General features: G+C 34.2%; 1 protein-coding gene and 1 pseudogene across 1 annotated transcript; one reads left to right on the forward strand and one right to left on the reverse strand.

Annotated features, from left to right (window-relative positions):
- The first annotated feature begins 1,635 nt into the window (after nt 1–1,635).
- On the forward strand, nt 1,636–2,607 carry LOC139863930 (uncharacterized). Its single transcript, XM_071852530.1, has one exon. It carries the CDS (start codon nt 1,636–1,638, stop codon nt 2,605–2,607), a length of 972 nt encoding a protein of 323 aa, XP_071708631.1.
- A 20,253-nt stretch (nt 2,608–22,860) lies between these two features.
- On the reverse strand, nt 22,861–48,729 carry LOC139863931 (probable magnesium transporter NIPA6; annotated as a pseudogene).
- Nucleotides 48,730–72,089: the final 23,360 nt, after the last annotated feature.

Here is a 72,089-nt window from a genome sequence, read left to right on the forward strand (position 1 = left end):
GCACCCAGTTATCTGCAATTGCTGGTGCCTCCCCAAGGAAATCAATCTCATCAGTAAACGTGTACCACCCTCTGCGATAGGACGATAGCCGAAAAATGCTTCTGAAAATGTTCAAGCTTAGGACCATGCCTAAACCATTAAAATACATTTCAAACAGCACGATCGCGCGAACCCCATTCGGATGCAAACGAGCAACACTAAGGCAATAGAAATTTAAAACCTTCTTGAAGAAAAAAGTAAATGGGTATCTCAGATTTGAGACCTCAAAGGGTCTCAAATAGATAGCAAAATGATTTGGTGGGGGACCACAAGCGTGCTGTTGTGACCTTGGAATCACTAACCCCAAGCCTCGTAGTTGAGGGCATATATAACAAATCATATCAAGATAGGCTTGTTCAACGTTGCTAGGCGCACGTAACACGTCATGAAGAATATTAGCAGATCTGGGGGGCCATATTGAGCGAAGAAGAAAATAGAGAGATTCAAATTGAAGAAGATAAGAAAATTGTTTCTCTGTATTATGCAAAGCGAATACTATCGAAAGTGGAAAGGCTTGAGTAAAGGTAAATGATCATTATATAGGCAAAAATTCTATGCGGGTCCTATAAAACTCAAAAAGGTGCATTGATACACGAGAAGCACTTTACTATGATTAAGGCAGCATTAATTACACGTCAAATCACACGCGTGGGTCATGTTAACTTAAGTTTGGGAACGCAGATGTCCCAGCCGACCTCACCAAACTGGGGGACTTAATGATACGCATAATGATCCATCTCAAAACGACGTTAACAAAGTAGCGACCGGCTAGGATCTTACCCGGCACGGACCATCCCGGAAGAAGGGCTACTCCCCGACATCATCCGTCATCATATAGCCAGTCAAGATAACTATAACTGTGAAGAAACACTTGGAACAAGTAGAAAGCAAAACCTTCCCGGATTAGACTGAGAGCTCCGTAACACCTTAGACGGAATCGACAAGCTGCTGGTACCATCACCACTTCTCTGTTTGGTATTTCAAACCCGGCATACAGATACCCTCCCGGGACAAGCACGCCGTCCCAGAGAAAGTGCGCTGTCTCGGAGTAGACACGTCATCCTGGAACGAATACTCGATCCCGGAACAAACATACAAACAAGTTGCATGCCACGTCAGCCCACGAATCTAGGAAAGTTTGTTAGGATCTGCTCGATTATTCCCAGGAAAAAGACAGGTCCCACGTCACCCCTCGGGTTAGGCAAAGTTCGTTACAACCATGAAAGGGATATGTGCCACGTCATCATTCCCTCACAAACACCTATAAATACGATGACAAGGTCATTCATTCACATAACACTGGATGCATTAATGTTACTCTGTTCAAATCAACTACGGTAGCATTACTCCAGTCGTTAACTCTATTTCGATCAATGCTCCGATCATCGTCGAAATTAATCCCCACTCTTAGATATTAACTTATTCGATAACAATCGAATAAGGTTAATTTGACCGATTGTTTTACGCCCTTGGAATCCAGATTCCAAATCAGGGTTTGCACAATTATTGGAGTTAAAATATTCGACTCACTCTTTTTCCCAAATCAAGCACTCAAACCCGAAATCTGTTCACTCGAGACGATTTTGGTTTGATCAAATGGCGCTATCTAAAGGTACGAATTTAATCACTGCTTACCCTAACGAGCTAGAAGACAAAGAAGCAGGCCCGAATAACACATCCGACGCTGATGTGTACATGATTCACTCATGGGTCGCCGGACAACAACGCAAATCAGGAGTGTCAGTTGAATGGAATCACGAACCAATCATCTTCCAGTCGTTGTTTAATATTAATCCGTCTTCAGAGCCTATCATCATTCGGGCACACATCTCCAATTGTCAAATTGGACGAATTTACACTGACACATGTGCAAGGATAAAGGTCATGTTTGAACACTTTTTTTTGCAGTTACCAGAGAGCATTCGCTGGCAAAAGAAAGCCGCGATATCCCCGTTAGCAGGGTTCAACAGTGCCGCAATCTGGCCAGTAGGCTCTATCACATTGGAAGTAGTACTAGGAAAATTATCTTTTCAAAGCACTGCAGACATAGAATTCTCTATCGTCAAAACAGACTCCCGGTACAACGTCATCCTTGGGCGTAACGTCATGCAAAAATTTGGGGCAATCACGTCCTCAATGCACGGCATGCTAAAATTTCCAACCCCAGTCGGCATAGCAACCATCCGGACACACGAGATGGAGCCGGTTGAGTGCTTGCAAATATTTAAAGGGGCAAATCACATCACAGTGCATGATGACGGCTATGTATCACCGAACCCTAGATACCCAGAGCAAAGGATCCAAATTGGGACGACTTTGAGTGGTTACGCAAAGGATACACTTTGCAAACTCCTAGCGGCAAACATCGATGTCTTCGCCTGGGATCCATCCGATATGACAGGAGTCCCTCGTGAGATAGCACAGCACCAACTAAACGTAAACCCGAACATCACACTGGTTATTCAGAAGAAAAGAGCAATGGCGCTAGAATGGAGCGAATTCCTGGACAACGAGGTACAACGACTGGTCGATGCCGGTATAATGAAAAAAGTAAATTACCAAACATAGGTTACGAACCCCGTGATGGTAAAAAAGGCAGACGGATCTTGGCAGATGTGCGTCGACTACAAGCACATCAACAAAGCATTCCTAAAAGATAATTACCCTCTGCCAAAAATCGAATGGAAGGTGGAGTCCCTCTCGGGTTTCCGGTTTCTAAGTTTCCTGGATGCATACAGGGGTCACTAACAAATCCCAATGGCAGAAGTTGACGAAGAATAAACTGCATTCTTCACAAACAAAGGCATTTTCTGTTATACAAAAATGCCATTTGGGTTAAAGAATGTCGGAGCAACATACCAACAGGTAATCGACAAAGCATTCCAGGACCAAATCGGACGAAATATCGAAGCATACGTGGATGACATCGTCATTAAAAGCAAAATAGAGGAACACATGATTTTGGACATCATGGAAATGTTTGATTCACTACACAAAATCAATATGAAGTTAGATCCATCAAAATGCTCTTTCGAAATGGAAGAAGGCCGTTTCTTAGGCTTCACGATAACTCCAAGAGGAATCAAGGAAAACTCGAAGAAAATCCAAGCAATCGAAGACATGCAGTCACCCAGGAATAAAAAAGATGTGCAAAGCTTAAACGGGAAGCTAGCGGCACTCACAAGGTTTCTGTCACAAGTCGCCGACAGAGCTCTCCCCTTTTTCCAGACGTTAAAGGGCTGCCTGAACAAAAAAGAATTCATTTGGATGGATGAGGCCGAGAAGGCCTTCCAGGATGTAAAGGCATTATTAAAGGAGCTGCCAACATTAACGACACCTATACCGGGTGAAACCCTCACGGTATATGATATCGGCTAAAAAGTCACGTTTTTACCCCCGATATTGATCCCTAAAATCATAAAGTTTCAAACTTTATCCCCAAAATAATTAATTTGTTGGTTAATTTGGCAGATTTAGTAATTACAAAGGCAATATTTCAAGAATCACTAAAAACGGATGAAAAATGAGGAAAAACGAGCAAAACCGGCTAAGACGATTAACTCACGTTTAAATAACTTATTTTATAATTTTTGGAAAAGTTTATTTACTTAATCTCCCATTGTAGGATATTCAATTACGAACGTGTGGGCTTAAGAATCGTAAAAAACGAAGCTAAAACGAAGATTCTAGAGCGAAAACGGTGAAAGACAAGTTCGATCCAGCAAACGGCTTGCCAAACCCCTTGCCAAACGGCCTGCCAGGCTTGAAAATTGCCTGCCAGCAAACAGGCATCAAAAAAGGGTTGCCTGGCTCGCAAACCCCCTGCCAAACGGCCTGCCAAGTGGCAAGCCGTTTTTCAGCCATTTATTTACATTTTTGCCATCGAGCATTTCCTGTAAATGGGGGTTTCATCCCACCATTTCAACACACACCATTCTTCACTTCTCTCTCTAAATATCTCTCTATGGTCACTCTCTAGTGATCTATATGAGATTAGTTCTCTCTCTACTTTCTCTCTCTAGATTCTAGAGAGAGAAAAGTACAGAGATTAGGAAAATAACTATCTCTCTATTGTCGCTCTTTAGTGATCAATAGGAGAATAGTATGTAGTTTGTAGTAGAAGCTATCAAGCATTGTAACGCTATGGATATTACGAAGAAATACAAGTGTTATTCTGCCGACATTATTCGGTAACTTTTATTAATTAATTATAATATTCTTGTTTGATGTTGTGATTTATTAATATTAGAAATGCTTGTTGCCATGATGTGTGAGTAATTGCTTGATTGTTTGCCATGATTTAATAATATTAGTCAAGGATGATTATCGTTTCGTATTCGCTTTCTGTCTATGATATTAAACCTCGTTATTATCGTCCTTCCACCAATAAACGTGATTAAAACCTTTTATAAAGTCGACAATTATAAGGTAATTAATTATCTGTGTTTATACATTGGTCAAGGTATGAACCCATCGGAAATACTATAAAGTACATGGGGAATTAGCGTAGGACCAGATCAAGACATATAAGACTCGAGGAAATACTGTCCGACAATAGAATAGAGTGTTGATGTACTATAGGACCACTTGGGCATGGTCAATGTTAGAAGCTATGGAACCACTTTAAGTCTAGTACATGGTGGATAACTAAGGGATTTATTGGGTAGATTTAAGTAAGGGCTGGTTTAAGTCATAAATAGGAGTTTAATGTACTACAATACAAACTAAGCTTATAAATCTTCAAGGGTGATTGAGAACTATCAGATGTTCTAATTTGTCTACAAACCCTTAGATTTTACCAAACCATTGACATAAAGGGATTCGAAACACAATCATAACCACTCACTTGGGTTATACACTATCGTGTTAAGAAAGGTTGGATATTATATGTATATGGTTATGCTACTTTATTCGTGCGCCCAAGGTATGCATTGCACCCAATGTGGGCCGCTTATATCCTTAAACCAGATAAAGATTCGGGAGTTGAGCACAGTCCATCCGATCAAAATCTTCAAAGTCTATTTCCTCGTGACATGCTAATCGAGAAACCGCTTAGTAGGGAATCTAGTGTTTACACCAAGGTATATCTATCCAATGAGCGTCTCGCAATCATCCTGACACTACGTTATCTTAAATCATGATGAACCACGTCTTCTCTGTCCTTAGCTGTTGCATGCTAGCTAGCTTATTTTAATTATGTCATACCCCGTCCTAATCCATCTGGACGAAGTCACCAACATCTGGTCCCATTGCGATGATCGACTCCAAATAATGTCTTTAAAATTAGCAAATGCACAGCGGAAGATTTCTTTCATACCTGAGAATAAACATGCTTTCAAGTGTCAACCAAAAGGTTGGTGAGTTCATAGGTTTATCATAAAACAATCAAATTCATCATTTTGATAGACCACAAGATTTAAATGTTGCATGGTAAAAATGGACCCGAATCCTATACCCACATGTAATGCACATGCGATATCTTTTAAATACAGTACATCTTTCTCGTGTACGAAATCATTTTCACAAATCTTAGTAACCGTACACATATCTCGTGCACAAAAACTAATACACATAACCTGTGTATAAAAATCATTCTCTCGATACATAACATTCACATCAATTGGTGGCAATTATCATGTCCACATAATTCAATGGTGAAATGTCCCGTTCATATTGATTATAAACGTTCCATATTAATTGATTTTGTCGCGAGGTTTTGACCTCTATATGAGACGTTTTTCAAAGACTGCATTCATTTTTAAAACAACCATAACCTTTATTTTATCGATAAAGGTTTAAAAAGCATTACGTAGATTATCAAATAATGATAATCTAAAATATACCGTTTACACACGACCATTACATAATGGTTAAAATAAGAATATATTACATCAAAAACAAGTTTCTTGAATACAGTTTTTACATAATATCATACAAGCATGGACTCCAAATCTTGTCCTTATTTTAGTATGTAACAGCGGAAGCTCTTAATAATCACCTGAGAATAAACATGCTTAAAACATCAACAAAAATGTTGGTGAGTTATAGGTTTAACCTATATATTATCAAATCATAATAATAGACCACAAGATTTCATATTTCAATATATATCCCATACATAGAGATAAAAATCATTCATATGGTGAACACCTGGTAACCGACATTAACAAGATGCATATAAGAATATCCCCATCATTCCGGGACATCCATCGGACATGATTTAAAAACTCGAAGTACTAAAGCATTCGTTACAACGGATGGGGTTTGTTGAGCCCAATAGATCTATCTTTAGGATTCGCATCAATTAGTAGACTGGTTTACTAATTCTTAGGTTACCAAGTAAAAAGGAGCATATTCGGCTTCGATCGTTCAACCATAGAAAGTAGTTTTATGTACTTGTGTCTATTTTGTAAAACATTTAAACAGCTGCATGTATTCTCATCCCAAAAATATTAGATTTTAAAAGTGAGACTATAACTCACTTTCACAAATTTACTTCGTTGGGAAGTAAGACTTGGTCACTGGTCGATTCACGAACCTATAACAAATATGTACATATATATCAAAGTATGTTCAAAATATATTTACAACATTTTTAATACGTTTTGATGTTTTAAATTTATTAAGTCAGCTGTCCTCGTTAGCAACCTATAACTAGTTATCCACAGTTAGATGTATAATATCTCAATCAATCCACGACCTCGTGTATACAAGCCTCGAGCTAGCTCACAACTCAAAGTATATAATATTTTGGAATCAACCTCAACCCTGTATAGCTAACTCCAATATTACTGCATATAGAGTGTCTATGGTTGTTCCGAAATATATATAGATGGGTTGATATGATATGTCAAAACATTGTATTCGTGTCTATGGTATCCCAAGATTACATAATATATTAGAATACATGTATAATACAATATAAGTTAGCTAGAATATGATATGTATAGAATTGTTACAATATTTCCCGCAGCTACAACAATCAAAAAAATATCCAATCTTGTTTTACCCATAACTTCTTCGTTTTAAATCCGTTTTGAGTGAATCAAATTGCTATGGTTTCATATTGAACTCTATTTTACGAATCTAAACAGAAAAATTATAGGTTTATAGTCGGAAATATAAGTTACAAGTCATTTTTGTAAGAGGTAGTCATTTCAGTCGAAAGAACGACGTCTTGATGACCATTTTGAAAAACGTACTTCCACTTTGAGTTTAACCATGATTTTTGGATATAGTTTCATGTTCATAAGAAAAATTATTTTTCCAGAAGAACAACTTTTAAATCAAAGTTTATCATAGTCTTAATTATCAAACCCAAAACTGCCCGCGGTGTTACTACGACTGCGTATGTCCGGTTTTACGGTGTATTTCGTGTTTCCAGGTTTTAAATCATTAATTTAGCATATCATATAGATATAGAATATGTGTTTAGTTGATTTTAAAAGTCAATTTAGAAGGATTAACTTTATTTGCGAACAAGTTTAGAATTAACTAAACTATGTTCTAGTGATTACAAGTTTAAATCTTTGAATAAGATAGTTTTATTTGTATGAATCGAATGATGTTATGAATATCATTACTACCTTAATTTTAGTAGGTAAACCTACTGGAAATTAAAAAAATAGATCTAGCTTCAAAGGATCCTTGGATGGCTTGAAAGTTCTTGAAGCAGAATCATGACACGAAAACAAGTTCAAGTAAGATTTCCACTCGAAATAAGATTGTTATAGTTATAGAAATAGAATCAAGTTTGAATATGAGTATTACCTTGTATTAGAAAGATATCTTACTATAAATAAGAAAGATTTCTTGAGGTTGAATGATCACTTTACAAGATTGGAAGTAAGCTAGCAAACTTGGAAGTATTCTTGATTTTATGAAACTAGAACTTATAGAATTGATGAAGAACACTTAGAACTTGAAGATAGAACTTGAGAGAGATAAATTAGATGAAGAAAATTGAAGAATGAAAGTGTTTGTAGGTGTTTTTGGTCGTTGGTATATGGATTAGATATAAAGGATGTGTAATTTTGTTTACTTGTAAATAAGTCATGAATGATTACTCATATTTTTGTAATTTTATGAGATATTTCATGCTAGTTTCCAAATGATAGTTCTCACATGTGTTAGGTGACTCACATGGGCTGCTAAGAGCTGATCATTGGAGTGTATATACTAATAGTACATACATCTAAAAGCTGTGTATTGTACGAGTACGAATACGGGTGCATACGAGTAGAATTGTTGATGAAACAGAACGAGGATGTAATTGTAAGCATTTTTGTTAAGTAGAAGTATTTTGATAAGTGTCTTAAAGTCTTTCAAAAGTGTAAGAATGCATATTAAAACACTACATGTATATACATTTTAACTGAGTCATTAAGTCATCGTTAGTCGTTACATGTAAATGTTGTTTTGAAACCTTTAGGTTAACGATCTTGTTAAATGTTGTTAACCCATTGTTTATTATATCTAAAGAGATGTTAAATTATTATATTATCATGATATTATGATATATTAATATATTTTAGTATGATATATATACAGTTAAATGTTGTTACAACGATAATCATTACATATATGTCTCGTTTTGAAATCATTAAGTTAGTAGTCTTGTTTTTACATATGTAGTTCATTGTTAATACACATAATGACATGTTTACTTATCATTTATCATGATTAAACATATTGTATCAATATCTTAATATGATTCATATGTATTTAGTAAGAAGTTGCTATAACGATAATCGTTATATATATCGTTTCGAGTTTCTTAATTCAATAAACTTAATTTTATGTATATAACTCATTGTTAAAATACCTAATGAGATACTTACTTATCATAATATCATGTTAACTATATATATAATCATATATATGTCATCATATAGTTTTTACAAGTTTTAACGTTCGTGAATCACCGGTCAACTTGGGTGGTCAATTGTCTATATGAAACCTATTTCAATTAATCAAGTCTTAACAAGTTTGATTGCTTAAGATGTTGGAAACACTTAATTAAGTAAATAAAAATTTCATTTAATATATATAAACAAGGAAAAGTTCGGGTCACTACAGTACCTACCCGTTAAATAAATTTCGTCCCGAAATTTTAAGCAGTCGGAGGTGTTGACGTATCTTCTGGAAATAAGTGCGGGTATTTCTTCTTCATCTGATCTTTTCATTCCCAGGTGAACTCGGGTCCTCTACGAGCATTCCATCAAACCTTAACAATTGGTATCTTGTTTTGTTTAAGTCTATTAACCTCACGATCCATTATTTCGACGGGTTCTTCGATGAATTGAAGTTTTTCGTTGATTTGGATTTCGTCTAATGGAATAGTGAGATCTTCTTTAGCAAAACATTTCTTCAAATTCGAGACGTGGAAAGTGTTATGTACAACCGCGAGTTGTTGAGGTTACTCAAGTCGGTAAGCTACTGGTCGGACACGATCAATAATCTTGAATGGTCCTATATACCTTGGATTTAATTTGCCTCGTTTATCAAATCGAACAACACCTTTCCAAGGTGCAACCCTAAGCATGACCATCTCTCCAATTTCAAATTCTATATCTTTTCTTTTAATGTCGGCGTAGCTCTTTTGTCGACTTTAGGTGGTTTTCAACCGTTGTTGAATTTGGATGATCTTCTCGGTAGTTTCTTGTATTATCTCCGGACCCATAATATGTCTATCCCCCACTTCACTCTAACAAATCGGAGACCTGCATTTCTACCATAAAGTGCTTCAAACGGCGCCATCTCAATGCTTAAATGGTAGCTGTTGTTGTAGAAAAATTCTACAAACGGTAGATGTCGATCCCAAATGTTTCCGAAATCAATAACACATGCTCGTAGCATGTCTTTAAGCGTTTGTATTGTCCTTTCACTCTGCCCATCAGTTTATGGATGATAGGCAGTACTCATGTCTAGACGAGTTCCTAATGCTTGCTGTAATGTCTGCCAGAATCTTGAAATAAATCTGCCATCCCTATTAGAGATAATAGAGATTGGTATTCCATGTTTGGAGACGACTTCCTTCAAATACAGTCATGCTAGCTTCTCCATCTTGTCATCTATTACCCAAATAGTATCAAAACCACTTGCAGTCCTTGGCAATTTAGAGATGAAATCCATGGTAATGTTTTCCCATTTCCATTCCGGGATTTCGGGTTGTTGAAGTAGACCTGATGGTTTCTGATATTCTGCTTTGACCTTAGAACACGTCAAACATTCTCCTACGTATTTAGCAACATCGGCTTTCATACCCGGCCATCAAAAATGTTTCTTGAGATCCTTGTACATCTTCCCCGTTCCAGGGTGTATTGAGTATCTGGTTTTATGAGCTTCTCTAAGTACCATTTCTCTCATATCTCCAAATTTTGGTACCCAAATTCTTTCAGCCCTATACCGGATTCCGTCTTCCCGAATATTAAGATGCTTCTCCGATCCTTTGGGTAATTCATCCTTTAAATTTCCCTCTTTTAAAACTCCTTGTTGCGCCTCCTTTATTTGAGTAGTAAGGTTATTGTGAATCATTATATTCATAGCTTTTACTCGAATGGGTTCTCTGTCCTTTCTGCTCAAAGCGTCGGCTACCACATTCGTCTTCCCCGGGTGGTAACGAATCTCAAAGTCGTAATCATTCAACAATTCAATCCACCTGCGTTGCCTCATGTTCAGTTGCTTCTGATTAAATATGTGTTGAAGACTTTTGTGGTCGGTATATATAATACTTTTGACCCCATATAATTAGTGCCTCCAAGTCTTTAATGCAAAAACAACCGCGCCTAATTCCAAATCATGCGTCGTATAATTCTGCTCGTGAATCTTCAATTGTCTAGACGCATATGCAATTAGCTTCGTTCGTTGCATTAATACACAACCGAGACCTTGCTTTGAAGCGTCACAATATATCACAAAATCATCATTCCCTTCAGGTAATGATAATATAGGTGCCGTAGTTAACTTTTTCTTTAACAATTGAAACGCTTTCTCTTATTTATCCTTCCATTCAAATTTCATCCCTTTATGCGTTAATGTAGTCAAGGATTTTGCTATTCTGTAAAAATCTTGGATGAATCTTCTGTAGTACCCAGCTAGTCCTAAAAATTGGCGTATATGCTTCGGAGTTTTCGGGGTTTCCCATTTTTCAACGGTTTCAATCTTTGCTAGATCCACCTGAATACCTTCTTTGTTCACTATGTGACCGAGGAATTGAACTTCTTCCAACCAAAATGCACACTTTGAAAACTTAGCGTACAATTTTTCTTTCCTTAACAACTCTAGCACTTTTCTCAAATGTTCTTCGTGCTCTTGGTCATTCTTTGAGTAAATAAGTATGTCATCGACGAAAATAATGACAAACTTGTCAAGGAATGGTCCACACACTCGGTTCATGAGGTCCATGAACACAGCTGGTGCGTTAGTCAACCCAAACGGCATAACCATAAACTCGTAATGACCGTAACGCGTCCTAAAAGCAGTCTTTGGAATATCATCCTCCTTCACCCACATTTGATGATACCCAGAACGTAAATCAATCTTAGAATAAACCGATGAGCCTTGTAGTTGATCAAATAAGTCGTCGATTCTCGGTAGTGGGTAGCGGTTCTTGATGGTAAGTTTGTTCAACTCTCGGTAGTCGATACATAACCTAAATGTACCATCCTTCTTCTTGACAAACAAAACAGGAGCTCCCCATGGTGATGTGCTTGGTCGAATGAAACCAAGCTCTAAAAGTTCTTGTAATTGGCTCTGAAGTTCCTTCATATCGGTGGGTGCGAGTCTGTATGGAGCACGAGCTATTGGTGCAGCTCCCGGTACAAGGTCTATTTGAAATTCAACGGATCGGTGTGGGGGTAGTCCCGGTAATTCTTTCAGAAATACATCGGGAAATTCTTTTGTGACGGAAACATCATTGATGTTCTTTTCTTCGGAATTGACTTTCTCGACGTGTGCTAGCACAGCATAGCAACCTTTTCTTATTAGTTTTTGTGCCTTCAGGTTACTAATAAGATTTAACTTCGCGTTGCTCTTTTCTCTGTACACCATTAAGGGTTTTCCTTTTTCTCGTATAATGCGAATTGCATTTTTGTAACAAATGATCTCTGCTTTCACTTCTTTCAACCAGTCCATACCGATTGTCACATCAAAACTCTCTAACTCTACTGGTATCAAGTCAATTCGAGTAAAAATTTATTATCCAAGGGCATCGGTGAACAACTTAGTTTAGCACAAAAATCTCTACTCATATAGCTTCTATCTGCACCCGAATCAAATAAAACATAAGCAGATTTATTGTCAATGAGAAACATACCCGTAAGAAGCTCCGGGTCTTCCTGCGCTTCTGTCGTATTAATATTGAAAACTCTTCCGCGGCCCTGCCCATTAGTATTCCCCTGATTCGGGCAGTTTCTACTAAAGTGGCCCGGTTTTCCACATCCAAAACAAACTATGGCGGTGTTATTGGTTCCGACATTATTTGTTCCTTTAGTTCTGTTATGCATTGGTCCGTAGATTTCGCACTTCTTCGCGCAATGACCATTTCTTTTACACCTGTTGCAAAATGTCGTGCAGAACCCCAGGTGATGCTCTTCACATCTTTGGCATGGCTGTTTTTGGTTTTTATTGCCATTGTTGTTATTGAGATTGTTGTTAGGATTGTTATTGTTGCTGCTGCTATTGTTGTTGTTGTTGTTGTTGTTGTTGTTGTTGTTGGGACGGTTATTGTAGTTGTTGTTGGGACTTTTGTAGAAATTATTATTGCGATTGATGTTGCGGTTATTGGGATAGTTATTGCGATTGTGGTTGTAATTGTTGTTGTTGTATTAGTGACTCTTGTCATTGGTTTCTTCCCACTTTCTCTTTACTTGTTTCATGTTAGCCTCTTCGGTCACCTGCTCTTTAATCCTTCCTTCGATCTGGTTCACTAATTTGTGAGCCATTCGACTTGCCTTTTGTATGGAAGCGGGCTCGTGTGAACTCACATCTTCTTGAATTCTTTCCGGTAACCCTTTTACAAATGCGTCGACCTTCTCTTCTTGGTCTTCGAACATTCTGGGACACAATAGGCACAATTCTGTGAATCGTCGTTCGTACGTGGTGATATCAAAACTTTGTGTTCGTAATCCTCTAAGCTCTACCTTGAGCTTATTGACCTCGTTTCTGGGACGATACTGCTCGTTCATCAATTGCTTGAATGCTGACCATGGTAGTGCGTAAGTAGCATCTTGTCCTACCTACTCGAGATAGGTACTCCACCATGTTAACGTCGTACATGTGAAGGTATGCGTAGCGTACTTAACTTTGTCCTCTTTAGTACACTTACTTATAGCAAACACCGATTCGACCTTCTCGGTCTACCGTTTCAATCTAATTGGTCCTTCGGTTCCATCAAATTCCAAAGGTTTGCAGGCAGTGAATTCTTTGTAGGAGTATCCTACACGATTTCTTGCGGAATTAGTTCTACTGCTAGATCCAGAGTTATTGTTATTTTGCATCGCAGCCTGCACTGCGGCTATGTTCGCAGCAAGGAAAACACGGAAATCTTCCTCACTCATGTTCAATTTCTGACGAGTCGCCGGTGCCATTTCCTTCAAAAATAGCCAAAAGAATTGAGTTAATCATATAGAATTTAAGAGTAGTAAATAGTATTTCATAGCATAATATGAACTTATTTATAAAAGCTTTTTCTTCATATTAGCATTTTATAGTTTTAATTCGGGTAGTACCTACCCGTTAAATTCATACTTAGTAGCTATTATACAATTCAACTACTACGATTCTATATGAAAAACTTATTACAATAATATTTCGCGTTCAAACTTTATACAATATTTTACAAACTTACAATACCGCTAATAAACATATAGGATGAAATATAGCACCTAATAACTTTGCTACTCGGCAGCTATGAAGGCAATTTTAGTTAATACGCAAGTTGTTCAGCAAAAGAAATAAAGACACGTAATTCATAAGTCCAGAAACAAGTCATGCATTCAGGTTTTACTGAGATGACTTCCCATCCTTGATCTTGTGGAAAGTAACCGTTATGACCATTGGCTAGGCAGCATGTTGTAATGTTGTCAAAAGGACGAGGGTTTCATAATGTCCAACAGCCCCGTAATAATCTAAAAACCTTGTTTCTCACCCCAATAACTGAATCCGTCACTTGTGGGAAGGTTTTATTTAAAAGTTGTAATCCGATGTTTCTTTTCTCACTTTGGTAAGAAGCGAACATCACTAACCCTAAGTATAACATGCTTCTTTATGTTGCATGTTAGAAGCTCTTTCTAACTCATGAAATCCTATGTTGGGATATGTTGAGTCAAAATAGGTTCTTAACCCGTAGCATAAAATTGCATTTGGGTTCCCCGCATTTAACGCTTTAAAGAAAACACGGCGTAACTTACGGTCTCCTCAGTGTGATATACCCCACCTATTAAAGGAAAGCCTTTTATAAACTAAGGCATTTTTGAAAAGTCTTTCAAATGTTTGACAAGTTAATTTCGCCATAACTAAATGTGCTGATGAATTCTGACCGACTCTAGACAAGATTTCCTCAATCATATCCTCTGTCAGGTCTTCTAAAATATTCGGTTGTCTACCCTTAACGTCCATTTTGTTTTTATACTGTAAAATAGACAAGGATTAGATTCGTAAAAGATAATTATTAAATAATACAAGCAATTTTTACATAGAACATAAAAGTACAAGCATATTACAATACATATAATACACAACATGATTACAACCCTCTAATCTGAATCACTAGTTTCTTCTTCTTCGGACTTGGTTCGTTTTCCTAATTTTCTAGGGATATATGGTGTTCCTCTAATACGAGTCGTCGTTTTCCACAATGGTTTAGAAAAACCTGGTGGTTTAGAGGTTCCCGGGTTATTGTTACAATTTAGGGAATACGGACGCTGCCGATACATATAAAGTTCATCGGGGTTGGAATCAGGTTTCTCTATTTTTATACCTTTTCCCTTATTATTTTCTTTTGCTTTATTAAATTGGGTCGAGGTAATTTCTATAACATCATCGGAATCCTCATCAGGATCTGATTCATCGTAAAATTGGTAATCTTCCCAATATTTTGCTTCCTCGGCGGAAACACCATTGACCAATTTTAACTTTGGTCCGTTGGTTGATGATTTTCTTTTATTTAATTGATTTATTGTAGGTATCAATATTTCTTCCTCCGAAACCTCTTCTTCTTCTGGTTCATCCTCTTCCGGTTCCTCCTCTTCTGATTCCTCTTCTTTCGGTTCCTCTTCTTCCGGTTCCTCTTCGAGAATTTGTGAATCTTCTCAAATTATATTCAACTCTTCATTTTTATTAGGTGATTCGATGGGATTTGTACTAGTGGTAGACATCTATCACACAATATCAAACACATTAAGAGGTTAATATATCACATAATATTTACATGTTAATAATATATAGCTTCCAACAAAAGTGTTAAGCAATCGTTTTTAAAGAAAACATGGTCGAAGTCCAGACTCACTAATGTATCCTAACAAACTCGATAAGATACACTAATGCAAATTTTTAGTTCTCTAAGACCAACGCTCGGATACCAACTGAAATGTCCCGTTCATATTGATTATAAACGTTCCATATTAATTGATTTCATCGCGAGGTTTTGACCTTTATATGAGACGTTTTTCAAAGACTGCATTCATTTTTAAAACAACCATAACCTTTATTTTATCGATAAAGGTTTAAAACGCATTACGTAGATTATCAAATAATGATAATCTAAAATATACCGTTTACACACGACCATTACATAATGGTTTACAATAAGAATATATTACATCACAAACAAGTTTCTTGAATGCAGTTTTTACATAATATCATACAAGTATGGACTCCAAATCTTGTCCTTATTTTAGTATGCAACAGCGGAAGCTCTTAATAATCACCTGAGAATAAACATGCTTAAAACGTTAACAAAAATGTTGGTGAGCTACAGGTTTAACCTATATATTATCAAATCATAATAATAGACCACAAGATTTCATATTTCAATATACATCCCATACATAGAGATAAAAAACATTCATATGGTGAACACCTGGTAACCGACATTAACAAGATGCATATAAGAATATCCGCATCATTCCGAGACATCCATCGGACATGATATTAAAACTCGAAGTACTAAAGCATCCGCTACAACGGATGGGGTTTGTTGAGCCCAATAGATCTATCTTTAGGATTCGCGTCAATTAGTAGACTGGTTTACTAATTCTTAGGTTACCAAGTAAAAAGGGGCATATTCGGCTTCGATCGTTTAACCATAGAAAGTAGTTTCATGTACTTGTGTCTATTTTGTAAAACATTTAAAAAGCTGCATGTATTCTCTTCCCAAAAATATTAGATTTTAAAAGTGGGACTATAACTCACTTTCACAGATTTACTTCGTCGGGAAGTAAGACTTGGCCACTGGTCGATTCACGAACCTATAACAAATATGTACATATATATCAAAGTATGTTCAAAATATATTTACAATATTTTTAATACGTTTTACTGTTTTAAGTTTATTAAGTCAGCTGTCCTCGTTAGTAACCTACAACTAGTTGTCCACAGTTAGATGTATAGAAATAAAGCAATATATAATATCTCAATCAATCCACGACCTCGTGTATACAAGCCTCAGGCTAGATCACTACTCAAAGTATATAATATTTTGGAATCAACCTCAACCCTATATAGCTAACTCCAACATTACTGCATATAGAGTGTCTATGGTTGTTCCGAAATATATATAGATGGGTCGATATGATATGTCAAAACATTGTATTCGTGTCTATGGTATCCCAAGATTACATAATATATTAGAATACATGTATAATATAATATAAGTTAGCTAGGATATGATTTTTATAGAATTGTTACAATATTTCCCGTAGCTACAACAATCAAAAAAATATCCAATCTTGTTTTACCCATAACTTCTTCGTTTTAAATCCGTTTTGAGTGAATCAAATTGCTATGGTTTCATATTGAATACTATTTTTTGAATTGAAACAGAAAAAGTATAGGTTTATAGTCGGAAATATAAGTTACAAGTTGTTTTTGTAAGAGGTAGTCATTTCAGTCGAAAAATCGACGTCTTGATGACCATTTTGAAAAACATACTTCCACTTTGAGTTTAACCATAATTTTTGGATATAGTTTCATGTTCATATGAAAAATCATTTTCCCAGAAGAATAACTTTTAAATCAAAGTTTATCATAGTTTTTAATTATCAAACCCAAAATAGCCCGCGGTGTTACTACGACGGCGTATGTCCGGTTTTACGGTGTTTTTCGTGTTTTCAGGTTTTAAATCATTAAGTTAGCATATCATATAGATATAGAACATGTTTTTAATTGATTTTTAAAGTCAAGTTAGAAGGATTAACTTTATTTGCGAATAAGTTTAGAATTAACTAAACTATGTTCTAGTGATTACAAGTTTAAATCTTCGAATAAGATAGTTTTATATGTATGAATTGAATGATGTTGTGAACATCATTACTACCTTAATTTTATTAGGTAAACCTACTGGAAATGATAAAAATAGATCTAGCTCAACGGATCCTTGGATGGCTTGAAAGTTCTTGAAGCAGAATCATGACACGAAAACAAGTTCAAGTAAGATTTCCACTCGAAATAAGATTGTTATAGTTATAGAAATTGAATCAAAGTTTGAATATGATTATTATCTTGTATTAGAAAGATATCTTACTGTAAATAAGAAAGATTTCTTAAGGTTGGATGATCACTTTACAAGATTGGAAGTAAGCTAGCAAACTTGGATGTATTCTTGATTTTATGAAACTAGAACTTATAGAATTTATGAAGAACACTTAGAACTTGAAGATATAACTTGAGAGAGATCAATTAGATGAAGAAAATTGATGAATGAAAGTGTTTGTAGGTGTTTTTGGTCGTTGGTATATGGATTAGATATAAAGGATGTGTAATTTTGTTTACTTGTAAATAAGTCATGAATGATTACTCATATTTTTGTAATTTTATGAGATATTTCATGCTAGTTGCCAAATGATGGTTTCCACATGTGTTAGGTGACTCATATGGGCTGCTAAGAGCTGATCATTGGAGTGTATATACCAATAGTACATACATCTAAAAGCTGTGTATTGTACGAGTACGAATACGGGTGCATACAAGTAGAATTGTTGATGAAACTGAACGAGGATGTAATTGTAAGCATTTTTGTTAAGTAGAAGTATTTTGATAAGTGTCTTGAAGTCTTTCAAAAGTGTAAGAATACATATTAAAATACTACATGTATATACATTTTAACTGAGTCGTTAAGTCATCGTTAGTCGTTACATGTAAATGTTGTTTTGAAACCTTTAGGTTAACGATCTTGTTAAATGTTGTTAACCCATTGTTTATTATATCTAAAGAGATGGTAAATTATTACATTATCATGATATTATGATATATTAATATATCTTAGTATGATATATATACAGTTAAATGTTGTTACAACGATAATCATTACATATATGTCTCGTTTCGAAATCATTAAGTTAGTAGTCTTGTTTTTATATATGTAGTTCATTGTTAATACACTTAATGACATTTTTACTTATCATTTATCATGATTAAACATATTGTATCAATATCTTAATATGATTCATATAACGATAATCGTTATATATATCGTTTCGAGTTTCTTAATTCAATAAACTCAATTTTATGTATATAATTCATTGTTAAAATACCTAATGAGATACTTACTTATCATAATATCATGTTAACTATATATATAATTATATATATGTCATCATACAGTTTTTACAAGTTTTAACGTTCGTGAATCAGTGGTCAACTTGGGTGGTCAATTGTCTATATTAAACCTATTTCAATTAATCAAGTCTTAACAAGTTTGATTGCTTAACATGTTGGAAACACTTAATCATGTAAATAACAATTTCATTTAATATATATAAACATGGAAAAGTTCGGGTCACTACAAATGGTGGCAATTATCATGTCCACATAATTCAATGGTGGCAATTATCATGTCCACATAATTCAATCGTGGCAATTATCATGTCCACATAATTCAATCGTGGCAATTATCATGTCCACATAATTCAATAATAATCCGCTGAACTTCTGTCTGCATAATAATTCATTCGAGGAATGTTTTTCTTGTGTCTATCTCATCAAACATTTATAAAAGCATTTCATGTATTCGCAGTTCAAAATATATTTCAAAAGAATTTAATAAAGCAGTTGTAAAACAGCGCATGTATTCTCAGTCCCAAAAATGTAAAGAGTAAAGGGGAATCAAATGAACTCACGATACGATATTTTGTAGTAAAAATATGCATATGAAGATACTGAACAATGCAAGGTTGGCCTCGGATTCACGAACCTATATCAAGTATATATATTAACACATATAATTAACTTGTAATAATAATCAAACTAGTTTATGTATATTACTTATTTAATTTAGTAATATATTTGTTATTTCAAAGGTTATATATATATATATATATATATATATATATATATTTATTTATTTATTTATTTTGTATATTAATATTTATACATATGTTTATACTAATACATATATATCTATATAATTATTATTATATTGTTAAATTACATTTTTGTTATATGTAACTATTTATGTAAACAATGTTATTAAGTTTAATATATAATGTATATGTAATATTAATATAGTTATAGTATACATATTAAGTATATTTTTATATACAAAATATTTATTTATTAAAAATGATAGTTTTAAAAATAATGATTTACTGTTAATAATAATAATAATAATAATAATAATAATAATAATAATAATAATAATAATAATAATAATAATAATAATAATAATAATAATAATAATAATAATAATAATAATAACTTTATTAATAATGATAATACTAACAATAAAAATGATATTGTTAATAATGATACTTATGTTAATAATAATAGTAATACTAATAATAATAAAAGTGATACTAATACTAATGTTAATGAAAATAATAATAATTTGTATTGTTTTCAAAATAATAATAATAATAATTGTAATCATAATAATGATCATAATACCTATGTTAATATTAATAATGTTAATAATACTCTTAGTACTTAATGATAATACTTAGTAATAACAATAATAGTAATAATAATAAAGAGTAATAAGTAAACTACCTCAAAGAAGTAGCCTTTAAAAAATGCCCAAGTCCGGGTTTGAACCCGCGACGTCCCGCTAACCCAATAACATCTCTAACCATCTGAGCTAGTTTATTTTTCTGATTTAATTCCCTAACCCAAAATTATATAGCTCGTGTTTCTGTTTCACTTCTTCTTCTTACAAAATCATCCTCATCATCATATGTATCATTATATTAATGACCATACTAATCATAATTATAATCATATCATAACATAATCATAATTATAATCTTGATCATCACAATTGTATATGTTTTGACCATCATCATTAACGAACTCGTTTCATCAATATCAACTTACATAAAATCACGACTCCTAATCGTTTCTTCTCATAAAATTAACATCATACTTAATCTCTTCATCATCATCATTATCGATCATTATCTTTATCATCTAATCGTGATCTTCATTATCAAATTTTTTCATTATCATCACCTTACCACTTAATTATGCATCGATACCATCTAACACCTCGACCCAAAAGGAACTTCAAAATCCCAAAACAAATCGGCCCAACATCAAAATTCGTAGGCTTTTACTGAATCTGGTAATGCGAATTTCAAACAGCAGAAACATAAAAGAAGAAAAATAACGCAGGCCCCCATCATCCTAAACCGGTTTCTTTTCTTTCCTGTCAATCTCGACCCCACAGCAAAATTCAATCATGCTTCTTCTATCATCATTGCTCATGCACGATTATAATAAAATGAATCGTCCACCTTTGAGTGTCCCAATATGTCGGCCATAAGTTTTTAAGGTGTTCCATTTGCAATTTGATAATGGACTATATTATTATATTCACAAGTTGTCAAAACTTTAAATTGTGACCCAAGATGTAAAAAGAATTCGGTATCCAGCTGGTAACCATCCAAATTGAGACCCCATTTATCTTTGTTTAGACTTTATATTTAAAAAGGAAAAACAAACTAGTGGAGGGTGTCGACTATACAGCAAGTTCCTTTAAATTAATGAAGCATAAGATGAAACAAGCTCATAATGCGAAAAGAAAGAAGAAGAAAAATAGATAGATTTGTTGGTTTCAATTGCTCAGCCACGAAAGAAGATAGTAGCGGCATCAAATGTTTGGTTTGTTTTGGTTCGATCCTGGATAGAAAAGGAAAACATGGCTGTAGCAGGAAGTGTGTTAAATAGAATAATTCAAAAGTTCGAGGGTTTAGGTGGTTGGTTCGTGATGTCTGGACAGAAACAGTAAAAAAAAGAATACAAGATTAGAAACCATTGCTAACCGTTTTAAGTATAGACAGAAAAGTTCACAGTTGCAGTATCAGTACCTTACGGTGGTGGTAAGTTTGATTGGAACAGAGGAACTAAATAGTATGGCGTGGTGGTCATTTTCAAGAGAGATAAATGAGGATGAGAGATAGAAGATGGTGGTGATCAAGCATGAAACCGAATTTACAGTAGAGAAAGACGGTGTTTGAATTCGATGAAGAAAATGATTCGAAAGGGAATAGATACTAACAATTATGGTTTGGTGATGGTGGCTCGATGATCATGGTGGTGATAGAGGTGAATGATAGTTTGTAAGTGTTTCATTTATTTTATCTCTGTAAGTCTAAACTCATGTATATATTTATCCTATATTCTAATGTGTATAAATATAGATATAGAATAATAATAGGGATTGACATGTATTGATCAGGCAATCAAGAAAAGAAGACAATGAAGTTGATTGCTAACAGAAATTTTCACCATGCCAGTAATCAATGATCTTGTAGTACAGAAAGAATAAAGTTTGAAAGAGATGTGTAACAAATTGGATTCGTAAATATCTATTGATATGATTGTATGGATAACTCTGAGTAACTCATTTGTTTTATAGCAATTTTGATCAATACAACTTATTCTCTCTGGTACGAAAAAAAAATAAAAACAAATGGAAAGTTGAATACGATCCTCAACAGAATTTGTTTGTAGTGTAAAGTTGAGATCGTGATTGGTAACAAATTAGACAGAAACAAAAGAATAGAATAGTTCGATCAAGACTTTAAACAGAAAGTTAATTCTATATGATCTTATTTATAATTAATGTTAATATTAAAAAGTTGTAAATATAATTAAATATATTAATAATATAAAAAAATACTGATAATAGAAAATAATAATAATAATAATATTAATATTATTAATCAAAATAATAATTATAATAATAATGAATATAATATCACTAATAATAATATTAATGATAATAAATAATAATAAATAAATAAAATAATGATCATATTATTAATGATATTAATAAAAATACTGATTTTTAATGATAGTACATAGTAATAACATTAGTGATCACAAGTTACATGTTTCATTTTTCATATATATCTAATATATGCTATAATAATGTTAATAATACAAATGATAATACTGATATTATTATTAATATTAATTCTAATAATGAGAGTAACAAGATTGAAGGTACGCGCTACGCGACTATACATTATTGAAGAAAAATCTATAAATATAACGGTTGGCAAAGTAATGGTGCGAAATTGACCTTTACAAGTTATAGGTTATATATCTGAAATCAACGACTATAATTTACATCATCAATTACCTAACTACTACAAACTTAGATTAACGGCAATTGGGTGATGGATCGGGATCTCTTGTACTGTGCAAAATCATGGTACCCGATAGAACAATCACGAACCCGAAAATAATAGAAATAATCATGCTAGCACTTTAGCCAGACCAACCTACATAATGGGAAAAAATGAGTTCCAACATAGTTGATAAGCTAAAAAAAAAACCTTCAATGTTTGCAAGATGCAATAGATATATATACCTTGAACATGATTGCGCTAGCGAGAATTGTGAAAGATGTAAACATGGCATAATAAATCGGTGAAACAACTTCGATGTTGAACATGTCCAAAGCCTGGTAAAAATTCATAATGACATGATTTCATAACACATTAGCCGATGGACAAACGAATACTCAAAATGAAAATGAAGGAAGTAATATGAAACATCTCAACCCGTATTAAAACCGGCCCAATAAAATTTTTCCTTTTAATACGCTTTAAATAATACTTTAATTAATTGTCCAAACGGACATACACGACCCGACTAGTTTAGTATCCAACCAAAACCGAGCATGGTGATTTGAGACTACGCTACCCAAATCAAATCGAGTACAAAAGCAAGATCTTCTAAAGCAACCTAGCCAAGATCTCTAATCCCCAAGCTCACCCGAGCCGCCAAGCATGCGAACCTATAAAAATATCAACAACGAGAGGGTAAGCTAACGCTTAGTGAGTGGAAATATACTACATACATATATATGCATAAAATGGACACGCCACAAAATATCAAATACCGCATACCGGAGCATCCAAGCATAAAGGCAAGCTAATACTAAGCATACCGTACAATCACTAAGCAACGAGCTAAAGATACATCAACAAAATATAAGTTCACCAACGACGATATGAACAACGCCAATAAGCTACACCCGAAGGTTTAGCTACACCACAACAATACATTAATATATATATATATATATATATATATATATATATATATATATATATATATATATATATACAACGATACGACAAACATCGATGTTCACAACATCCATAGTACTCAAGATCTCATGGCTAGCCCAACGAATGGTATCGTCAACATCGAACTTAAATCCCATTCGCCTATATTAATGTGGTATCGTCAACACCGAACTTTAAACCCACATATGAGGTATCGTCAACAACGAACTTTAAACCCTCATCGTCACTACAATAATCGTATGGCATCGTCAACATCGAACTTTAATTCCATACGTATAAGGTATCGTCAACAACGAACTTTAAACCCTCATCAACATCACAAATATACTCTAGGGTATGGTATCATCAACATCGAACTTCAACCCATACCCCACAAATAAATAACTCAAATATATACGTATATAATTATTCTACTCACAAGCCCATGTGATAATGTACACACGAAGTGTGCACCTCGCCAAAGGTGGTCAACCAAAACACACATCCGTACCAATTGGACATGTACACAAGTCCATCAATTCCACCTATATGTGAAGTGAGCTCTATAACCGAGAACCACTTCACCCGACCCGCACCCATCCTACACATACATATGCATATAGGATATTAACACTCACCTTGTCGCCTTGATGAATGCTTCCAAGTAATCCGCGACTCGTCAATGGAAAGTACCTGTTCCATTATCACAAATACAACAATACACAATTAGGGTTGACTTACAAAACAACCCAATTTACCCTTAGTGCAATTTCGACCCAAATGCACTTCCAAACACCGAACGCGCCCAAACTAACCCTAATTTTGACCCACTAAGTCAAAATCCCACCATTTACAAGTTTTAACTCCAAAACATATGTAACTCGGTTTCATACCTCAACTTAATCCATTTTAAGTTTATAAACCTCAACGAATCGACATTCGGGTCATAACCATCAACAAACCCTAATTTTGACTCTAGTCAAAATTAGTCAACCATAGGAACCCTAGAAGTCTCCAAAACATCAATAATCACTAATACTAGTGATTATACACCATTCTCAAGTCTTAAACATGGTTAAATCATTAACTAACCCAAAACCCGCCCTTAACACATATAAACTCGAATCTTGGTGTTAATCTTCAATTAACAGCTAAATGGGTTCCATCTATGAATCATACAATCAAAAGCCCCAAATTTGAATGATGAACACAAAAACGAAATTCGGAGTTAGAGCTTACCACTAGTATCACCGTGTAGCTAAGAACGAGGAGAACAAACTTGTCAACTACGCCAAAGATCAAATCCTGCTTCTTCCTTTCCAAAAATTCCTTTGAATTCAATTGGGTGTTTGAATTTTGAGAGAAAAATGAAAAGAAAAGGAAAAGAAAATTAGGAAAATGAAATGAGTGGATGAGGTTAAAACCTCAAATCTGGCTCAAACGTGAAATGACCAAATTGCCCTTGAACCTTATTTAAAATTACAAGAATCTGGTACCAGTTTGCTCGTATCGCCGCGCCGCGGCCTTAAGTGTCGCGCCGCGACATTTGCCTAGGTCTGGGATCATTTTAATTGGACTTCGGATCTGGATTCCAGTTAATTGCCGCGCCGCAGCCTCCTTCGTCGCGCCGCAACGTTCAACGTGGTCTGACACCTTTCCTTGCATACAAGACCTCAACACCCAAACATGTCCCGAACCCTTCATACGCCTATCGTACATACACAATACACCTATAAATCATATACAGGGAAAACGGGGTGTTACAACTCTCCCCCACTTAGACTCGATCACGTCCTCGTGATCCTCGTCACTTAACCAAACGGACCACACTTCACGGTCCTCAAACATAAGTCCCAACCGACTTTCCTAAGCAATTCTTCCCAATGAATTGCCTTTACCAACTAAATCGTCACCCGCGATTTATCAATTCCACAATCCGAGCACTAAAACTTGCTCAATCCCTCACATCGGGAAACTCAACCAATCTCTTACTAAGATATCGATCCCTTAGCGTACCCTTACCGAGTACAACGCTAAAAGCAACCAGTCTAAACCTAAGGTCAACAACCCGAAACGATGAAGACCGAACCAAACGAATCCTTACGGATAACACCAATCACTAAACATCCCTTGTAATGCGCAATACGACCAATACGCAACTACCGTACAACATCACAAGCAACGGCTAAAACCGTTAGCGCCCAAAACGACCATGGCAACGCTAACCCAAGGTGTACAAAATCGACTATTGTCACACCCGTAACAACACGTGAGTGAAGCGCGGCTATCGCATCACTAATCATACAACATGGTCCTCACGACCCCACCATTGGCGTATAAAACACCCAATAGATCACACATCAACAACAATACGCAATGTCGACATTCGACTCGATGTTGGTCGACGAAGAGCGGTAGGTCAAATACGTTAACCACTCACCAACCATCGCAACGCGCACGTGACCGACGAGGCCGACGAAAAGTGCCACCGTGACGTTAACACTTACCTCAATCACACATGTGGCCGACGAAGAGCGATAGGTCAAACGTTAATCACTCGCCACATAACCAACTACCTACATGTGACCGACGAAGAGCGATAAGTCAAACATTAATCACTCGTCACATGCCTCACACATGGCCAAACCAAAGCGATTCCTAACGAAAAACGCATTTCACATACCAATAAGTAGCCAACGAAAAGCGAATCCTAACGGATAACACTTACTACTTATCACATTCCAACCGTGGTCAACGAAAAGTGAATCCTCGCCATTGGATAGCACTTGCCACAATACAACAAGCAAACTAAGTATATACGCATACATAGAATCATTCCACTCAACTTGGAATCTCCCGCACACGAACCATACGTAGGCATAAAACATTGCTAACAAGATCGAGCAAGAACCACCTATCACGCCCATAGGCAAAAAACAATATTTCTCTTAGAAGAGAACCCGACACAAACATCCCTTAATCGAGGGATTTCACCTTGCTCGTCAAATACGCCCATTATCTCCCAACGAGATTCACCACATTACCACCCCGGTGATATTTCAAATCCAAATTCATAAGTACAATTTAACCAAAATTGTACTCTACTACAAATCGACCAAAACTAGGTCCCATCACAAGTTTCGGATCTACCATAAGCATTATCCGAATTTTCACCCTAAGGCCTCCTCGTGCGGGAGTGTAACTCCCCCACTTGGAACTACGTTCCATATCCACAACTCGTACTACCATACAGTGCTACTAAAGGTAGACTTTACCAACAATTGGGTTCACACGGCCCATTACCATATCTTGCTCCAACCTTGAGCATACGAAGGATTTCAAACCATCCTCAAACACTTCGAACGAAAAGTGCACCACGATTTCACAAACCATAACTTCGCAATCATCCAATTGCTTTAGTTTGTCAAATTCCACCTAGTCACTCATGTACCTAAGGATTTCGCTTCGGTACCCTAAGTACAATGTAACCGCAACACAATCGGAGTCGAACACCACGCTGGTAGGTATAAAAGAGGCACCTAATGTCGCATCACGTAGACTCCATTACCAACATACATCGAGATTTTAAACACTCGATCTCTCGGGTTTCATCCCACCCATTGAACCTCATGGTTCATCAACTTCAACATAAAAGCGAACACGCGCTTAACAACCGAACACCAAAAACCCTTTTCCATGGCTTGGTAGAAACATTTCCCAAATACTAAGGAATGCTTGGTTGCATCAAGTCTTACGCCCTTCGCCCGACAATCAAACGTCACCATAGGGTACTTCCATTAGGAACGTCACCCATAACAACAATATTATGCACAACACAATGCATTTAACCAACTCAAACTCAACGGCACATAATAAATAATCAAAGGACATATTTATTAAAACGAAATGTACCTTAACGTCTCCTTGCCGCACCCGTCCCCGCTAACTTGGGACAATCCGACTTACGATGTCCTTCTTTTTGGCAAATGAAGCACACCATGCCATCAACCTTTGGTACCGAACATTTCCAAGACTTGTGACCCCTCACACCACAATTGTAACACCTAGACGCACTAGAATCCGATATACCCGTCCGTGTACCATCTGTGCTCACGCTCGGACCCTTAGTCCTCTTACTTGGAGCACCATAAGAAACAACCCTTCTCTCACTTGAAGGTTCACCAACCTTCGATCGCGAATACGACTCGAAACCTCTAGCCGCGGCGAATAACTCCGCAAACGATTTCGCCTGAACTCTGCTAATCTTACTCTTCAAGTCATCATTCAAGGTTCGATAGATATCTTGCATCAACAAATGATCATTCCCCAAATACTCCGGGAAAAAACGAGTCTTTGCCATAAAGGTCGTCTTGAGAGTATTCAAGTCCATAGAACCTTGTTGCAAATTTCGCAACTTATTACGCAATTTCCACAAATTGGCTGAAGTCCGGAACTCCTCGAAGAATTCCTTCTTAAATTCGTCCCACGATAAAGCCATAAACGTTTCGCCACCAGCAAGATCAATCTTATCATCCAACCAATCCTTCGCCCTACCCCGCAACAAACTAGTAGCGAGTCTCGTCCTCTTCTTGGGAGGGCATTCAATAGTACGAAAACACCCTTCGACATCCGAGATCCAAGTTGTGCTTACCAAAGGATCCGGTTTCCCATCATACATCGGGGGTTTAGTCCTCATGAAGCTCTTAAGACAACGCTCCATTTCACCATTACTTTGAAGTTCGGAGTACTTCTTATCCATTTCTTCTCGAAACGTACTCATTTGTTCCGCAACGGCGGCCGCAACTCTAGCGTTAAACTCCACGTCGTTCGTCTTGATCCCGTTTCCCGTCGCCATTCTAAGGAATGCAAAGCGATTAGATCACGAACGTATAAAACCACACACACAACACCGCCCCATCTTGCTAAACACTCGTCGTACATCACTTGTTAGGCACGATTTGCACCCGTAATAAGGTTTGTAAGTCCTTATTACGCACACACGCCGTATCGACTCGTTAGTACAACGACCGCCTCGCTCGATGATATAAACAAACACAACCAAAATTCTATGTGATACAAACACACGCGAGAATTATTATCACATCACAATAGTATATTAATAATATCTGCATTACTAATATAAACGTTAGTCCACCTACAAACAAGGTACTAACTATAACCCATTTCGACCCGTAATCCTACAAGTCCCGCAACAAATTAAGCACACACAAAAGTCTAAGTCTAGGCACCTATCTCAAGTCACCTAAATCCCTTAGACCATGCTCTGATACCACTTGAAACATCTCAACCCGTATTAAAAACGGCCCAATAAAATTTTTCCTTTTAATACGCTTTAAATAATACTTTAGTTAATTGTCCAAACGGACATACACGACCCGACTAGTTTAGTTTCCAACCAAAACCGAGCATGGTGATTTGGGACTACGCTACCCAAATCCTAATCGAGTATACAAGCAAGATCTTCTAAAGCAACCTAGCCAAGATCTCTAATCCCCAAGCTCACCCGAGCCGCCAAGCATGCGAACCTATAAAAATATCAACAACGAGAGGGTAAGCTAACGCTTAGTGAGTGGAAATATACTACATACATATATATGCATAAAATGGACACGCCACAAAATATCAAATACCGCATACCGGAGCATCCAAGCATAAAGGCAAGCTAATACTAAGCATACCGTACAATCACTAAGCAACGAGCTAAAGATACATCAACAAAATATAAGTTCACCAATGACGATATGAACAACGCCAATAAGCTACACCCGAAGTTTTTGCTACACCACAACAATATATTAATATATATTATATATATATATATATATATATATATATATATATATATATATATATATATATATATATATATATATATATATATATACAACGATACGACAAACATCGATGTTCACAACATCCATAGTACTCAAGATCTCATGGCTAGCCCAACGAATGGTATCGTCAACATCGAACTTAAATCCCATTCGCCTATATTAATGTGGTATCGTCAACACCGAACTTTAAACCCACATATGAGGTATCGTCAACAACGAACTTTAAACCCTCATCAACGTCACTACAATAATCGTATGGCATCGTCAACATCGAACTTTAATTCCATACGTATGAGGTATCGTCAACAACGAACTTTAAACCCTCATCAACATCACAAATATACTCTAGGGTATGGTATCGTCAACATCGAACTTCAACCCATACCCCACAAATAAATAACTCATATACATACGTATATAATTATTCCACTCACAAGCCCATGTGATAATGTACACACGAAGTGTGCACCTCGCCAAAGGTGGTCAACCAAAATGCACATCCGTGCCAATTCGACATGTACACAAGTCCATCAATTCCACCTATATGTGAAGTGAGCTCTATAACCGAGAACCACTTCACCCGACCCGCACCCATCCTACACATACTTATGCATATAGGATATTAACACTCACCTTGTCGCCTTGATGAATGCTTCCAAGTAATCCGCGACTCGTCAATGGAAAGTACCTATTCCATTATCACAAATACAACAATACACAATTAGGGTTGACTTACAAACCAATCCAATGTACCCTTAGTGCAATTTCGACCCAAATGCACTTCCAAACACCGAACGCGCCCAAACTAACCCTAATTTTGACCCACTAAGTCAAAATCTCACCATTTACAAGTTTTAACACCAAAACATATTTAACTCGGTTTCATACCTCAACTTAATCCATTTTAAGTTTATAAACCTCAACGAATCGACATTCGGGTCATAACCATCAACAAACCCTAATTTTGACTCTAGTCAAAATTAGTCAACCACAAGAACCCTAGAAGTCTCCAAAACATCAATAATCACTAATACTAGTGATTATACACCATTCTCAAGTCTTAAACATGGTTAAATCATTAACCAACCCAAAACCCGCCCTTAACACATATAAACCCGAATCTTGGTGTTAATCTTCAATTAACAACTAAATGGGTTCCATCTATGAATCATACAATCAAAAGCCCCAAATTTGAATGATGAACACAAAAACGAAATTCGGAGTTAGAGCTTACCACTAGTATCACCGTGTAGCTAAGAACGAGGAGAACAAACTTGTCAACTACGCCAAAGATCAAATCCCGCTTCTTCCTTTCCAAAAATCCCTTTGAATTCAATTGAGTGTTTGAGTTTTGAGAGAAAAATGAAAAGAAAAGGAAAAGGAAATTAGGAAAATGAAATGAGTGGATGAGGTTAAAAGCTCAAATCTGCCTCAAACGTGAAATGACCAAATTGCCCTTGAACCTTATTTAAAATTACAAGAATCTGGTACCAGTTTGCCCGTATCGCCGCGCCGCGGCCTTAAGTGTCGCGCCGCGACATTTGCCTAGGTCTGGGATCATTTTTAATCGGACTTCTGATCTGGATTCCAGTTAATTGCCGCACCGCGGCCTCCTTCGTCGCGCCGCAACGTTCAACGTGGTCTGACACCTTTCCTTGCATACAAGACCTCAACACCCAAACATGTCCCGAACCCTTCATACGCCTATCGTACATACACAATACACCTATAAATCATATACGGGGAAAACGGGGTGTTACACAATATTATAGGTACCAACCTTATTTAAGTAATTCAATTGGATGATTATACATGTAACTGCTACTGTTACAAATATCCACGTTTGGTATCGCGCCACCTGGCTAGAACCCTCTAATGTAAGTTTTATAGCAATACCGATAGCTTTTGCACTCATAACTCACAAAAGATTTAAAATAATAATAATTCAGTTGCGCGTATAGTCAAACAATGTAAACGTTGATACTAACGATACATATACATAAACAGCTAAAAAAACTAACCGTTAATGAACCATTTATCGAACATACACCAATATACACCATCATATTAGTCAACCCATTTAAGGGTTCATAGTACAACACCGATACTAATACCACACCTATTGCAGTAGCTGCATACAAAAAAAACTTTAAGACACAAACCCCGTTAAATCCAAAATTAGTGTACATTATACTATATAAACAATAAAAATTAAAATCAATAAATGAGTAATTAGTGTGATAAACCAAGCTAACCTGGTTGTGTTGCTAAATCCAATATTTTTTCAACTGAAATTACGCTATGTTCACCAGGTGCATGAACCACAATTATGGTTGAACCAACTATACACAGCACAGTACCAAGTATTCCCATTTTTCTCAGTTTCTCATTGAGTAAGGAATGTGCCAGGACATTAAAGTCTTTTAAATCGACAAAAGATCAGTTAATACACTCACCAACTAATTTTTTATAAAATTCTCACCTTACAATGATACTTAATGCACCGAGTGAAGTCACGAGTATCACTGGAGCGTAAATGTATGCTACAAAATTCGCAAATTCGCCGATAACCACTGCCATTTACCAAAAAAAATACATTTATTTCAGATGAACAAAACAATAGAAAGAATTACAACATTTTCTTAACAGTAAATGAAGATAAAATTAATATCAATTCAAATAATAACTGAAATGACAATACTTACTTGTAAACATGCCAATCCACCATAGTGGCTCTAACAACCACAACTAAGAATAGCACACTGAAAATCAGAGAAATCGAAGCAATAAAAGAACTGATCTCATGTCAAGATATGAAAGCCCAGTAGCCCACCATAAAACAATTTCATACTCGTCAAAATAAATTGACTAACCTGCATATGTGCACTAACCTAGATTAGACGATCAGTTAAATTGACTATAATCATTATGAAGTAAAACACCACAACTTTTATCCCATAATCAAAAGAATTTTATATTAGCATAAGGCGGATGTGTTTTTAATAAATACAAACACACAAAACACTATATGTGCTAGTCAACCATGACCATTTCTGATGCACCCTTTGTAATTTCCTTCTAGCATTTTGCAAGTCTTATATTACTTTGGCCTTTTAAAAAAAACATTAACCAAAATACTTGCCCAAGCATAAGAAAACCTACTTGTAATCAAAACCTATGTCAACAACAGATCATAATAAAAAAAAAAAAAAAAAAGTAAAAAGTTACAAACTATTACCTAATTCAAGATTATGGGTAGCATGAGCCAAAAGACTGAGTATTAAGTGCATCTTTACTAACATTATCTTCTTCGTCACTAAAAACTCCACACTCTAGTTCCTATCGGCTGATTATCCATGTATAGAGGTATGTGCCAAAATGAAAAAAGGGGGCAAACTTTACCTTTGATTTATTGTCTAGCGGTTAAATCTTTCTCGATCCCATGGTTTCCAAGGATGTTGTGTAGTGACCCGAACTTTTCCATGTTTATATATATATATATTAAATGAAATTGTTATTTACATGATTAAGTGTTTCCAACATGTTAAGCAATCAAACTTGTTAAGACTTGATTAATCGAAATAGGTTTCATATAGACAATTGACCACCCAAGTTGACCGGTGATTCACGAACGTTAAAACTTGTAAAAACTATACGATGACATATATATGGTTATATATATAGTTAACATGATTTTATTATAAGTATGTATCTCATTAGGTATTTTAACAATGAGTTATATACATAAAAATGAGACTATTAATTTAAGAAACTCGAAAACGATATATATAACGATTATCGTTATAACAACGTCTTACTAGGTACATATGAATCATATTAAGATATTGATACACTTGGTTAATTATGTTAAATGATAAGTAAATATATTATTAAGTGTATTAACAATGAAATACATATGTAAAAATAAGACTACTAACTTAATGATTTCGAAACGAGACATATATGTAACGATTATCGTTGTAACGACATTTAACTGTATATATATCATACTAAGATATATTATATATCATAATATCATGATAATATAACAATTTAACATCTCATTTGTTATAATAAACAATGGGTTAACAACATTCAACAAGATCGTTAACCTAAAGGTTTCAAAACAACATTTACATGTAACGACTAACGATGACTTAACGACTCAGTTAAAATGTATATACATGTAGTGTTTTAATATGTATTCATACCCTTTTGAAAGACTTCAAGACACTTATCAAAATACTTCTACTTAACAAAAATGCTTACAATTACATCCTCGTTCAGTTTCATCAACAATTCTACTCGTATGCACCCGTATTCGTACTCGTACAATACACAGCTTTTAGATGTATGTACTATTGGTAAAATCATAAAATCAACAATTCTACTCGTATGCACCCGTATTCATAAAATCAAGAATACTTCCAAGATTGCAAGTTTACTTCCAAGTTTTCTAAATCCATTCCAAGTAATCATCCAAGATCAAGAAACCTTTGTTACTTACAGTAGGTTATCTTTCTAATACAAGGTAATAATCATATTCAAACTTTAATTCAATTTCTATAATTATAACAATCTTATTTCGAGTGGAAATCTTACTTGAAATTGTTTTCGTGTCATGATTCTGCTTCAAGAACTTTCAAGCCATCCAAGGATCCTTTGAAGCTAGATCTATTTTTCTCATTTCTAGTAGGTTTATTCAAGGAACTTTAGGTAGTAATGATGTTCATAACATCATTCGATTCATACATATAAAGCTATCTTATTCGAAGGTTTAAACTTGTAATCACTAGAACATAGTTTAGTTAATTCTAAACTTGTTCGCAAATAAAAGTTAATCCTTCTAACTTGACTTTTAAAATCAACTAAACACATGTTCTATATCTATATGATATGCTAACTTAATGATTTAAAACATGGAAACACGAAAAACACCGTAAAATCGGATTTACGCCGTCGTAGTAACACCGCGGGCTGTTTTGGGTTAGTTAATTAAAAACTATGATAAACTTTGATTTAAAAGTTGTTATTCTGAGAAAATAATTTTTATTATGAACATGAAACTATATCCAAAAATTATGGTTAAACTCAACGTGGAAGTATGTTTTCTAAAATGGTCATCTAGACGTCGTTCTTTCGACTGAAATGACTACCTTTACAAAAACGACTTGTAACTTATTTTTCCAACTATAAACCTATACTTTTTCTGTTTAGATTCATAAAATAGAGTTCAATATGAAACCATAGCAATTTAATTCACTCAAAACGGATTTAAAATGAAGAAGTTATGGGTAAAACAAGATTGGATAATTTTTCTCATTTTAGCTACGTGAAAATTGGTAACAAATCTATTCCAACCATAACTTAATCAACTTGTATTGTATATTATGTAATCTTGAGATACCATAGACACGTATACAATGTTTCGACCTATCATGTCAACACATCTATATATATTTCGGAACAACCATAGACACTCTATATGTGAATGTTGGAGTTAGCTATACAGGGTTGAGGTTGATTCCAAAATATATATAGTTTGAGTTGTGATCAATACTGAGATACGTATACACTGGGTCGTGGATTGATTCAAGATAATATTTATCGATTTATTTCTGTACATCTAACTATGGACAACTAGTTGTAGGTTACTAACGAGGACAGCTGACTTAATAAACTTAAAACATCAAAATATATTAAAAGTGTTGTAAATATATTTTGAACATACTTTGATATATATGTATATATTGTTATAGGTTCGTGAATCAACTAGTGGCCAAGTCTTACTTCCCGACGAAGTAAAAATCTGTGAAAGTGAGTTATAGTCCCACTTTTAAAATCTAATATTTTTGGGATGAGAATACATGCAGGTTTTATAAATGATTTACAAAATAGACACAAGTACGTGAAACTAAATTCTATGGTTGAATTATCGAAATCGAATATGCCCCTTTTTATTAAGTCTGGTAATCTAAGAATTAGGGAACAGACACCCTAATTGACGCGAATCCTAAAGATAGATCTATTGGGCCTAACAAACCCCATCCAAAGTACCGGATGCTTTAGTACTTCGAAATTTATATCATATTCGAAGGGTGTCCCGGAATGATGGGGATATTCTTATATATGCATCTTGTTAATGTCGGTTACCAGGTGTTCACCATATGAATGATTTTTATCTCTATGTATGGGATGTATATTGAAATATGAAATCTTGTGGTCTATTGTTACGATTTGATATATATAGGTTAAACCTATAACTCACCAACATTTTTGTTGACGTTTAAAGCATGTTTATTCTCAGGTGAATACTAAGAGCTTCCGCTGTTGCATACTAAAATAAGGACAAGATTTGGAGTCCATGTTTGTATGATATTGTGTAAAAACTGCATTCAAGAAACTGATTTAGATGTAACATATTTGTATTGTAAACCATTATGTAATGGTCGTGTGTAAACAGAATATTTTAGATTATCATTATTTGATAATCTACATAAAGCTTTTTAAACCTTTATTTATGAAATAAAGGTTATGGTTTGTTTTAAAAATGAATGCAGTCTTTGAAAAACGTCTCATATAGAGGTCAAAACCTCGCAACGAAATCAATTAATATGGAACGTTTTTAATCAATAAGAACGGGACAATTCAGTTGGTATCCGAGCGTTGGTCTTAGAGAACCAGAATTTGCATTAGTGTGTCTTATCGAGTTTGTTAGGATGCATTAGTGAGTCTGGACTTCGACCGTGTTTACTTGAAAAATGATTGCTTAACAAATTTTGTTGGAAACTATATATTTTTAACATGTGAATATTATGTGATATATTAATCTCTTAACGTGTTTGATATTATGTGATAGATGTCTACCTCTAATACAAGTCCCATTGACTCACCTAATAATAATGAAGAGTCAAATGTAATTTGGAATGATTCGTGGACTGATTCACAAGTTCCCGAAGAGGAACCGGAAGAAGAATCGGAATCGGAAGAAGAATCGGAACCGGAGGAGGAGGAACCGGAAGAAGAAATAGAACCGGTGGGGGAAATAATAAAACGGTTAAGTAAAAGAAAATCCTCAACCAACCGACCAAGGTTAATTATGGTCAACGGTGTTTCCGCCAAGGAAGCAAAATATTGGGGGATTACCAATTCTCCGATGAATCGGATCCCGACGAGGATTCCGATGATGTTATAGAAATTACCCCAACTGAATTTAAAAAGGCAAAAGAGAACAATAAGGGAAAGGGCATAAAAATAGAGAAATCTGATTCCAACCCCGATGAACTTTATATGTATCGTCAACACCCGTATTTCTTAAGTTGTAACAATAACCCGGGAACCTCTAAACCACCAGGTTTTTCTAGACCAATGTGAAAAACGACGGCTCGTATTAGGGGAACATCATTTATCCCTAAAAACTTAGCAAAAAGAACCAAGTTCGAAAAAGAAGAAACGAGTGAGTCGGAATAAGATAGTTGTATTTGTGCGGTGTAATATATGTAATATACTGTGCTTATGCTTTACGATATATGTAAAAATTGCTTGTATTAATAAGTATCTTTTATGAATCTAACTCTTGTCTATTTTACAGTATAAAAACACAAAATGGATAGACAACCCAATATTTTAGAAGACTTACCCGGAGACATGATTGATGAAATCTTGTCTAGAGTCGGTCAGAATTCCTCGGCACAACTATTTATGGCAAAATCAGTTTGTAAGACATTCGAAGAACGTTCCAAGAATGCCTTGGTTTATAAAAGGCTTTCGTTTGAAAGATGGGGGATATCACATTGGGAAACCCATTAGTTACGATGTGTTTACTTTGACGCATATATTGCGGGGAACCCAAATGCTATTTTACGCAACGGGTTAAGAAATTTTTTTGACTCAATGTATCCGAATATAGGACTTCATGATTTAGAAAAAGCGGCTAACATGCAACATATAGAAGCATGTTATGCTTACGGGTTAGTAATGTTCGCTTCTCACCAAAGTGAGAAAAAGAACATCGGGCTACAACTATTAAACAAAACGTTCCCACAAGTGACGGAGTCGGTAATTGGGGTAAGAAATGAGGTTTTTAGGTTATTACGAGACTGTTGGTCATTACGTAACCCTCGTCCCTTTGACGACGTTACAACACGCTGTCTTATCAACGGCCATAACGGTTATGTTCCACAAGACCAAGGATGGGAAGTAATCCTAGTAAAACCAGAATGCATGACTTGTTTTTGGACGTATGAATTACGTGTCTTTATTGCCTTTGCTGAACGACTTGTGTACTAGCTAGATTTATCTTCACAACTATCTTGTATCAAAGTTATTGTGTGCTATATTTCATGCTTTATGTAAAATAAGCGGTATTGTAAGTTTGTAAAATATTGTATAAAAGTTTGAACGCGAAATACTATTATAATCAGTTTTTCATATAGAATTGTAGTAGTTGAATTGTATATTAGCTACTAAGTATGAACTTAACGGGTAGGTACTACCCGAATTTAAACTTATAAAACGCTAATATGAAGAAAAAGCTTTTATAAATGAGTTCATATTATGCTACGAAATACTATTAACTACTCTTAATATTCTGTATGATTAACTTGTTCCATTTGACTATTTTGAAGGAAATGGCACCGACTACTCGACACACCGTGAATATGAATGAAGAGGAATTCCGTACTTTTCTAGCTTCAAACATAGCCGCAGTACAGGCTGCGCTACATACCAACAATAACCTTGGATCTAGCAGTACAGGAAATCGTGTAGGATGCACCTACAAAGAATTCACTGCCTGCAAACCTTTGGAATTTGATGGAACCGAAGGACCGATCGGATTGAAACGGTGGACCGAGAAGGTCGAATCGGTGTTTGCCATAAGTAAGTGTACTGAAGAGGACAAAGTGAAGTACGCTACGCATACCTTCACAGGTTCTGCGTTAACATGGTGGAATACCTATCTAGAGCAAGTGGGACAAGATGATGCGTACGCACTACCGTGGTCAGCATTCAAGCACTTGATGAACGAGAAGTACCGTCCCAGAACCGAGGTCAATAAGCTCAAGACAGAACTTAGAGGGTTACGAACCCAAGGATTTGATATTACCACGTACGAAAGACGATTCACAGAATTGTGCCTATTGTGTCCGGGAGCGTTCGAAGATGAGGAAGAGAAGATCGACGCGTTTGTGAAAGGATTACCGGAAAGAATCCAAGAAGATATAAGTTCACACGAGCCCACCTCCATACAACAGGCATGTAGAATGGCTCACAAACTAGTGAACCAGATTGAGGAAAGAATTAAAGAACAGACGGCTGAAGAGGCCAATGTGAAGCAAGTCAAAAAAAAGTGTGAGGAAAACGGTGATAAGAATCACCAATACAACAACAACAGCAATTACAATAATAATCGCAACAATTATCCAAATAATCGCAACATCAATCGCTACTACAACAAACGGCCCAACAACAACAACAACAACAACAACAACAGCAACTACAACAATCATCCCAACAACAATAACAACCGCAACAACAACAACAATCAGAAGCAGCTATGCCAAAGGTGTGAAAAGTATCACTCGGGGTTCTGCACCAAATTTTGCAACAAGTGTAAAAGAAATGGTCATAGCGCGGCGAAGTGTGAGGTCTACGGACCAGGAGTTAACAGAATGAAAGGAACAAATGGTGTCGGAACGAGTAATGGCGGAGCAAGTAGTGTCGGAGCAAGTTATGCCAATGTAGTTTGTTATAAATGTGAAAAATCGGGCCACATTATTAGAAATTGCCCGAACCAGGAGAACACGAATGGACAAGGTCGCGAAAGAGTTTTCAATATTAATGCGGCAGAGGCACAGGAAGACCCGGAGCTTGTTACGGGTACGTTTCTTATTGACAATAAATCTGCTTACGTTTTATTTGATTCGGGTGCGGATAGAAGCTATATGAGTAGAGATTTTTGTGCTAAATTAAGTTGTCCATTGACGCCGTTGGATAGTAAATTTTTACTCGAATTAGCAAACGGTAAATTAATTTCAGCAGATAATATATGCCGGAATCGAGAAATTAAACTGGGTAGCGAAATATTTAAGATTGATTTGATACAGTAGAGTTAGGGAGTTTTGATGTAATAGTTGGCATGGACTGGCTGAAGAAGGTGAAAGCAGAGATCGTATGTTATAAAAATGCAATTCGCATTGTACGAGAAGAAGGAGAACCCTTAATGGTGTAAGGAGAAAAGGGCAACATGAAGCTACATCTTATTAGTAATTGTAAGGCACAAAAACTAATAAGAAAAGGTTGCTATGCTGTTCTAGCACACGTCGAGAAAGTACAAACTGAAGAAAAGAGCATCAATGATGTTCCCGTCGCAAAAGAATTTCCCGATGTATTTCCAAAAGAATTACCGGGACTACCTCCACATCGATCTGTTGAATTTCAAATAGATCTTGTACCAGGAGCTGCACCAATAGCTCGTGCTCCTTATAGACTCGCACCCAGCGAGATGAAAGAACTGCAAAGCCAACTGCAAGAACTATTAGAACGTGGTTTCATTCGACCAAGCACATCACCATGGGGAGCTCCTGTTTTGTTTGTCAAGAAGAATGATGGTACATTTAGGTTGTGTATTGACTACAGAGAGTTGAACAAACTTACCATCAAAAACCGTTATCCACTGCCGAGAATTGACGACTTATTTGATCAACTACAAGGCTCGTCGGTTTATTCGAAGATCGATTTACGTTCTGGATATCATCAAATGCGAGTAAAGGAGGATGATATTCTAAAAACTGCTTTTAGGACGTGTTATGGTCATTACGAGTTTATGGTTATGCCGTTTGGATTGGATAACGCACCAGCTGTGTTCATGGACCTTATGAACCGAGTGTGTGGGTCATATCTTGACAAGTTTGTCATTGTTTTCATCGATGACATACTTATTTACTCAAAGAATGGTCAAGAGCACGAAGAACATTTGAGAAAAGTGCTAGAAGTATTGAGGAAAGAAAAATTGTACGCTAAGTTTTCAAAGTGTGCATTTTGGTTGGAAGAAGTTCAATTCCTCGGTCACATAGTGAACAAAGAAGGTATCCAAGTGGACCCGGCAAAGATCGAAACCGTTGAAAAGTGGGAAACCCCAAAAACTCCGAAGCATATACGTCAATTTTTAGGATTGGCTGGTTACTACAGAAGATTCATCCAAGATTTCTCCAAAATAACAAAACCCTTGACTGCATTAACGCATAAAGGGAAGAAATTTGAATGGAAGGATGAACAAGAGGAGGCGTTTCAATTATTGAAGAAAAAGCTAACTACGGCACCTATATTGTCATTGCCTGAAGGGAATGATGATTTTGTGATTTATTGTGACGCATCAAAGCAAGGTCTCGGTTGTGTATTAATGCAACGAACGAAGGCGATTGCTTATGCGTCTAGACAATTGAAGATTCACGAGCAAAATTATACGACGCATGATTTGGAATTAGGCGCGGTTGTTTTTGCATTAAAGACTTGGAGGCACTACTTATATGGGGTCAAAAGTATTATATATACCGACCACAAAAGTCTTCAACACATATTTAATCAGAAACAACTGAATATGAGGCAGCGTAGGTGGATTGAATTGTTGAATGATTATGACTTTGAGATTCGTTACCACCCGGGGAAGGCAAATGTGGTAGCTGACGCCTTGAGCAGAAAGGACAGAGAACTCATTCGAGTAAAATCTATGAATATAATGATTCACACTAACCTTACTACTCAAATAAAGGAGGCGCAACAAGGAGTTTTAAAAGAGGGAAATTTAAAGGATGAAATACCCAAAGGATCGGAGAAGCATCTTAATATTCGGGAAGACGGAACCCGGTATAGGGCTGAAAGAATTTGGGTACCAAAATTTGGAGATATGAGAGAAATGGTACTTAGAGAAGCTCATAAAACCAGATACTCAATACATCCTGGAACGGGGAAGATGTACAAGGATCTTAAGAAACATTTTTGGTGGCCAGGTATGAAAGCCGATATTGCTAAATATGTAGGAGAATGTTTGACGTGTTCTAAGGTCAAAGCTAAACATCAGAAACCATCAGGTCTACTACAACAACCTGAAATCCCGGAATGAAAATGGGAAAACATTACCATGGATTTCATTACTAAATTGCCAAGGACTGCAAGTGGTTATGATACTATTTGGGTAATAGTTGATCGTCTTACCAAGTCAGCACACTTCCTGCCAATAAGAGAAGATGACAAGATGGAGAAGTTAGCACGACTGTATTTGAAGGAAGTCGTCTCCAGACATGGAATACCAATCTCTATTATCTCTGATAGGGATGGCAGATTTATTTCAAGAATCTGGCAGACATTACAGCAAGCATTGGGAACTCGTCTAGACATGAGTACTGCCTATCATCCACAAACTGATGGGCAGAGCGAAAGGACGATACAAACGCTTGAAGACATGCTACGAGCTTGTGTTATTGATTTCGGAAATAGTTGGGATCGACATCTACCGTTAGCAGAATTTTCCTACAACAGCTACCATTCAAGCATTGAGATGGCGCCGTTTGAAGCACTTTATGGTAGAAAGTGCAGGTCTCCGATTTGTTGGAGTGAAGTGGGGGATAGACAGATTACGGGTCCGGAGATAATACAAGAAACTACCTAGAAAATCATCCAAATTCAACAAAGATTGAAAACCGCCCAGAGTCGACAAAAGAGCTACGCGGACAGTAAAAGAAAAGATATAGAGTTTGAAATTTGAGAAATGGTCATGCTTAAGGTTTCACCTTGGAAAGGCGTTGTTCGATTTGGTAAACGGGGGAAACTAAATCCAAGGTACATTGGACCATTTAAGATTATAGATCGTGTCGGACCAGTAGCTTACCAACTGGAGCTACCTCAACAACTCGCGGCTGTACATAACACTTTCCACGTCACAAATTTGAAGAAATGTTTTGCTAAAGAAGATCTCACTATTCCGTTGGACGAAATCCAAATCAATGAAAAACTTCAATTCATTGAAGAACCCGTCAAAATAATGGATCGTGAGGTTAAGAGACTTAAACAAAACAAGATACCGATTGTTAAGGTTCGATGGAATGCTCGTAGAGGACCCGAGTTCACCTGGGAGCGTGAAGATCAGATGAAGAAGAAATACCCGCATTTATTTCCAGAAGATACGTCAATACCTCCAACTGCTTAAAATTTCGGGACGAAATTTATTTAACGGGTAGGTACTGTAGTGACCCGAACTTTTCCATGTTTATATATATATTAAATGAAATTGTTATTTACATGATTAAGTGTTTCCAACATGTTAAGCAATCAAACTTGCTAAGACTTGATTAATTGAAATAGGTTTCATATAGACAATTGACCACCCAAGTTGACCGGTGATTCACGAACGTTAAAACTTGTAAAAACTATACGATGACATATATATGGTTATATATATAGTTAACATGATTTTATTATAAGTATGTATCTCATTAGGTATTTTAACAATGAGTTATATACATAAAAATGAGACTATTAATTTAACAAACTCGAAAACGATATATATAACGATTATCGTTATAACGTCTTACTAGGTACATATGAATCATATTAAGATATTGATACACTTGGTTAATTATGTTAAATGATGAGTAAATATATTATTAAGTGTATTAACAATGAAATACATATGTAAAAATAAGACTACTAACTTAATTATTTCGAAACGAGACATATATGTAATGATTATCGTTGTAACGACATTTAACTGTATATATATATCATACTAAGATATATTATATATCATAATATCATGATAATATAACAATTTAACATCTCATTTGTTATAATAAACAATGGGTTAATAACATTCAACAAGATCGTTAACCTAAAGGTTTCAAAACAACATTTACATGTAACGACTAACGATGACTTAACGACTCAGTTAAAATGTATATACATGTAGTGTTTTAATATGTATTCATACCCTTTTGAAAGACTTCAAGACACTTATCAAAATACTTCTACTTAACAAAAATGCTTACAATTACATCCTCGTTCAGTTTCATCAACAATTCTACTCGTATGCACCCGTATTCGTACTCGTACAATACACAGCTTTTAGATGTATGTACTATTGGTATATACACTCCAATGATCAGCTCTTAGCAGCCCATGTAAGTCACCTAACACATGTGGGAACCATCATTTGGCAACTAGCATGAAATATCTCATAAAATTACAAAAATATGAGTAATCATTCATGACTTATTTACATGAAAACAAAATTACATATCCTTTATATCTATTCCATACACCAACGACCAAAAACACCTACAAACACTTTCATTCTTCAATTTTCTTCATCTAATTGATCTCTCTCAAGTTCTATCTTCAAGTTCTAAGTGTTCTTCATAAATTCCAAAAGTTCTATTTTCATAAAATCAAGAATACTTCCAAGATTGCAAGTTTACTTCCAAGTTTTCTAAATCCATTCCAAGTAGTCATCCAAGATCAAGAAACCTTTGTTACTTACAGTAGGTTATCTTTATAATACAAGGTAATAATCATATTCAAACTTTAATTCAATTTCTATAACTATAACAATCTTATTTCGAGTGGAAATCTTACTTGAAATTGTTTTCGTGTCATGATTCTGCTTCAAGAACTTTCAAGCCATCCAAGGATCCTTTGAAGCTAGATCTATTTTTCTCATTTCCAGTAGGTTTATCCAAGGAACTTGAGGTAGTAATGATGTTCATAACATCATTCGATTCATACATATAAAGCTATCTTATTCGAAGGTTTAAACTTGTAATCACTAGAACATAGTTTAGTTAATTCTAAACTTGTTCGCAAATAAAAGTTAATCCTTCTAACTTGACTTTTAAAATCAACTAAACACATGTTCTATATCTATATGATATGCTAACTTAATGATTTAAAACCTGAAAACACGAAAAACACCGTAAAATCGAATTTACGCCGTCGTAGTAACACCGCGGGCTGTTTTGGGTTAGTTAATTAAAAACTATGATAACCTTTGATTTAAAAGTTGTTATTCTGGGAAAATGATTTTTATTATGAACATGAAACTATATCCAAAAATTATGGTTAAACTCAAAGTGGAAGTATGTTTTCTAAAATAGTCATCTAGACGTCGTTCTTTCGACTAAAATGACTACCTTCACAAAAACGACTTGTAACTTATTTTTCCGACTATAAACCTATACTTTTTCTGTTTAGATTCATAAAATAGAGTTCAATATGAAACCATAGCAATTTGATTCACTCAAAACGGATTTAAAATGAAGAAGTTATGGGTAAAACAAGATTGGATAATTTTTCTCATTTTAGCTACGTGAAAATTGGTAACAAATCTATTCCAACCATAACTTAATCAACTTGTATTGTATATTATGTAATCTTGAGATACCATAGACACGTATACAATGTTTTGACCTATCATGTCGACACATCTATATATATTTCGGAACAACCATAGACACTCTATATGTGAATGTTGGAGTTAGCTATACAGGGTTGAGGTTGATTCCAAAATATATATAGTTTGAATTGTGATCAATACTGAGATACGTATACACTGGGTCGTGGATTGATTCAAGATAATATTTATCGATTTATTTCTGTACATCTAACTATGGACAACTAGTTGTAGGTTACTAACGAGGACAACTGACTTAATAAACTTAAAACATCAAAATATATTAAAAGTGTTGTAAATATATTTTGAACATACTTTGATATATATGTATATATTGTTATAGGTTCGTGAATCAACCAGTGGCCAAGTCTTACTTCCCAACGAAGTAAAAATCTGTGAAAGTGAGTTATAGTCCCACTTTTAAAATCTAATATTTTTGGGATGAGAATACATGCAGGTTTTATAAATGATTTACAAAATAGACACAAGTACGTGAAACTACATTCTATGGTTGAATTATCGAAATCGAATATGCCCTTTTTATTAAGTCTGGTAATCTAAGAATTAGGGAACAGACACCCTAATTGACGCGAATTCTAAAGATAGATCTATTGGGCCTAACAAACCCCATCCAAAGTACCGGATGCTTTAGTACTTCGAAATTTATATCATATCCGAAGGGTGTCCCAGAATGATGGGGATATTCTTATATATGCATCTTGTTAATGTCGGTTACCAGGTGTTCACCATATGAATGATTTTTATCTCTATGTATGGGATGTGTATTGAAATATGAAATCTTGTGGTCTATTTGAAGGTTTTTCGTATGCCCGAGAGACATATTTAATTAATGTGGCTAATATGTTATGATCCAAGTCGGGTCATACCCAATAACAAGCTTACCGACACCTTAATCGTATTTAATCTTAATGAATGGATCATTAAATGAATACGCGACACTTGAATTTTAGAAAATCGATTTTCTAAAATATTATTACTTGAGACAAATTATTTGGATAATTTGTATTTAATTATTTATAGGTTTAAATAATTATGTTGTGTTATATTTTATAAAATTGGTTTATAAAATAAGTGACTTAACAAATGCATACCTTATATAACAAGTTTTATATAATTACAAGTTTTTTTATAACAAGTTTTATAAAATATAAACCTTGTAATATAATAATAGTGTGCAGATTTTGGAGTCTCCAAGGAGACACCCATGCTTGGTTTTGTCACTTTTAAGACAACACAACTCCTTAGGTACATGCTTAAGGAGGTTACCAAGGTCTTGACAAAAGAAATACAAGTAATACACACAAAATAAGTAAGAAAAAAAACTGCATTCTCCCTCACTACTGCTGCTGTTCAGCCGTGAGTTTCCAAGGGAGGAAGTGTGACCATTTTTCTTTTAGCAAGCTTATTCTCAAGTGTTGATTAAATCCTAACCAAAGTACAAGGTGTTGGTCATAAGTTTGGGGTATATTCACTTGAGGTTTTATCATTTTGAAGCTCCATTCATCATCAACTCTTGGAGATAGCTGCTGTCCAAAATCAGTGAGCTCAAAAGGAAGAGGTTCTTGCTTGGTTGTTTAGCTCATTAAGTGTCTAAATCCTAACTTAAATCAAGGGTGGTTTTGGTGCATCAAAGGCTTAGGCTTTTACACACTTGTTCATCATCTTCATCATCACTTTAACCTCCTAACTTGGAGAAGGTATATCCTCTTTACTTGCTCTTTTACTTTGTAAGCATATTTTCTAGACTTGATATGGTTTTGGAATTCATGTTTAAAAGGTTAAACTTCATATTAATTTGTTTATAAATATGCTTCCGCTTAATGTTGAAATCGGGTTTTGACATATATGTTCATGAAACTTGTTTATATGATGAATTCCAACACTATTGTTACGATTTGATATATATAGGTTAAACCTATAACTCACCAACATTTTTGTTGACGTTTAAAGCATGTTTATTCTCAGGTGAATACTAAGAGCTTCCGCTGTTGCATACTAAAATAAGGACAAGATTTGGAGTCCATGTTTGTATGATATTGTGTAAAAACTGCAATTAAGAAACTGATTTCGATGTAACATATTTGTATTGTAACTATTATGTAATGGTCGTGTGTAAACAGGATATTTTAGATTATCATTATTTGATAATCTACGTAAATCTTTTTGAACCTTTATTTATGAAATAAAGGTTATGGTTTGTTTTAAAAATGAATGCAGTCTTTGAAAAACGTCTCATATAGAGGTCAAAACCTCGCAACGAAATCAATTAATATGGAACGTTTTTAATCAATAAGAACGGGACATTTCATGTTGGCCCTCCCATTCTTGTTTTTGTTTATCCTGGTCTGCTTTTGACTTCTTCTTTGACCAAACCCGAGTTGACTCTTGATGCCCTCCCAATTCCCATACATAAAATAGAATAAGAAGGATGAGCTTATTTACCTGTTTATGCATCCAATATAATCCGAACATAAAACCTCTAACTGTAAGCTCAAGAATCATTGGTGTCACCACTTTTTATTGATAAATAAAAAGCCACAAACTTTTGAAGATTTCGAGCTCGAAGAACAGCGTTTTATTTGCATTTCGACTTATTTGGTTCTGGCTTTGTAGTTATAATAGCTGTTGTACGTTTTTCGTGTTACTTGCATAAACCCAGCTTCCATGCCATAACTGTTGTATGCTTGCTAAATGTTTCATTGCCCCCAAAAACTCAACATTGCATCACTCGCATCTTAGAGAATAAAATCCCTGTATAAATAATTTTAGCTAACTGCAACCATAAGTTAAGTTGTTATTAGTAACGATGAGGACATACAACACATCATTATCAACTCACTTTAGAAGTGAAAAAATGGGTGGTTGAGTAAAGGGTTAAAACGGGTCGAGTAGTTTAGGATGGGTAGGGTGAGGTTGGGTTGAACCTCTTACCTAAAGCATTTACGGATTAGTATTCGCGTGCTTTTTAAAAATAGTAGCTTTTACGTTTACCTGATGTCATTTGTGTCTTCTAATTTCTTCGCCAACAATACTTCATCTCAAGCTTCTAGAACTTCTTTTTAGAAATTTCATGAACATGAGTAAACAATGAAGATCATGGAATCAATTCAATGGAACACACATATAAAAGGAAATGAAGAAAGGTAACCTTTATGACTCTAATTTATCTCATGTAATACAAAAAATTTCATCCATCAACAGTTATTTCCTTTCCTGAACTCAAAAAAATAGGTTCAAGTGTATGATCAGAAAATCATGATATTGTCATAAAAAACATTGACAACAAATAGGACTAAATATATATTAGAGCATATATATATACCTTTTGACATTAGAGTGATAGGAGTCTCACAGAGTGATTCAGCAACATGTTCAACAACTTTTGATAAATGTACACATGCATCTTGTTACTGACCATTCAAACTACCTAATATTTTAAAATAAGACCAAATCAGAACAAACAAAAATAACAAAGTAATACTTGTAACAATTGTTGAGAGCCTGAAGCAGATTCCAAATCAAAAAGTAAAGAAACTGAAATCCTTATAAGAGCAAGGTCATTGGTATTACATACCGATTCAACGAAAGATAAAGACCAAGACGAATTAGAGCGAGACAACACATTCCTTTTAGCCATTTTTCTTGCATAAATAGTTCCCATCAGTGCAACTGATAAGTGAGTACCAATTTTTTAGCAACTAAACTTACTGTAACAATTTTATGCAATGCAATCAATGTAGCAGAAACAACTGAGTCAAAACCATTTAACAAACAAATGTCATAAAATAAAGTACATAGAACCTACAAACTAAAATCACCAAAAATAATATTAATAAAACAAAATAATTAATACAAAAAATTAACAAAGTGAAAACTTACATTAACAGGAACAAAGAATCCCGCAAACAATAACACCTAAAGTAACATTAAAACAAACTGTGGAGTTCATGGGAAAATATAAAGATGTGTCAATATTACCTGTAAAATAAAGTAGACAGAACAACGATGATGAACCATGAACAATCACCGAAGATGAACTGAGAATGATATCAACGCAGTTAAAAATTATATTAAAAAATTAACAGTTACAACGAATAACACGAATTACCAGACGGGTTTCCATAAAATATGTAGTTTAACTCTTCAATTGGAAGTAGTTTTAGCCACTTACCTGAGTTCCTTTCTATTGGCAATCATCAATTGAAGAATTCCACAATCCAAATAAGATGAAGTTTATGAAATCTTGCGTCTTTGATTTGAGCCCTAGGAAGAAGGCACGGTTGTAGGCAGTAGGCTGAAGATGTTACCGACATATGAAGACCAGCATAATGTCGTTTGAGATTCAAAAAACCCATGGAAGCCATGATTTCAATTGGAGAAACCCTAAGTTTAGAAGAGAAGAAATGAAGGAAGGAACGATTAAAACCCGTATGTTTTAGATCTGGGAGAGATAATAGATTTTAGTCATAATAATTGGACATGGTGGGTATGGGTGAGAAGGTGTGGAGGGTATCGGTGCAGTGATGGAGTGCCCGCTACCCATACCATCTGATTTATTAAAAAAAAAAAAAAAAAGGAAAAAAATTCCACAGCGTGAACAGTGATTTTGTATGAGGAGAACCGCCACGTGGACCAATCAGATTACGAGGTTTAATTTCCCTAATAGTAGATGGGTTATACTAATAATGTTGATATAGCAAATTATGCTTATCAAATCTCATATTTTTATTTTATGTAATAAATTAATAATATTAATAATGCTGGTATCAGTATCAGTATTAATAATGAAAGTAATATTCATTAATATAAGAACTATATTATCACTTGTAATTATAATTAATATATTAATAATATATCCTGCATATTTTATATTTATACATTTTATATATATTATAATTTACATACAATATTAGTTATGTATACAAATTATATTTATATATAAATATTCATTTTAATAGTAACTTAGTTATTATTTTACATTTTAAATTCTAATGATTACATTTTATTATTTCCAATTATTATATATATTTACATTTATATATATATATATATATATATATATATATACACACACACACACACACACGTATATTTACAACAATTGTTCGTGAATCGTCTGAAATAGTCAAAGGTAAATTGTATACATGAATGCAGTTCAAAATTTTGAGACTCAACCTAACAGACTTTGCTTATTGTGCCAAACCATATAAAGTTTAAGTTTAAATTTGGTCAGAAATTTCCGGGTCGTCACAGTACCTACCCGTTAAAGAAATTTCGTCCCGAAATTTGAGTGTGGTCGTCATGGCTAAAAATGTTTTCATGACGAATATGAGTTGATAAATAGAGTTTTATCATTATTGATAAATATAGATAAAATGATTCGATTATGTGAAGAGTACGAGTGAAGCTGTCACAAAAGAGTGAAATGAGGAATTTACGATTCGTCGTACTTTTGACATAGCCACGTTTGAATTCCGGAATTCAAGAGATTTAAAAGAAAATCTTGGAAATCTATAAGATCTGATTCTTCGAAAATTATGAAAATTAAGATCTCTATAATTAAATGCGATCATCTGTCTCGATTTCTTTGTCTGGTATTTTCACTATAAATGAACTTCTTTCGTTCCATCACTTCCCACCACTCCCATTTTCTATATTTTAAATCATACTTTCAAATCATCAGTCAATATGCTTCATTCAGTTTTAATTCTGGATATATTCCTGACTTTCATATCGATCATTCTCCTTTTTCATCTACCACCGGAGGAATCTGTTTACTTCTACTTCTCTCTTGGGGTTATTATGTTTATCATACTCCCGTGTTGTTATATTGCTATTCGTATTAATGTACACGATTTGTGATTTCTGTGTTATTGTCGAGTTTTATATCTTCCCTTACGTTTCGGAGCTCTTTGCCTTTTTATTCTCCTCTCACCTTCTAGTAAAGCGAGTAACGGTCCAGAATTCGTAAGTATAGAGTTTCGAATGAACTTAATGTTCTAAACAAGAAGGAACGTAATAGCACGATTTGATTTGTCAAATTACCAGAATCACTGAGAATAGAACCATCAAGAATATATTTTGTTGATATGTTTAGAAGTTAAGCAGAATGAAAGAGTTATGTAACATGACTCATGATGAGACTAAGATCTGTGAACCATCATCACATTCCATTAGAAACTCAGCATGACTTACTGTAATATAATCACGTTGGTCAAGCGCATTATATTATACTAACTCATGCTTCAATTTCCAACACTTCTCCAGAATTCATTCATAATTTAAAGCTTGAATAGAGAAACTAAAACTGTTTTCTTTATGATGTAATACGGATAGCACAAAGAGATAACTAACTTCGGATAAGAAGAGTTATGAAAATATCCTCAGAAATATCGAAGATATTTATGATGATATTTTCAGAATTTCTAAGATCGAAGGTTGATGAAGAAAGATTTTTCCACAAAATTTAACATGGGTACAGAGCAAGATATTCTCTAAAGATTTCATCGGATCCAGAATTACATGAATTCTTTGAATATAGGGTTTGGTACTTGTATTTGTCCTTGGTCTCCTTCATGGTTCGCTCAATCCGTTTTTCAGTATCAAATTTTCTATCGAGCGTTCCCAACACTCAATTCTTTATCATCAACTTTTGGCCATTTTGACCATCTAAAATTTTGCTGTTTTCTCTGCATTTAATGCTACCATATCTGAATCATCGGTTATCAATCCGAGGTAGTTTCAAGAGAATTGTGTTTTTAGATGATTAAACGCAGATGGTAATCATCAAGATACGAATGATTGTTTAGGATGAAATCAAGTGGCAAACTTATATATCAAAGTTATAATAAGGCTAATCCGAATGAAAGTCGAAGTTGATTTGTTGGAGCTGTGACAAAATTAGCTAATTTCGGAAAGGTATTGTAAAGTTATTTTCGGTAATAACACGCCAATGGATCTGTCACAGTTTTGAATTTAAAGTATGGCTTTGAAAGATGTAGGAATCTAAAAGTGATGTCTTCTGCTAAATCTTGACTTGGATTTTGATTGGTCAAAATCCGAATTATGAAATTGATATTTGAATGGAAATAGTTGTTCTTTGGTGAACGGATACGTATATGTGCGGAATTGAGCAGTATTACAAATGACCGCTGAATCTGAATTGAAAAATGTACATTGTAATTTTTAATGTGAAAACTAAATATTCCTCGGGTATTACCTGAAATGTCCCGTTCTTATTGATTAAAAACGTTCCATATTAATTGATTTCGTTGCGAGGTTTTGACCTCTATATGAGACGTTTTTCAAAGACTGCATTTATTTTTAAAACAAACCATAACCTTTATTTCATAAATAAAGGTTTAAAAAGCTTTACGTAGATTATCAAATAATGATAATCTAAAATATCCTGTTTACACACGACCATTACATAATGGTTTACAATACAAATATGTTACATCGAAATCAGTTTCTTGAATGCAGTTTTTACACAATATCATACAAACATGGACTCCAAATCTTGTCCTTATTTTAGTATGCAACAGCGGAAGCTCTTAGTATTCACCTGAGAATAAACATGCTTTAAACGTCAACAAAAATGTTGGTGAGCTATAGGTTTAACCTATATATATCAAATCGTAACAATAGACCACAAGATTTCATATTTCAATACACATCCCATACATAGAGATAAAAATCATTCATATGGTGAACACCTGGTAACCGACATTAACAAGATGCATACATAAGAATATCCCCATTATTCCGGGACACCCTTCGGATATGATATAAATTTCGAAGTACTAAAGCATCCGGTACTTTGGATGGGGTTTGTTAGGCCCAATAGATCTATCTTTAGGATTCGCGTCAATTAGGGTGTCTGTTCCCTAATTCTTAGATTACCAGACTTAATAAAAAGGGGCATATTCGATTTCGATAATTCAATCATAGAATGTAGCTTCACGTACTTGTGTCTATTTTGTAAATCATTTATAAAACCTGCATGTATTCTCATCCCAAAAATATTAGATTTTAAAAGTGGGACTATAACTCACTTTCACAGATTTTTACTTCGTCGGGAAGTAAGACTTGGCCACTGGTTGATTCACGAACCTATAACAATATATACATATATATCAAAGTATGTTCAAAATATATTTACAACACTTTTAATATATTTTGATGTTTTAAGTTTATTAAGTCAGTTGTCCTCGTTAGTAACCTACAACTAGTTGTCCACAGTTAGATGTACAGAAATAAATCGATAATATTATCTTGAATCAATCCACGACCCAGTGTATACGTATCTCAGTATTGATCACAACTCAAACTATATATATTTTGGAATCAACCTCAACCCTGTATAGCTAACTCCAACATTCATATATAGAGTGTCTATGGTTGTTCCGAAATATATATAGATGTGTCGACATGATAGTTCGAAACATTGTATACGTGTCTATGGTATCTCAAGATTACATAATATAAAATACAAGTTGATTAAGTTATGGTTGGAATAGATTTGTTACCAATTTTCACGTAGCTAAAATGAGAAAAATTATCCAATCTTATTTTACCCATAACTTCTTCATTTTAAATCCGTTTTGAGTGAATCAAATTGCTATGGTTTCATATTGAACTCTATTTTATGAATCTAAACAGAAAAAGTATAGGTTTATAGTCGGAAAAATAAGTTACAAGTCGTTTTTGTAAAGGTAGTCATTTCAGTCGAAAGAACGACGTCTAGATGACCATTTTAGAAAACATACTTCCACTTTGAGTTTAACCATAATTTTTGGATATAGTTTCATGTTCATAATAAAAATCATTTTCCCAGAATAACAACTTTTAAATCAAAGTTTATCATAGTTTTTAATTAAGTAACCCAAAACAGCCCGCGGTGTTACTACGACGGCGTAAATCCGATTTTACGGTGTTTTTCGTGTTTCCAGGTTTTAAATCATTAAGTTTGCATATCATATAGATATAGAACATGTGTTTACTTGATTTTAAAAGTCAAGTTAGAAGGATTAACTTTTATTTGCGAACAAGTTTAGAATTAACTAAACTATGTTCTAGTAATTACAAGTTTAAACCTTCGAATAAGATAGCTTTATATGTATGAATTGAATGATGTTATGAACATCATTACTACCTCAAGTTCCTTGGATAAACCTACTGGAAATGAGAAAAATAGATCTAGCTTCAAAGGATCCTTGGATGGCTTGAAAGTTCTTGAAACAGAATCATGACACGAAAACAATTTCAAGTAAGATTTCCACTCGAAATAAGATTGTTATAGTTATAGAAATTGAATTAAAGTTTGAATATGATTATTACCTTGTATTAGAAAGATAACCTACTGTAAGGAAAAAAGGTTTCTTGATCTTGGATGATTACTTGGAATGGATTTAGAAAACTTGGAAGTAAACTTGCAATCTTGGAAGTATTCTTGATTTTATGAAACTAGAACTTTTGGAATTTATGAAGAACACTTAGAACTTGAAGATAGAACTTGGGAGAGATCAATTAGATGAAGAAAATTGAAGAATGAAAGTGTTTGTAGGTGTTTTTGGTCGTTGGTGTATGGATTAGATATAAAGGATATGTAATTTTGTTTTCATGTAAATAAGTCATGAATGATTACTCATATTTTTGTAATTTTATGAGATATTTCATGCTAGTTGCCAAATAATGGTACCTACATGTGTTAGGTGACTCACATGGGCTGCTAAGAGCTGATCATTGGAGTGTATATACCAATAGTACATACATCTAAAAGCTGTGTATTGTACGAGTATGAATACGGGTGCATACGAGTAGAATTGTTGATGAAACTGAACGAGGATGTAATTGTAAGCATTTTTGTTAAGTAGAAGTATTTTGATAAGTGTCTTGAAGTCTTTAAAAAGTGTATGAATATATATTAAAACACTACATGTATATACAATTTAACTGAGTCGTTAAGTCATCGTTAGTCGTTACATGTAAGTGTTGTTTTGAAACCTTTAGGTTAACGATCTTGTTAAATGTTGTTAACCCAATGTTTATAATATCAAATGAGATTTTAAATTATTATATTATCATGATATTATGATATATTAATATATCTTAATATGATATATACATTTAAATGTCGTTACAACGATAATCGTTACATATATGTCTCGTTTCGAAATCCTTAAGTTAGTAGTCTTGTTTTTACTTATGTAGTTCATTGTTAATACACTTAATGATATATTTAATTATCATATTATCATGTTATATATAATATAACAATGTATTAATATGCTTCATATATATTTAGTAAGACGTGGTTATAACGATAATCGTTATATGTATCGTTTCGAGTTTCATACGTCAATAGTCTCCTTTTTAAGTATATAGCTTATTGTTACTATTTTTAATGAGATACTTGATGATCATTATATCATGTTAAACATATATATTTATTCATTTATGTATCATCATGTCATATACAACTTATAGCGTTCGTGAATCATTGGTCAAACTGGGTAATCAGACGTTTACAAAATTTCCGTTTCAATTAACCAAGTCTTAACAAGTTTGATTGCTTAACATGTTGGAAACATTTAATCATGTAAATATAGTTTTCATTAAACATATAATCATAGAAAGGTTCGGAAAAGTTCGGGTCACTACAGTACCTACCCGTTAAATAAATTTCGTCCCGAAATTTTAAGCGATTGGAGGTGTTGGCTCATCTTCTGGAAATAAGTGCGGGTACTTCTTCTTCATCTAATCTTCTCATTCCCAGGTGAACTCGGGTCCTCTACGAGCATTCCATCGAACCTTAACAATCGGTATCTTGTTTTGTTTAAGTCTCTTAACCTCACGATCCATTATTTCAACGGGTTCTTCAATGAATTGAAGTTTTTCATTGATTTGGATTTCGTCCAACGGAATAGTGAGATCTTTTTTAGCAAAACATTTCTTCAAATTCGAGACGTGGAATGTGTTATGTACAGCTGCGAGTTGTTGAGGTAACTCAAGTCGGTAAGCTACTGGTCCGACACGATCAATAATCTTGAATGGTCCAATATACCTTGGATTTAATTTCCCTCGTTTACCAAATTGAACAACACCTTTCCAAGGTGCAACCTTAAGCATGACCATCTCTCTAATTTCAAATTCTATATCTTTTCTTTTAATGTCGGCGTAGCTCTTTTGTCGACTTTGAGCGGTTTTCAACCGTTGTTGAATTTGGATAATCTTCTCAGTAGTTTCTTGTATTATCTCCGGACCCGTAATCTGTCTATCCCCCACTTCACTCCAACAAATTGGAGACCTGCACTTTCTACCATAAAGTGCTTCAAATGGCGCCATCTCAATGCTTGAATGGTAGCTGTTGTTGTAGGAAAATTCTGCTAACGGTAGATGTCGATCCCAACTGTTTCCGAAATCAATAACACATGCTCGTAGCATGTCTTCAAGCGTTTGTATCGTACTTTTTCTCTGCCCATCAGTTTGTGGATGATAGGCAGTACTCATGTCTAGACGAGTTCCTAATGCTTGCTGTAATGTCTGCAGAATCTTGAAATAAATCTGCCATCCCTATCAGAGATAATAGAGGTTGGTATTCCATGTCTGGAGACGACTTCCCTCAAATACAGTCGTGCTAATTTCTCCATCTTGTCATCTTCTCTTATTGGCAGGAAGTGTGCTGATTTGGTGAGACGATCAACTATTACCCAAATAGTATCAAAACCACTTGCTGTCCTTGGCAATTTAGTGATGAAATCCATGGTAATGTTTTCCCATTTCCATTCCGGGATTTCGGATTGTTGAAGTAGACCTGATGGTTTCTGATGCTCAGCTTTGACCTTAGAACACGTCAAACATTCTCCTACGTATTTAGCAACATCGGCTTTCATACCCGGCCACCAAAAATGTTTCTTGAGATCCTTGTACATCTTCCCCGTTCCAGGATGTATTGAGTATCTGGTTTTATGAGCTTCTCTAAGTACCATTTCTCTCATATCTCCAAATTTTGGTACCCAAATTCTTTCAGCCCTATACCGGGTTCCGTCTTCCCGAATATTAAGATGCTTCTCCGATCCTTTGGGTATTTCATCCTTTAAATTTCCCTCTTTTAAAACTCCTTGTTGCGCCTCCTTTATTTGAGTAGTAAGGTTAGTGTGAATCATTATATTCATAGATTTTACTCGAATGGGTTCTCTGTCCTTTCTGCTCAAGGCGTCGGCTACCACATTTGCCTTCCCCGGGTGGTAACGAATCTCAAAGTCGTAATCATTCAACAATTCAATCCACCTACGCTGCCTCATATTCAGTTGTTTCTGATTAAATATGTGTTGAAGACTTTTGTGGTCGGTATATATAATACTTTTGACCCCATATAAGTAGTGCCTCCAAGTCTTTAATGCAAAAACAACTGAGCCTAATTCCAAATCATGCGTCGTATAATTTTGCTCGTGAATCTTCAATTGTCTAGACGCATAAGCAATCACCTTCGTCCGTTGCATTAATACACAACCGAGACCTTGCTTTGATGCGTCACAATAAATCACAAAATCATCATTCCCTTCAGGCAATGATAATATAGGTGCCGTAGTTAGCTTTTTCTTCAATAATTGAAACGCCTTCTCTTGTTCATCCTTCCATTCATATTTCTTCCCTTTATGCGTTAATGCAGTTAAGGGTTTTGCTATTTTGGAGAAATCTTGGATGAATCTTCTGTAGTAACCAGCCAATCCTAAAAATTGACGTATATGCTTCGGAGTTTTTGGGGTTTCCCACTTTTCAACGGTTTCGATCTTTGCCGGGTCCACCTGGATACCTTCTTTGTTCACTATGTGTCCGAGGAATTGAACTTCTTCCAACCAAAATGCACACTTTGAAAACTTAGCGTACAGTTTTTCTTTCCTCAATATTTCTAGCACTTTTCTCAAATGTTCTTCGTGCTCTTGATCATTCTTTGAGTAAATAAGTATGTCATCGATGAAAACAATAACAAACTTGTCAAGATATGGCCCACACACTCGGTTCATAAGGTCCATGAACACAGCTGGTGCGTTAGTCAATCCAAACGGCATAACCATAAACTCGTAATGACCATAACGCGTCCTAAAAGCAGTTTTTGGAATATCATCCTCCTTTACTCGCATTTGATGATATCCAGAATGTAAATCGATCTTCGAATAAACCGACGAGCCTTATAGTTGATCAAATAAGTCGTCAATTCTCGGCAGTGGATAACGGTTTTTGATGGTAAGTTTGTTCAACTCTCTGTAGTCAATACACAACCTGAATGTACCATCTTTCTTCTTGACAAACAAAACAGGAGCTCCCCACGGTGATGTGCTTGGTTGAATGAAACCATGTTCTAATAGTTCTTGCAGTTGGCTTTGCAGTTCTTTCATCTCGCTGGGTGCGAGTCTATAAGGAGCACGAGCTATTGGTGCAGCTCTTGGTACAAGATCTATTTGAAATTCAACAGATCGATGTGGAGGTAGTCCCGGTAATTCTTTCGGAAATACATCGGGAAATTCTTTTGCGACGGGAACATCATTGATGCTCTTTTCTTCAGTTTGTACTTTCTCGACGTGTGCTAGAACAGCATAGCAACCTTTTATTATTAGTTTTTATGCCTTCAAATTACTAATAAGATGTAGCTTCGTGTTGCCCTTTTCTCCGTACACCATTAAGGGTTTTCCTTTTTCTCGTATAATGCGAATTGCATTTTTGTAACAAACGATCTCTGCTTTCACTTCTTTCAACCAGTCCATACCGATTATCACATCAAAACTCCCTAACTCTACTGGTATCAAGTCAATCTTAAATATTTCGCTACCCAGTTTAATTTCTCGATTCCGGCATATATTATCTGCTGAAATTAATTTACCGTTTGCTAATTCGAGTAAAAATTTACTATCCAACGGCGTCAATGGACAACTTAATTTAGCACAAAAATCTCTACTCATATAGCTTCTATCCGCACCCGAATCAAATAAAACGTAAGCAGATTTATTGTCAATAAGAAACGTACCTGTAACAAGCTCCGGGTCTTCCTGTACCTCTGCCGCATTAATATTGAAAACTCTTCCGCGACCTTGTCCATTCGTGTTCTCCGGGTTCGGGCAATTTCTAATAATGTGGCCCGATTTTCCACATTTATAACAAACTACATTGGCATAACTTGATCCGACACTACTTGCTCCGCCATTACTCGTTCTGACACCATTTGTTCCTTTCGTTCTGTTAACCCCTGGTCCGTAGACCTCACACTTCGCCGCGCTATGACCATTTCTTTTACACTTGTTGCAAAATTTGGTGCAGAACCCCGAGTGATACTTTTCACACCTTTGGCATAGCTGCTTCTGATTGTGATTGTTGTTGCGGTTGTTATTCTTGTTGGGATGATTGTTGTAGTTGCTATTGTTGTTGTTGTTGTTGTTGTTGTTGTTGTTGTTGTTGTTGGGCCGTTTGTTGTAGTTGCGATTGATGTTGCGATTGTTGGGATAATTGTTGCGATTATTATTGTAATTGCTGTTGTTGTTGTATTGGTGATTCTTATCACTGTTTTCCTCCCACTTTCTTTTGACTTGCTTCACATTGGCCTCTTCAGCCGTCTGTTCTTTAATTCTTTCCTCAATCTGGTTCACTAGTTTGTGAGCCATTCTACATGCCTGTTGTATGGAGGCGGGCTCGTGTGAACTTATATCTTCTTGGATTCTTTCCGGTAATCCTTTCACAAACGCGTCGATCTTCTCTTCCTCATCTTCGAACGCTCCCGGACACAATAGGCACAATTCTGTGAATCGTCTTTCGTACGTGGTAATATCAAATCCTTGGGTTCGTAATCCTCTAAGTTCTGTCTTGAGCTTATTGACCTCGGTTCTGGGACGGTACTTCTCGTTCATCAACTGCTTGAATGCTGACCACGGTAGTGCGTACGCATCATCTTGTCCCACTTGCTCTAGATAGGTATTCCACCATGTTAACGCAGAACCTGTGAAGGTATGCGTAGCGTACTTCACTTTGTCCTCTTCAGTACACTTACTTATGGCAAACACCGATTCGACCTTCTCGGTCCACCGTTTCAATCCGATCGGTCCTTCGGTTCCATCAAATTTCAAAGGTTTGCAGGCAGTGAATTCTTTGTAGGTGCATCCTACACGATTTCCTGTACTGCTAGATCCAAGGTTATTATTGGTATGTAGCGCAGCCTGTACTGTGGCTATGTTTGAAGCTAGAAAAGTACGGAATTCCTCTTCATTCATATTCACGGTGTGTCGAGTAGTCGGTGTCATTTCCTTCAAAATAGTCAAATGGAACAAGTTAATCATACATAATATTAAGAGTAGTTAATAGTATTTCGTAGCATAATATGAACTCATTTATAAAAACTTTTTCTTCATATTAGAGTTTTATAAGTTTAAATTCGGGTAGTACCTACCCATTAAGTTCATACTTAGTAGCTAATATACAATTCAACTACTACAATTCTATATGAAAAACTGATTATAATAATATTTCGCGTTCAAACTTTTATACAATATTTTACAAACTTACAATACCGCTTATTTTACATAAAGCATGAAATATAGCACACAATAACTTTGATACAAGATAGTTGTGAAGATAATTCTAGCTAGTACACAAGTCGTTCAGCAAAGGCAATAAAGACACGTAATTCATACGTCCAGAAACAAGTCATGCATTCTGGTTTTACTAGGACTACTTCCCATCCTTGGTCTTGTGGAACATAACCGTTATGGCCGTTGATAAGACAGCGTGTTGTAACGTCGTCAAAGGGACGAGGGTTACGTAATGCCCAACAGTCTCGTAATAACCTAAAAACCTCATTTCTTACCCCAATTACCGACTCCGTCACTTGTGGGAACATTTTGTTTAATAGTTGTAGCCCGGTGTTCTTTTTCTCACTTTGGTGAGAAGCGAACAATACTAACCCGTAAGCATAGCATGCTTCTTTATGTTGTATGTTAGCCGCTTTTTCTAAATCATGAAGTCCTATATTCGGATACATTGAGTCAAAATAATTTCTTAACCCGTTGCGTAAAATAGCATTTGGGTTCCCCGCAATATATGCGTCAAAGTAAACACATCGTAACTTATGGATTTCCCAATGTGATATCCCCCATCTTTCGAACGAAAGCCTTTTATAAACCAAGGCATTCTTGGAACGTTCTTCAAATGTCTTACAAACTGATCTCACCTTAAATAGTTGTGCCGAGGAATTCTGACCGACTCTAGACAAGATTTCATCAATCATGTCTCTGGGTAGGTCTCTTAAAATATTGAGTTGTCTATCCATTTTGTGTTTTTATACTGTAAAATAGACAAGAGTTAGATTCATAAAAAAAAATACTTATTAATACAAGCAATTTTTACATATATCATAAAGCATAAGCACACTATATTACATATATTACACCACACGAATACAACTATCTTATTCCGACTTGCTCGTTTCTTCTTCTTCGGTTTTGGTTCATTTTACCAAGTTTCTAGGGATATATGATGTTCCCCTAATACGAGCCGTCATTTTCCACATTGGTTTAGAAAAACCTGGTGGTTTAGAGGTTCCCGGGTCATTGTTACAACTTAAGGGCTTCGGGGGTTGACGATACATATAAAGTTCATCGAGGTTGGAATTAGATTTCTCTATTTTTATGCCCTTTCCCTTATTATTTTCTTTTGCCTTTTTAAATTCAGTTGGGGTAATTTCTATAACATCATCGGAATTCTCGTCGGAATCCGATTCATCTGAGAATTGGTAATCCTCCCAATATTTTGCTTCCTTGGCGGAAACACCATTGACCATAATTAACCTTAGTCGGTTGGTTGAAGATTTTCTTTTACTTAACTGTTTTATTATTTCCCCCACCGGTTCTATTTCCTCCTCCAGTTCCTCCTCTTCCGGTTCTGATTCTTCTTCCGGTTCTGATTCTTCTTCCGGTTCTTCTTCGGGAACTTGTGAATCAGTCCAATATATATTCGACTCTTCGTTATTATTAGGTGAGTCAATGGGATTTGTGCTAGAGGTAGACATCTATCACACAATATCAAACATGTTAAGAGATTAATATATCACATAATATATACATGTTAATAATATATAGTTTTCAACAAAAATGTTAAGCAATCATTTTTAAAGAAAACACGGTCGAAGTCCAGACTCACTAATGCATCCTAACAAACTCGATAAGACACACTAATGCAAAATTTCTGGTTCTCTAAGACCAACGCTCGGATACCAACTGAAATGTCCCGTTCTTATTGATTAAAAACGTTCCATATTAATTGATTTCGTTGCGAGGTTTTGACCTCTATATGAGACGTTTTTCAAAGACTGCATTCATTTTTAAAACAAACCATAACCTTTATTTCATAAATAAAGGTTTAAAAAGCTTTACGTAGATTATCAAATAATGATAATCTAAAATATCCTGTTTACACACGACCATTACATAATGGTTTACAATACAAATATGTTACATCGAAATCAGTTTCTTGAATGCAGTTTTTACACAATATCATACAAGCATGGACTCCAAATCTTGTCCTTGTTTTAGTATGCAACAGCGGAAGCTCTTAGTATTCACCTGAGAATAAACATGCTTTAAACGTCAACAAAAATGTTGGTGAGTTATAGGTTTAACCTATATATATCAAATCGTAACAATAGACCACAAGATTTCATATTTCAATACACATCCTATACATAGAGATAAAAATCATTCATATGGTGAACACCTGGTAACCGACATTAACAAGATGCATATATAAGAATATCCCCATCATTCCGGGACACCCTTCGGATATGATATAAATTTCGAAGTACTAAAGCATCCGGTACTTTGGATGGGGTTTGTTAGGCCCAATAGATCTATCTTTAGGATTCGCGTCAATTAGGGTGTCTGTTCCCTAATTCTTAGATTACCAGACTTAATAAAAAGGGGCATATTCGATTTCGATAATTCAACCATAGAATGTAGTTTCACGTACTTGTGTCTATTTTGTAAATCATTTATAAAACCCGCATGTATTCTCATCCCAAAAATATTAGATTTTAAAAGTGGGACTATAACTCACTTTCACAGATTTTTACTTCGTCGGGAAGTAAGACTTGGCCACTGGTTGATTCACGAACCTATAATAATATATAGATATATATCAAAGTATGTTCAAAATATATTTACAACACTTTTAATATATTTTAATGTTTTAAGTTTATTAAGTCAGTTATCCTCGTTAGTAACCTACAACTAGTTGTCCAAAGTTAGATGTACAGAAATTATCTTGAATCAATCCACGACCCAGTGTATACGTATCTCAGTATTGATCACAACTCAAACTATATATATTTTGGAATCAACCTCAACCCTGTATAGCTAACTCCAACATTCACATATAGAGTGTCTATGGTTGTTCCGAAATATATATAGATGTGTCGACATGATAGTTCGAAACATTGTATACGTGTCTATGGTATCTCAAGATTACATAATATACAATACAAGTTGATTAAGTTATGGTTGGAATAGATTTGTTGCCAATTTTCACGTAGCTAAAATGAGAAAAATTATCCAATCTTGTTTTACCCATAACTTCTTCATTTTAAATCCGTTTTGAGTGAATCAAATTGCTATGGTTTCATATTGAACTCTATTTTATGAATCTAAACAGAAAAAGTATAGGTTTATAGTCAGAAAAATAAGTTACAAGTTATTTTTGTAAAGGTAGTCATTTCAGTCGAAAGAACGACGTCTAGATGACCATTTTAGAAAACATACTTCCACTTTGAGTTTAACCATAATTTTTGGATATAGTTTCATGTTCATAATAAAAATCATTTTCCCAGAATAACAACTTTTAAATCAAAGTTTATCATAGTTTTTAATTAACTAACCCAAAACAGCCCGCGGTGTTACTACGACGGCGTAAATCCGATTTTACGGTGTTTTCGTGTTTCCTGGTTTTAAATCATTAAGTTATCATATCATATAGATATAGAACATGTGTTTAGTTGATTTTAAAAGTCAAGTTAGAAGGATTAACTTTTATTTTCTAACAAGTTTAGAATTAACAAAACTATGTTCTAGTGATTACAAGTTTAAACCTTCGAATAAGATAGCTTTATATGTATGAATCGAATGATGTTATGAACATCATTACTACCTCAAGTTCCTTGGATAAACCTACTGGAAATGAGAAAAATAGATCTAGCTTCAAAGGATCCTTGGATGGCTTGAAAGTTCTTGAAACAGAATCATGACACGAAAACAATTTCAAGTAAGATTTCCACTCGAAATAAGATTGTTATAGTTATAGAAATTGAATTAAAGTTTGAATATGATTATTACCTTGTATTAGAAAGATAACCTACTGTAAGTAACAAAGGTTTCTTGATCTTGGATGATTACTTGGAATGGATTTAGAAAACTTGGAAGTAAACTTGCAATCTTGGAAGTATTCTTGATTTTATGAAACTAGAACTTTTGGAATTTATGAAGAACACTTAGAACTTGAAGATAGAACTTGAGAGAGATCAATTAGATGAATAAAATTGAAGAATGAAAGTGTTTGTAGGTATTTTTGGTCGTTGGTGTATGGATTAGATATAAAGGATATGTAATTTTGTTTTCATGTAAATAAGTCATGAATGATTACTCATATTTTTGTAATTTTATGAGATATTTCATGCTAGTTGCCAAATGATGGTTCCCACATGTGTTAGGTGACTCACATGGGCTGCTAAGAGCTGATCATTGGAGTGTATATACCAATAGTACATACATCTAAAAGCTGTGTATTGTACGAGTACGAATACGGGTGCATACGAGTAGAATTGTTGATGAAACTGAACGAGGATGTAATTGTAAGAATTTTTGTTAAGTAGAAGCATTTTGATAAGTGTCTTGAAGTCTTTAAAAAGTGTATGAATACATATTAAAACACTACATGTATATACAATTTAACTGAGTCTTTAAGTCATCGTTAGTCGTTACATGTAAGTGTTGTTTTGAAACCTTTAGGTTAACGATCTTGTTAGATGTTGTTAACCCAATGTTTATAATATCAAATGAGATTTTAAATTATTATATTATCATGATATTATGATATATTAATATATCTTAATATGATATATACATTTAAATGTCGTTACAACGATAATCGTTACATATATGTCTCGTTTCGAAATCCTTAAGTTAGTAGTCTTGTTTTTACTTATGTAGTTCATTGTTAATACACTTAATGATATATTTAATTATCATATTATCATGTTATATATAATATAACAATGTATTAATATGCTTCATATATATTTAGTAAGACGTGGTTATAACGATAATCGTTATATGTATCGTTTCGAGTTTCATACGTCAATAGTCTCCTTTTTAAGTATATAGCTTATTGTTACTATTTTTAATGAGATACTTGATGATCATTATATCATGTTAAACATATATATTTATTCATTTATGTATCATCATGTCATATACAACTTATAGCGTTCGTGAATCATTGGTCAAACTGGGTAATCAGACGTTTGCAAAATTTCCGTTTCAATTAACCAAGTCTTAACAAGTTTGATTGCTTAACATGTTGGAAACATTTAATCATGTAAATATAGTTTTCATTAAACATATAATCATAGAAAGGTTCGGAAAAGTTCGGGTCACTACATTACCTACCCGTTAAAATATTTTCACGATTAACAGTTTGTACAAAAGAACTTTTAATTACAATCTTTATAAAAATATATATACATATATTTTTTTTTCAAGTGTAATCATGGATTTAATGAGTTAATATGATATTAATCTCATTTGCTTTTCGGTTTAAGCTAGAATAAATAATCTCTAAGACTTTAGAAACCACATGTTCTTCGCAGAATATTTCTTCAAGGAAGTTATGGATCAATACTTCATCGTTAACTATTAGGAATCACATATTCTTCACATAATATTTCTTCAATGAAGTTATGGATTAAAATACTTCATCGTTCATTTTTGTTGGTACTCCTTGGTATCTATGGTGCGTATGATGTTGATGTTCGAGGTATAGATTGTGATGTCGAGACTTGTGATGCGGATGTTGTTGTTGGTGGTAATGGTACTGTTGATGCCGGTGACGTTGTTGAAGCTGGTACGTTTTGCACCATATTTTTTCAAAGCTACAACTCGGGCGCTAAGCTCGTTGGCTTATTACTCCGGGATGATTGTCGGTAGGAATGAGCGAGTGAATAAGGTTTTGAGATAGTATATAATCATGGCGAGATATTCGAGAAATGAGAGAGAAAATGGTATTACGAATAAGTTCACCGGTAAGTGCTTCAGGTTCTTTGCCAATAGGGCAATATGGTTTGTGGGAGGGATCACTTCTTCGCATCTCCATTGATTAAGTTTACTTTGTACCCATTCTCTATTCATCCTAAATTTATGATGGCTAATTGGTTGACCCATTCCGGTTACACTGCTTTCGGAGCTCGAGTGGAAATCCATAACGGAATCCGAGGAACTTGAACTGGTTGCAGAATTCATCTTACATGGTTAGATAAAGGGTTTTCGATATGAAATGATTCTCGAATATTGGATGATATTCTAATTACATAGAATATCTACGTATAGTACAGAAGATCCCGTAGATTACGAAGGGATTTAAGGAAACGTGTCAGACAAGGTTTATTATGATGGAATATGAATTTGTCTATACACCATCTATGCATTAATTGCAATAAGACGTGTTGAGACTGAACATGATAAGTAAATATTTTTCGACAATGAATGATAAGCAAAACATTTGACATGCAGACCAGGTTCAGGTCCAGACTTATTAATGCATCCTAACAACTACTAGGTCGAAGTCCAGACTCACTAATGCATCCTAACAACTATATGTTAGACACACTAATGCAAGACCTGGTTCGCTAAGACCACCGCTCTGATACCACATGTCATACCCCGTCCTAATCCATCTGGACGAAGTCACCAACATCTGGTCCCATTGCGATGATCGACTCCAAATAATGTCTTTAAAATGAGCAAATGCACAGCGGAAGATTTCTTTCATACCTGAGAATAAACATGCTTTCAAGTGTCAACCAAAAGGTTTGTGAGTTCATAGGTTTATCATAAAACAATCAAATTCATCATTTTGATAGACCACAAGATTTAAATGCTGCATGGTACAAATGGGCCCGAATCCTATACCTACATGTAATGTACATGCGATATCTTTTAAATACAGTACACCTTTCTCGTGTACGAAATCATTTTCACAAATCTTAGTAACCGTACACATATCTCTTGCACAAAAACTAATACACATAACCTGTGTATAAAAATCATTCTCTCGATACATAACATTCACATCAATTGGTGGCAATTATCATGTCCATATAATTCAATGGTGGCAATTATCATGTCCACATAATTCAATCGTGACAATTATCTGTCCACATAATTCAATGGTGGCAATTATCATGTCCACATAATTCAATGGTGGCAATTATCATGTCCACATAATTCAATCATGGCAATTATCATGTCCACATAATTCAATGGTGGCAATTATCAAGTCCACATAATTCAATAATAATCCGCAGAACTTCTGTCTGCATAATAATTCATTCGAGAATTGTTTTGCTTGTATCTATCTCGTCAAACATTTATAAACGCATTTCATGTATTCGTAGTTCAAAATATATTTCAAAAGCATTTAATAAAGCAGTTGTAAAACAGCGCATGTATTCTCAGTTCTAAAAATGTAAAGAGTAAAAGGGAATCAAATGAACTCACGATACGATATTTTGTAGTAAAAATATGCATATGACGATACTGAACAATGCACGGTTGGCCTCGGATTCAAGAACCTATAACAAGTATATATATTAACACATATAATTAACTTGTAATAATAATCAAACTAGTTTATGTATATTGCTTATTTAATTTAGTAATATATTTGTTATTTCAATAGTTATATATATATATATATATATATATATATATATATATATATATATATATATATATATATATATATATATATATATATATATATATATATTTATTTTGTATATTAATATTTATACATATGTTTATACTAATACATATATATGTATATAATTATTATTATATTGTTAAATTACATTTTTGTTATATGTAACTATTTATGTAAACAATGTTATTAAGTTTAATATATAATGTATATGTAATATTAATATAGTTATAGTATACATATTAAATATATTTTTATATACAAAGTATTTATTTATTAAAAATGATAGTTTTAAAAATAATGATTTACTGTTAATAATAATAATAATAATAATAATAATAATAGTAATAATAAAAATAATAATAATAATAATAATAATAATAATAATAATAATAATAATAATAATAATAATAATAATAATAATAATAATAATAACTTTATTAATAATGATAATACTAACAATAAAAATGATATTGTTAATAATGATACTTATGTTAATAATAATAGTAATACTAATAATAATAATAGTGATACTAATACTAATGTTAATGAAAATAATAATAATAATTTGTATTGTTTTCAAAATAATAATAATACTAATTGTAATCATAATAATGATCATAATACCTATGTTAATATTAATAATGTTAATAATACTCTTAGTACTTAATGATAATACTTAGTAATAACAATAATAGTAATAATAATAAAGAGTAATAAGTAAACTACCTCAAAGAAGTAGCCTTTAAAAAATGCCCAAGTTCGGGTTGGAACCCGCGACGTCCCGCTAACCCGATAACATCCCTAACCATCTGAGCTAGTTTGTTTTTCTGATTTAATTCCCTAACCCAAAATTATATAGCTCGTGTTTCTGTTTCACTTATTCTTCTTACAAAATCATCCTCATCATCATATGTATCATTATATTAATGAACATACTAATCATAATTATAATCATATCATAACATAATCATAATTTTAATCTTGATCATCACAATTGTATATGTTTTCACCATCATCATTAACGAACTCGTTTCATCAATATCAACTTACATAAAATCACGACTCCTAATCGTTTCTTCTCATAAAATTAACATCATACTTAATCTCTTCATCATCATCATTATCGATCATTATCTTTATCATCTAATCGTGATCTTCATTATCAAATTTTTTCATTATCATCACCTTACCACTTAATTATGTATCGATACCATCTAACACCTCGACCCAAAAGGAACTTCAAAATCCCAAAACAAATCGGCCCAACATCAAAATTCGTAGGCTTTTACTGAATCTGGTAATGCGAATTTCAAACAGCAGAAACATAAAAGAAAAAAAAATAACACAGGTCCCCATCATCCTAAACTGGTTTCTTTTCTTTCCTGTCAATCTCGACCCCACAGCAAAATTCAATCGTGCTTCTTCTATCATCATTGCTCATGCACGATTATAATAAAATGAATCGTCCACCTTTGAGTGTCCCAATATGTCGGCCATAAGTTTTTAAGGTGTTCTTTTTGCAATTTGATAATGGACTATATTATTATATTCACAAGTTGTCAAAACTTTAAATTGTGACCCAAGATGTAAAAAGAATTTGGTATCCAGCTGGTAACCATCCAAATTGAGACCCCATTTATCTTTGTTTAGACTTTATATTTAAAAAGGAAAAACAAACTATTGGTGGGTGTCGACCATACAGCAAGTTCCTTTAAATTAATGAAGCATAAGATGAAACAAGCTCATAATGCAATAAGAAAGAAAAATAAATAGATAGATATGTTGGTTTCAATTGCTCAGCCACGAAAGAAGATAGTAGCGGCAACAAATGTTTGGTTTGTTTTGGGTCGATCCTGGATAGAAAAGGAAAACATGGATATAGCAGTAAGTGCGTTAAATATAATAATTCAAAAGTACGAGAGTTTAGGGGGTTGGTTCGTGATGTCTGGACATAAACAGTAAAAAAATAATACAAGATTAGAAACCATTACTAACCGTTTTGAGTATAGACAGAAAAGTTCACAGTTGCAGTATCAGTACCTTACGGTGGTGGTAAGTTTGATTGGAACAGAGGAACTAAATAGTATGGCGTGGTGGTCATTTTTAAGAGAGATATAGATGAGGATGAGAGATAGAAGTTGGTGGTGATCAAACATGAAACCGAATAGATAGTAGAGAAAGACAGTGTTTGAATTCGATGAAGAAAATGATTCGAAAGGGAATAGATACTAACAATTATGGTTTGGTGATGGTGGCTCGATGATCATGGTGGTGATAGAGGTGAATGATAGTTTGTAAGTGTTTCATTTATTTTATCTCTGTAAGTCTAAACTCATGTATATATTTATCCTATATTCTTATGTATATAAATATAGATATAGAATAATAGGGATTGACATGTATTGATCAGGCAATCAAGAACAGAAGACAATGAAGTTGATTGCTAACAGAAATTATCACCATGCCAGTAATCAATGATCTTGTAGTACAGAATGAATAAAGTTTGAAAGAGATGTGTAACAAATTGGATTCGTAAATATCTGTTGATATGATTGTATGGATAACTCTGAGTAACTCATTTGTTTTATAGCAATTCAGATCAATATAGCTTATTCTCTCTAGTATGAAAAAAATTAAAACAAATGGAAAGTTGAATACGATCATCAACAGAATTTATTTGTAGTGTAAAGTTGAGATCGTGATTGGTACAAATTAGACAGAAACAAAAGAATAGAATAGTTCGATCAAGACTTTAAACAGAAAGTTGATTCTATATGATCTTATTTATAATTAATGTTAATATTAAGAAGTTGTAAATATAATTAAATATATTAATAATATAAAAAATACTGATAATAGAAAATAATAATAATAATAATATTAATATTATTAATCAAAATAATAATTATAATAATAATGAATATAATATAACTAATAATAATATTAATGATAATAAATAATAATAAATAAAAAAAAATAATGATCATATTATTAATGATATTAATAAAAAATAATGATTTTTAATGATAGTACTTAGTAATAATATTAGTAATCACAAGTTACATGTTTCATTTTTCATATCTATCTAATATATACTATAATATTGTTAATAATACAAATGATAATACTGATATTAATATTAATATTAATTCTAATAATGAGAGTAATACTAATAATGTTGATACATCAAATTATGCTTATCAAATCTCATATTTTTATTTTATGTAATAAATTAATAATATTAATAATGCTGGTATCAGTATTAATAATGAAAGTAATACTCATTAATATAAGAACTATATTATCACTTGTAATTATATTTAATATATTAATAATATATCCTGCATATTTTATATTTATACATTTTATATATATTAGAATTTACATACAATATTAGTTATGTATAGAAATTATATTTATATATAAATATTCAATTTAATATTATTTAGTTATTATTTTACATTTTAAATTCTAATAATTACATTTTATTATTTCCAATTATTATATATATTTACATATATATATATATATATATATATATATATATATATATATATATATATATATATATATATATATATATATATATATATATATATATACACACACACACACACACACATTTAAAACAATTGTTCGTGAATCATCGGAAATAGTCAAAGGTAAAATGTATACATGAATGCAGTTTAAAATTTTGAGACTCAACCTAACAGACTTTGCTTATTGTGCCAAACCATATAAAGTTTATGTTTAAATTTGGTCGGAAATTTCTGGGTCGTCACAAATTATATTGCTTTAATATTTTAATTACAATTATAAATTAAATCAACCCAACGATTGCCTTTACAAAATTTGATATTCCGGATAAAATTGGTGTCTAGAATAAACCGGTTGGACTTGGTTGTTGGATTTTCCGAACAGTCGCCAATTTATTGGGACCAAAAGGATCCTGCCTCTCTACACAAGGTGTACCTGGCCACTAGTCTT

The sequence above is a fragment of the Rutidosis leptorrhynchoides genome, chromosome 8 (genome assembly GCF_046630445.1).
Source record: "Rutidosis leptorrhynchoides isolate AG116_Rl617_1_P2 chromosome 8, CSIRO_AGI_Rlap_v1, whole genome shotgun sequence".
Lineage (NCBI taxonomy): Eukaryota > Viridiplantae > Streptophyta > Magnoliopsida > Asterales > Asteraceae > Rutidosis > Rutidosis leptorrhynchoides.

Bases quoted from the DNA above. Each gene is read 5' to 3' on its own strand.
- LOC139863930 (XM_071852530.1), top strand. From the start codon at position 1,636: ATGGCGCTATCTAAAGGTACGAATTTAATCACTGCTTACCCTAACGAG.